General features: G+C 47.1%; 1 protein-coding gene and 1 non-coding gene across 2 annotated transcripts; both read left to right on the top strand.

Moving 5' to 3' along the window:
- Positions 1–1,588: 1,588 nt before the first annotated feature.
- On the top strand, positions 1,589–51,326 carry LOC137353639 (somatostatin receptor type 5-like). Its single transcript, XM_068019991.1, has 2 exons — positions 1,589–1,738; positions 49,304–51,326. Exon 2 carries the CDS (start codon positions 49,341–49,343, stop codon positions 50,520–50,522), a length of 1,182 nt encoding a protein of 393 aa, XP_067876092.1. The 5' UTR covers positions 1,589–1,738; positions 49,304–49,340; the 3' UTR covers positions 50,523–51,326.
- Positions 18,863–18,993, top strand: LOC137354857 (U8 small nucleolar RNA). Its single transcript, XR_010970509.1, has one exon. It is a non-coding gene; the product is annotated as a U8 small nucleolar RNA (small nucleolar RNA).
- Positions 51,327–60,948: the final 9,622 nt, after the last annotated feature.

Below are 60,948 nucleotides of genomic sequence, written 5' to 3'. Positions count from 1 at the left end.
AGTACCCAGAATTGAACCCGGATCGCTGCAGCTGTGAGGCTGCGGTGCTAACCATTGCGCCACTGTGCTTCTGGCCTAATATCTCCTTATTTGAGTGTTAAAGTGTTTAAATTGTTAAGTTGTGACTCGGTGTTAAATTGTTTGATAATCGCTCTTGTGAAGCACCTTGGGACATTTTACTATGTTAAAGACGCTATATAAATACAAGTTGTTCTTGTTGTTGTTGTCATAGGTGCTTTCAGATGGTTTGACGTGATGAGGGAACCAACAACACCTTGCATTTATATAGCGTTCTTTCTTACATTTATCATGGGATGTGGGCATTGCTGGCAAGGCCAGCATTTATTGCCCATCGATAATTGCCCATGAGAAGGTGGTGGTGAGCCGCCTTCTTGAACCACTGCAGTCTATACTGTGTGTCAATGCTGTCAGGGAGGGCGTTGCAGGATTTTGACCCAGCGACAGTGAAGGAACGGCGATATAGTTTCAACTCAGATGGTTTGCGACCTGGAGGGGAGCTTGCAGGTGGCGGTGTAGTAAAACACCCCGAAGGCACGTTACAGGAGCGCAATCAGACAAAAATGGACACTGAGCCAAAAAGGGGATATTAGGACAGGTGACCAAAATGCATGGTCGTAAGGGAAGGTTTTAAGGAGCCTCTTAGAGAAAGGTGGAGAGGCGGAGATAATTGGGGAGGGAATTCCAGAGCTTAGGGCCTAGACAGGTGGAAATGGTTAACTTACAGATCCTGCGAACGTAGAAGGAACTGAGGTGAGGCTACTACGTTACGCACCCCCGCTCCATCTGAGTGCGTCTGTCCTCTGGGAGCAAGGGCTTTTCTGAACTCGGACTCACTTAAGTGCTGAGGTCTCTTTTTTTTAATAGAAGCTGTGTTTCAACCACTGTCCCAGGTTCTCCTGACAAAACCTCAAATATGTATGACTTCCAACAGAGGCCTATCCATTCCAATGCATCTAATGTGGCTCTTTTCACTTCGCCAAAGCATAATGCATTATGGTACTTTGGCTTCTCAAGAACATGTAGCTGTTTGTAAATGCCTGAAGATTCAACAAGGGGAGGCAATGAATAGGGATCTATAGATATAATGCTAATAAGGTTAGATGAAGTAGTGTGGGTGGAGAGCTTGTGAGCAGCAGCACAGACGGGGAATTCAGTGTAATTCTATGTTAAGGTGCTGGCTGGAGCATGCTATGAAGCAAAAAGGAAGAAAACCTTGAGCGTTTAATGGCTATTTGACAGGGTAGTCATGGAAATACTAGCAGCAGTCAGCTAGCGCAACAGGGTTCAGTGCAGAACAGGTACAAAGAGATTTCTTCATATCAATGTTAAATGAATTGTGCAGCAAACTTCTAAACCTTGTGGAGTCAGTCTGAGAAATCTTGTCAACCCTCCGTCCCCACAAGCAAGACTGGTTGGTCCTTTTGTTTGCTATAAAGGAGCTGATTGGTCCCTTTCAGTAAAGCTCCTGAGCGTGTCTCTCCGCTGCCAATCAAAGAGATTGGCACAATTTATAGCAACATTTATGAGAGTGTCAGAGCACTGAAGCTCTGTTTGCAAAGATTAGGAATAGTATCTCTTGTGTCAGTGTGTTTGTTTAAGTGCTGGTGTTGCAAGCTCATTGCAGACAGAGGGTGCGAGCCTTGAACAGCCAACAATTTGTGTCTTTCATCTGAAGCCAGGCACCGACAATTAGAGGGGCTGATCTGCGACGACTGAGGTAAGACGATTGCGAACACCTGTCAAAGAAGCAACGTGAAAAGGTTGTGTCGGACAGTTTTTAGGAGATGCCAGTGCAAAGCATGCCATGCTCCGCAGCTAACCTGCATTACACCTGTCCTGGGGAGTGCTTGATCCTGATTCTGGATGCGCAATATCCCATTTTCAGCAGTGTTGACATCTTTCACTTTTGCAAGTGGAAAAATCTAACCCCTGCCCCACCTCACTCCCGCCCCCTCGGAAAAAGATCTTTTAAAAGGCTGATTGATAGCGTGGCTTTTTATCTAATTAAATGCTTATTCTGCCAAATCTCTGCTTAAACTTCTTGTATTGGAAAATAATCAGGATAGGAGAGCTTTAATTTGTTTCAAAGAACTCCCAGTCGCAGCCTCTTTATTCTACTGTGCTTTATCTGAAAACTCGGTCTCTCTCTCTCTCTCTCTGTCTCCCTGCTACTTTCAGGCTGCTTCACAGAACGTCGCTGTGCTTCACATCACGGCCAAAGCCAGAGAGGATGCCCGAAAGCCAGGGCAGAAAAGGAATTGGAGAAATAATTTTATTTTTTTCAGTGTTCTGAACAAAAGGACACAATCAGTTTCGTTAAATTAAACTGTGTCAGGTGAATGGAGCACAAGCACTTATAGATTATTAAAGCTCGGTGATTCCCTACCTGTGGCACATTGGCACTTGCACTCGATAGGTTATTCTGTGTCTTTGACATACAGCACAAGGGGAGGCCATTCGGCCCGTCGTGGCTGTGCCAGTTCTTTCAAAGATCTATTCAGTTAGTCCCACTCTGTCCCGCCCCTCGTTCTTTCCCCATAGCCCTGTAGTTTTTTTTTTAATCCCGAATATTTATCCAATTCCATTTTGATAATTACTATTGAATCTGTTTCTTTTCAGGCAGTGCATTCCAGATTGTATTAACTCGTGTAAGTGAAAATATTCTCCTCATTTCCACTTGGCTCTTTTGTCAATTATTCTTAGATCTGAGAACGTTATCGAAATTCTTGGCAGAATCTTGAAAGCCAGAACCATCTCGGTGCTTTTTCAAAGAGATACAACTTAATCTTTCATTTTAAACCCCTTTCTCCAGTGCATGCAGATTACATCGAATGATACCTAGTCTCGAGATGTTGACCTCATTGAACTGTGCTGGCTTCTCCGGCTCTGATTGGTGAATATTGCTTTGGTAGGAGCAGGGAAGAAACACAGGAACCATCCCTTCTGCTGATCACTGTCCTGTAAACGTTACTGGAAAGTGCTCGTTGGCTTGGAATGGGCTGTGTTGCCTTCGATGGCTGAATAGCCCTGTCCGCTATTCACAGGCGGAAAATGGTAGGCTGCGAGGCTCAGGATTTCCTGATACTGCTGGCGTGGCGATGTCCGATAAACCAGCCCTGGAATGGTCACCTGGGATAAAAGATGGCTGATGCCTTTAGAACTGCTCCCAGGCACGGGCCAGAGTCTTTGGGAGTGGGGAAAAGATAAGGAAACCAGCACAAACAAACAGGAAGGGAGTCTAGAACAAGGTGGCATAACCTTTGAATGAGTGTTCAGGGGTTATGTCAGGATTCACACAAAGCATAGTGGAAATCTGGAACTCTCTCCCTCAAAAAGCTGTTGAGGCTGGAGTCACAGAGCACTGAAACAGGCCCTTCAGCCCACCAAGTCCGCGCTGACCAACAACCACCCATTTATACTAATCCTACATTAATCCCATATTCCCTACCACCTACCTACACTAGGAGCAATTTACCAATCAACCTGCAAGTCTTTGGCTGTGGGAGGAAACCGGAGCACCCGGCAGAAACCCACACAGTCACAGGGAGAACTTGCAAACTCCACACAGGCAGTACCCAGAACTGAATCCCGGTTGCTGGAGCTGTGTGGCTGTAGTGCTAACCACTGCGCCACCCCAAAGGTTAATTGAAAATGTCAAAACTGAGATTGATAGATATTTGTTGGCAAGGATGTTAAAGGTTGTCGCTAGATAATGCCTTTAACATAATTAACTATCCCAAGCCACATCACAGAAGCAATTATCAGACAAAATCGTCCACCGAGTCATGTAAGGAGATATCAGGACAGGTGGACAAAAACTTGGTTAGGGAGGTAGGTTTTAAGGAGTGTCTTGAAGGAGGGGAGGTTTAGGGAGGGAATTCCAGAGCTTAGGGTCGAGGCAGCTGAAGGCACGGCCGCCAGTTGTGGAGTGATTAAAATCGGGGATACTCAGAAGGCGAGAATTGGAGGAGTGCAGGTATCTCAGAGGGACAGTGGAGTGATGGTGGAACACATCACACTTCACATGGTAAGTGCTGACGTTTGTGTGTGAGTGTGCCAAATTGCACACTATACCTAGTCCAGAGGCACTGCGGAATTTCGGCCAATAGCACTTTCAGTTTGTTGAACAAATAGACAATAGATATATATCGGCCAGGACATTGAGGAGAACTCCCTTGCTCCTCCTCAAACTAATGCCATGGGAACTTTTATTTCCCCCTGAGAAGGCAGACGGTGCCTCTGTTTAATGTCTAATTTGATATGCCTGCCTCATGACAAGGACATAAGGAGGCTATGTAGGGATATGGATGGGTTAAGTGAGTGGGCAAAGAGCTGGCAAATGAAGTATAATGTGGGAAAATGTGAAATTGTCCATTTTGGCAGGAAGAATAAAAAAGAGGCATATTATCAAAATGGTGAGAGATTGCAGAGCTCTGAGATGCAGAGGGATCTGGATGTCCTAGTGCATGAATCACAGAAGGTTAGTATGCAGGTTCAGCAAGTAATTAGGAAAGCTAATAGAATGTTATTGTTTATCGCGAGGGGAATGGAATACAAAAATCGGGAGGTTGTGCTTCAGTTATACAGAGCATTGGTGAGACCACATCTGGAATACTGTGTACAGTACTGATCTCCTTGTTTAAAGAAGGATGTAGATGTGTTGGAGGCAGTACAGAATGGGTGGGTTGTCTTATGAGGAAAGGTTGGACAGGCTAGGCTTGTGTCCACTGGAGTTTAGAAGAGTAAGAGGTGACTTGATTGAAACATATAAGATCCTGAGGGGTCTTGACAGGGTGGATGTGGAAAGGATGTTTCCCCTTGCGGGAGAATCTCGAACTAGGGGTCACTGTTTAAAAATAAGGGGTCGCCCATTTAAGACAGAGATGAGGAGAAATTGTTTCTCTCAGAGGGTCGTGAGTCTTTGGAATTCTCTTCCTCAAAAGGCGGTGGAAGCAGAGTCTTTGAATATTTTTAAGGCAGAGGTAGATAGATTCTTTATAAGCAAGGGGCTGGAAAGTTATCGGGGGTAGGCGGGAATGTGGAGTTGAGGTTACAATAAAATCAGCCCTGATCTTGTTGAATGGCGGAGCAGGCTCAAGGGGCCGAGTGGCCTACTCTTGCTCCTAATTTGTATGTATGTATGTTCGTGCTGAACGTAAGCTGCTGCAGACTGTTTAAAGGGAATGAAGAACCACTGGTGGTGAATTGATGATGGAGCAGTCAGAAAGCAAAATGCCTGGGAGTTCACCAGGCTGTACGTATTATAAAATGATAATTTTCCCTCACTGGTAGCGTTAATGTAGATTATGCGCTCAAGTCTTTGAAGAGGGACTGAAAGGGTTAACCGTCCCACTAACACTGACCCTGCAGCATTGAAAGGGTTAACAGCCTCACTGACACAGACACTGCGGCCAGGTCTGGGCGAGCACACTGCAGACTGAGGACAATGCTTGTCTCTCTGTTACCTGGGCCCCCTCCTTGGGATCACTGTTTGGGATGGAACAGCCAGAGATCAGGGCTTAAACAATATTTCACAGCAGCTCGGGATCCTGCGCATGTGAGGGCTTCCGATCAGTAAGGATTTGAATCAAAATAGTGATAAGAGTTTTGGAGGTGACTTAATGAGAAATGAGAAGGAAATACTGTTCCTATAATATTCAAGCAAGAAATTGGTGATGATAAGGGACATTAGACCTAGTTCTGGTTTAAGACGATCTTTGTGGAGAGACTGGAGAAGCTGGGATTTCAGGTGGGGGGAGGGATTTAACAGATGTGTTCAAAATCTTGATGTGTTTTGACGGAGTAGATAAGGAGAAACAGTTTACTTTGGCAAGTGGGTCAGTAACCAGGGGTCATAAAATAATTGGCAAAAGAACTAGAAGGGGAAATGAGGATTTTCTTCAAATAGGGGGTGATGTTATGATCCGGAATGCACTGCCTGAAAAGGAGATAGAATCAGATTCCGTAGAATCGAACAAGAGGCAATTGGATATGTGCTTGGAGAGGACTAATCTGCAGGGTTATGGGGCAAAAAGTGTGGGACAGAACTGGACAGCTCTTTCAAAGACACAAACATGACGGGCCGAATGGCGTCCTGCCGTCCTGCAAGGTTCAGGTTCTTTCATTTATAGTCAACAGGCATTGCCTGAGGTTGAACCTTCCTTTCATAAATGTTTATCTCAGTTTAATATTTAATTTAGCTGGAGTCAAGCCAGTTATCAACATCACACTCCAAGCAGCTTACGCTCGTTTTAAAAGGCAGGCTAACAGCAAACACCCTGCTCCCACTCTCTCATGGGAACTGGCGCAAACCTCGCTGCTCCTTTCTGCTCCGTAACTCATTGAGAGAAAGGTAAACGGGGCATCAGTGGCAGGAGGCTGAGCTGCTGGGATTTGAACTTGTGCCCCCAGAGAATTAGAGTGGGCCTCTAGATTACTAGTCTACTGACATTACCACTATGCCACCATTGCCCCTGTTTGTGTACTTTAGAATGGGTGCATGAGTGTGTGAATGCATGTGTGTGCAAATATGACAAGATCTCAGCTGTGTGTTCCTCACTGTCTGTCCTCACTCATGAAGATTGGAAACATGTGTGAGCTGGAAGAACCTGCGACAAGAATCCATGTCTCGAGCTCCAAGACCAGTGAAACACAGTGGGGAAATGGGCTTTCATATCTGTCTGCTGGCAAGTCGGGTTCCGGGAGCTGGGAATCTCTGATCTGCCTCCTGAGGTTTATACTGTTAAAACCAGGTTGTGTAATTCCTGGCAGACTAAACCCATTTTTACCCTTGTCTGCCAAAATCAGATTGAAAGCATCTAAATCAGCAGTCAGAGCCCCAGAATCTGATTTTCACAAACAACGCCTGGTCCTGCTTAGGGATGGATCCCTTTCACTCTATCACCAGCTCTGATATGCACTAGTGTTTGATGAAACCAGATGCTGCGTTAATATTGATAGCACATTCTGAAATCTCTTATAGTTCTTGGAACAACACTTCACAACCACCCAGCAGTTTGTAAATAAAATTGCTACAAACCAATTTTAGCAAATTGAGGAAGTGTAGGAATTAGCAGAAAATTACCAATCTACCTCCCTGGAACAATTCAGTGCCAGTTGGAAACTATGACTGTGAGATGGGCAATTAAAGTCTTACGAGGTGTCAAGCCTTTGAGGAGATGTCAGCTGTGGTACAGTCAGTAGCACTAAAGCTTGGGGCAGCCACCGCAAAGGCTCAATGGGGAAAGGCCCTCCCACCATAGTATAGCGAGGGGGCTGGAAACCATGTAAAACCCCTTGGGCTGTACGCACCAGAGAATGTTTTTGCTATGTAATGCAAATGTACATTGTATACAAAATGGAATCATGAGGGTTGTGAGGCATCTCATGTTCTGCATCGAAGGAATCTGACCTCTATTGCACTTTCTGGAATGTCAAATTTGAACTGTTTTGTAATGTATTTTTTATTAATTTTTTAAAATGAATTAAGTATATTTTTGGAAAAAAATTAATTTCAAGTCCCCCTCCAGAGACGAAGGGATTGATTTTCAGTTGCCCTTGGCTGCAGGGGCACATTGAAGACCAGGTTCCCCAAAGGTGTCACTGGAGTCTCGAGAACACGACAGGATTTTCAAACGGCAGGGGGCAGAAACCCACATGCCTCCAATTAACTGGATGTTTAGTTTAGTTTTAGTTTAGAGATACAGCACTGAAACAGGCCCTTCGGCCCACCGAGTCTGTGCTGACCATCAACCACCCATTTATACTAATCCTACACTAATCCCACATTCCTATCACATCCCCACCTGTCCCTATATTTCCCTACCACATACCTATACTAGGGGCAATTTATAATGGCCAATTTACCTACCAACCTGCAAGTCTTTTGGCTTGTGGGAGGAAACCGGAGCACCCGGAGAAAACCCACGCAGACACAGGGAGAACTTGCAAACTCCACACAGGCAGTACCCAGAATTGAACCCGGGTCGCTGGAGCTGTGAGGCTGCGGTGCTAACCACTGCGCCACTGTGCCGCCCTTGAGCTCATTAAAAGGCTACAGAGGAGCAGTTTGATATTTTCAATCGGGAGGCATGTGTCTGGGACACGTCAGGGTGCAGGTGTCATGAGCACAGCGGGAAGCCATGAGGGCTAACGGATGCACTGGCCAACAAATATAGAAGCGGAGAATGATGCTCAGCTGCTCAACCGGTGGCACAGCGTTGGCATTGCTGGCACTGAGAGGCTTGTATTGGTGAGCAGTGAGGACTAGTGAGAGGGACGTGAGGCTGCTGGCATCACTTGGGCAGCAGAGGTTGGCAGTGGAAGCCCTGGGGAGTGCCAATGCTGTACGAGACGCCGCCTAATCAGGTAGATAGTTTTGGACATTTATGCAATGACCTGATGCCTCGCAGCCTGCCATGGCAGACCTCTACCTGCAGCCATCAAGGTCTCCATCGCCCTGAAATTTTTAGGCATCCGGGTCGTTCCACGGATCAGCTGCGGACCTGGGTGGCATCTCACAGTCGGCAGCTCATCAGACCATCAGGCAGGTCATTGCTGTACTATTTCGGAGGGCTGAGGGACTACATCCATTTTGAGGCATACACAGAGAGCTTTGCTGCCACTGATGGATTCCGTCAAGTCCGGAAGGGTCATCGATTGTACCCACGTAGCCATCAAGGCACCGACAGACCAGCCAAGCAAATTCCTGAACAGAGAAAGCTCCCGCTCACTGAATGTCCAGCTGGTCTGTGACCACAGGAAGCACATCTTACAGGCCTGCGCTCAGTTCCTAGGCATGTGTCATCAAGCCTTCATCCTCTGAGTGTCCCAGGTACTGCATCTCTTCAGACCCACATCCCAACTTTCTGGGTAGCTGCTGGGGGATAAGGGACCCAGACATGAATAAAGAGAGGTGCTACAACCACAGTTATCTCCTAATACCAAGCTGCAATGAACTGACCTTTGGCATCGTGAAGATGTGTTTCCACGGCCTTGAACAGTCAGGCGGTGCCCTCCAGTACATGCTAGCCAGGGTATCTTGTATTGTGGTCGTCTGCTGTGGGCTGCACAAACCTGACTGTACAAAGAGACATGGAGCTGGATGACGAGGAGGACCTGGGATGCTATTCTTCAGAGGAGGAGGATGGGGAGGACGAAGAAGAGAAAGAGGAGGACGAGGCATTGGAGGAAGACAGACAAGGCCGTCCCAGGCCTGACGACAGTGGGCGACTGCCATTGCTGCAAGAGCCATGGTAATTCAGCAACATTTCTCTTGAGTGCTTCTCAGCCCTTATGACAGCTGACTCTGTAACTCACCTTCCATCAGAGAGAGAAATCACCCAGCAAGCACACACATCAGAATAATCACATTGCCATTGAGAATGGGGTCTCCATTGCCAGCAGATCACACATCACAGATCATAGCCGAGCAAGCACAGACCCCCACCGCGAGCCACCCCCTCCTCCGGCCCCCACACCACCCCCCGCAAACTCCATTTCTCTTTTGACATCAAGCAATAATAACACGCAAGTCTGATTGAAAGCATCAGCAATTATTATTACAGGAAAAGTCGATGAACAAACGAATTAAGAAAACATCACGCAAGTGATCCATAGAATGCAACTAAGAGTCGGTGCCCACCTGGTGGCTGAGGAAGAGGTGGAGGCCGTCTGCTCTCTGCATTTCAGCCCGTGGCCTCCTTCCTCATCTTGGAGGTGCCCTTGGGGGCTCCTCTACAGCCGCTGTGCCAGTGTCATTGCAGTGGCAGCCTCGGTCACAGGGCCTTGGGGCTTGAATGGTTCCTGAGACAGGGGGGGGAGGGGGCCAAGGAGGCGAGGGATGACGCCGGTGCCCCCTGAGGACTGGCCCCTTCATCAGCCTCCTAGACTTCCTTAGCCCTTTCATGGTGCCCTTGCATGCTGGATGACCTGGGGCTCTGCTGTCATCCACTCCAAGTCTCTCTGCGCCATCAGCGACACTGAGAAGTCAATGCTACAGAGCATGTAATTCTTACTGTGCATATCAGCGCCCTGCTCCTACATCAACTCAGAATGGTGTTGCCCACGGCTCTGCAAGTCGTTGGCCACTCTCTCAATGGAGGAGCTCATGTGCTCAAATCTCTGTGTGATAACGGTGCGCATGCAGTGAATGGACTCCTCCACTGTCCACCCACGGCTACACAATGTCTCATGGATCTCCAACATTCGGGAACTCATCTGCCTCTGATGCTCCAGAGTAGCCCCAAGGCCCAGCATCTTTGCCCAGTGGAGCATGGCTTTGTCTGTCCTTCGTCCTCCAAGGGGGGCTGCCCACAGCTGACTCTGCCTCACTCTCCCCCCCCCACCTCCCGCTCATGTGTGATGTGTGGCTCACCCCATTCTCATCTTGCTCGAGGCCAAACCAAGGTGGGTTTGTCTGCGCTGGTGGATGGTGTGGAGGAGTGATGTGTCGGTGCAGCTCTGGAGCCCCTCGCTGAGGAGGCTGACAATGACTGGGCTTGGGCGCTTTGTTCCTGCTCCGCTACTAACCCTGTGGGAAACACAAGAAGCTGGTTATGAGAACACTGGCTGCACAGCAGGTGCCTCAGCACAACCAACCCCATAGATGACAGTGGTCATATACTCCAGGTGCTTACCCATTGTCTCTCGAGACAAGGAGGCCAAAGAAGAAGAAGAGCAATCAAATCACCCTTCTCTTCATGGCTTCCCGTCTTGCCATCGCCCATGTCCTGACGGGCTGTGGCACCCTCGCGATTTCCAGCGCCCTCTCCCCCATCGGAATCATAGTGTGGAGGTCCAGCACAGCAGCACCCGTCCGAGATATTTCCCGGGAGTTATGCGCTCTGTTATCCTGCAGGATGAGGAGGGAATGATTTATGAGTAGGCCGACCTCTTCCACTGAGGCCTCCCCGCCCAATTGCGGCCTAAATGTGAGGGTCGCTGATGCCTCAGTGATGACAACTGGTCACTTGATCTGACAATGGGAACCACGGGCCCACAGTTTGCTCAGCTCATGGGCATGCTGCTGCATGCAGAGTCTGAGAGTGGGCAGCGAGTATCCCTCACCTTTCCAGACCTCATCAGGTCATTGAATCTTTACCTACACTGGACGCAACTCCTTCTGGCCATTCCTCAGCTGCTAACCTGTCGCCACCTCCATCCAGGCCCTCTTTGTGTCTCTAGGCGTGTTTCTTCTTCTAGATGCCGGGAAAAAGATCTATTTCTTGTCTGCCATTGCATCGGTTAAAGCCTCGAGGTAGGCACGGGGGGAGCTTGATGCCACCTATGAATGCCAGCCCTGGACTTCTGAGCATCCTGCTGCTCCATCTCATCAGTGAATGGCAAGCCCAGCCATGTTCTCCTTTTCAAAGGGCCCTCGGTTACCATGCCCTCCTCCAGCACCACTAATTGGGCGCCAAAACCCGCCTCTGGGCCAGTTAGGCCCTTTGCATACAAAAATCGTGATGCGGGGGTGGGACCCAGAAATGATCTGGGCGTCGGGTTCCCAATTCAAGATTGGAAATTTGGGTCTCGAGCTCAAAACTCTAGGCTGAGGGAGTGCTGCAGTGGCAGAGGATGGAGTGATAAGCCTAGTCATCTCTAGGCTTCTGCTCTGAGTTGCTTCAGCACACTCCCCACCTCCTGCTGCCAGAAAAAAAGAAGGAAATCCTCGCATTAATGTAGAATGTGGGTGAGGTGAGGTGAGCTGAGGGCACGATTGAATCTTCACCAAGAAAGCAGACGATCTGGCTATTATCACATTGCTGTTAGTGGGAGCTTGCTGTGTCTAATCTGGCTGCCTCATCTCCCACATTACAAAAGCGACTGCCCTTTAAAGGTGCTTCATTGGCTGTACAGCACTTTGGGAGGTCCTGAGGTTGTGAAAGGGGCTATACTAATGCAATTCCTTTCTTTCATTTTGATTCTGAGGGAATGTCCCACAATGCAGGTTTCATCGCTAGGCCGTGCAAGTGGGCTAATCGTGGCTATAGCCAGCGGCTATTTATAGTCAGTACTGGTTCGTGAGTGGAATTGTCTGAAAACAATTGCCTGAGGCGAGCTGAAGTCTCTGAAGGTTAGAGCAGAGCTCAGGACTTCGGACTGTTGCGATATTAAAGGGAGATTATACACTTGGTTTTACGGTAATTTTCATCTTGACATATAGGTCTGCAGCTCACATTCCTTGGAGATTAATGGCTCCATTCTCACCTACTTTCAAATGCCATCTGCTCTCTATAAAGGTGAGTAATGTTGGGAGCTACTGCTGGGCAGTCGGAGCAAATGTCAGGCTTCAAGCCTTTAATCTTTCCTATTATTGAGTGTATTTTATAGCATTGGGTGTGGGATGAGTGAGACTAGCGCCAGCTTTAATGGATAATCACTGGCTTCAGTTAACACCACAGATGCCACAAGCCCTCCAAGATGGCTCAGCAGATGAATGGACTGACGTGGCCTTGGTCTGATCCCCAGTCTGCGTTGAGCTCACATTGCAGGCAGGGGAGACGTAACAGCCATGGTTCCCAGTCCACTGATTCACACTGGAAAGTCTGCATGAAAGGGTTTTGATGGAGTAAATAAAGAGAAACTGTTTGCAGTTTTGAATTGGATAAATACTTGCAGGAGAAAAAAATTGCAGGGATATGGGCAAAGAATGATGGAGTGGGGCCAACGGAATTGCTCTTTGAAAGACCTGGCACAGACTTGATGGGCCGAAAGGCTTCCTTTTGTGCTGTACTATTCTATGGTTCTATGTGTGGACTAGATTGGAGTAGTTTGGGATTCAGTACGTGGTGGAATAGCCAGATGACGTGAGTGAAGATTTGTGATGCTCACTATCTATGGCGAAATCATATGTGTGCCTTTTTCTACATTTGGCAATTCCTTCACGGACTGGGCTCAATAGAAACAACAACAGTTGGCATTTATATAGCACCATTAATGTCCCAAGGCGCTACACAGGAACAATTATCAAACGGAATTTTACATGGAACCACAAGGGAGATATTAGAGCATGTGACCATATTTCGGATTAGATATTTTCTACATTCCAACAGTGACTACACTTCGAAAGGACTTTATTGGCTATAAAGCACTTTGGATTATGTAAGGCGCTATATAAATGCAATTCTTTCTTTTTTTATATCACTGAAATCTTTACTGTAAAATACATTAGCATGGTTCCCGGACTGCTTTTCCACACATCCAGCTCCATTTGTGGATTTTTCAGAAATCCCACGAATTATTATATGAAATAAAAAGCGACTCTCAGTCTGTGTGGGGTCCTCCCAGTCTCCCAGCTTCAGTACCAGATCAAAGAGTTAGCCTTGGACTGAATAAATTACAGTAGTTTCAGAAAAAAAGAAAATCAAAACATTTTTTAAAAATTACATTTAAAAAATTAAAGGCTGGCAAAACAGACTGTCTCACCGGGAATAAGCAATCAGTTTAACGTTTAGAATGGAACTCGCTACCCAAAGGAGTTTGCTTGTTCATTTGTTAGTGTCATCTTCTTCCTGGAAGGTTGGCATGGATCTCTACCTTTGTCTATCCTGTGCTGCCCTCACACATTCCGCATTCAGTCCTTTATATCCATCATCCATTTTCTCCTCTGCTTCCCTCACCTATATTTTCTGTTGAACTTTCCTTCCAATAATTGTCTCTGTCTATCTATTGCACTAATGATGTGACCAAAGTATTGGTATCTTTCTCTCTTTGGTGTAATGCACTAATCTCCTCTTTTCTCCAGCCATTTCTAGTACTTCCTCATTAGTCTTTCTGTCTGTGTTGGTGTTGGGCGGGCCCCCACCTGCCAAGGCTGAGGCACACATTACTTCACCACATGAACATTAAAACTTAAAATTGTGGCTGGGAAGAAAAGAGGGCCTATCACAAAGAATGTCCAAGCCCCTAACTGGAAAGACATTTGCATGCTAGCAGACAGTGTTGGACCATGGACCCAGTCCTTGCTTCCCCAATACTCAGAAGAAGTGGTCAGACCAGTTTCGTCACGGGACTAACTGACTGTTGGAGTTTTTGAATTTGAACTTGCTGAAAGAAAGAAACTCAGAAAGCTCTTTTCTCCTGGACTGAGAACACCTCCCTCCTGTCTGCTCTCATCTCTTTCTCATGCAACGGAAGATCCATTGAAGACACATCAACCCCAAGAGAGAAAAGTCTCCTACAGTGAGCAAGGTTTAAGAAGAATACTGGGCCCCAACGAAAAGCAAGACTACCTACAATCAAGGACTACAGTGAGCTCGAAGCACAGTTAAAAACCCCTCTTCAGAGATTGCCCCAAATTCTTTTACTTGATTTTTTCTTCTGCTCTTTTCTGTCTCCAAATTGCATGTGCATATTGCACATGCATGCTAGCATGGGGCGTGGTGTGTAACCGTAGGCATTAACCGAATTAGAGTTTAAGTTTAAGGTTTAATAAATTTCAGTTTTCTTCTTTAAATCTAAGAAAGCCTGTTTATGCTCATTTCTTTGGAAAGTGGTGAACAAGGATTCACCAAGGGGGAGATCAAAACACTGTGTGTATAAAAATTAAACCCTATTACAATAAGACCAGGTGAAGACAGTAAAAGACCCCGAGCCACCTTTCTCACCTGGTCGTAACAGTTGGATATGAGGAACAAACTCCTATATGTTCACATCTCGAATGCCGCTCAGCTTATCAATAGTCTCTGTGTTTGTTGTCCATGACTCTTAGACATATAACATAGCTGACAAGGACTAGTTGAGGAGAGTAGCATCAATGCAAATTAAAGGGGAAGTTAGAGAAAGACATGAGGACTAAAGAGTAGAAGGATATGTTGATGAGGTGAGATGAAGTAGGGGTGGGAGGAGGCTTGTGCGGAGCATAAACACCAGCATGGACCAGTTGGGCCGAATGGCCTGTTTCTTTGCTGTACGCTCAAAGTAATTCTATGTAATCTTGCTGGACAAATTGTCCATCACATTTTTTTTTACTCTGAGATCATTCATGTTTATTAAAGTGAGGATTCAAATTAGCATAACCCCTGTGTGACTCACAGAATGTCGATGCCTCAATTTGTTTGATCTACTCATTATTAGATGGCCTCCCATGACATTGTTGTGAGGGAGTCTGAGGTCTAGAGAAGGTAAGGTAATGCTCCCTCACTAAGGTGGAACTATCTTTCCACTTGCCTGTCTCTTTAAGAGCCCTTGCTTCGGTAGGGCCATAAACAGGAGAGACTGGACAAAGTGGGGGAGACTCCCTGTCGAATGGGGTGCGCATCGCAAGATCATAGAAACCATTGAAGCATAGAAAAATTACGGCACAGAAGGAGGCCATTCAGCCCATCGTGTCCCTGCCGATCAACTAGAAGCTAATTAGGGTTTGCTGAGTAAGCATCACGGTCAGAAAATAAAAACCATTATGTGTCTGGCTTTTTATTTCATGTTTTTTTAATGCTTTTGGTTTCAAAGATTGTGGTTCTTTTATGAAAATTGAACTCATCAGGTGTGTCACACACATGAGATGGCAACTCCTTAAATGAGAAATAACAAGGTGCAATCTCCCGGAAAGTCAGAGGCATTTTGAACAAGCTTACTCCACGAAGATTGACAAGCTATGCCTTGAGCTCCTCAGTGTGGGCGTAGACCCCAAACTTGTCCTAAAAGGGATCACCTTACTGCTAGTAGACTAGGGGACACAGACTTAAGGTACAAATGCTGGAGGGGATGTGAGGAAGAACCTTTTTACACAGCGGGTGGTAATGACCTGGAACTCGCTGCACGCAAGGGTGGTGGAAGCAGAGATGATAAATGATTCCAAAAGGAAATTGGGTGGGTACTTGAGGGAAGTAAATTGAAGGGCTATGGGAACAGAGCGGGGAGTATCAGACTGACTGGATTGCCCTACAGAGAGCTGGCATGGACTCCTCCTGTGCCGTAATGACTCTATGATGCATGTAAGACATTTAAGTGGGAGACTCAAACTAGGTAGAAGACTTTCATATTGAAAATCGGGGAGTCTTCATTTAGGCATTGACTGTTTTTCCTAAAAAGGTGTTCAGAGGGCGAGAGAGAGACAGAGGGAAATGTCCCAACTCCAGAAAAGTATGCAAAATCTGCTCCGGCTGCAGTCGATGGGGGTCGAGGTCAAGGAGGACCTTCATGAGGTGAAGAGCCAGCAGGTCTCGCTCTTTGCCACGGAGGCCTCCAAGATCATCTTCCGGTCCAGAGTCCGCTCCATTGAGCAGGATGAGACGTGCTCGCTTTACTTCTTCCAAAAGGTACACAGAGAGAGCTCTGTGATCAGCAGCCTGAAGGAAGAGGATGGCTTGGTGACGTCTTCGCAGTCCGACATACTAAGGATCAGCAAATCCTTTTATGCTGGGCTGTATGACGCGAAGCCCACAGACAGCAGAGCCTCCCAGTCCTTCCTGTCATCTATCACAGAGGTCTTAGCATGGGGGAGAGACTAATGGTTAGCACCACAGCCTCACAGCTCCAGCGACCCGGGTTCAATTCTGGGTACTGCCTGTGCGGAGTTTACAAGTTCTCCCTGTGACCGCGTGGGTTTTCACCGGGTGCTCCGGTTTCCTCCCACCACCAAAGACTTGCAGGTTGATAGGTAAATTGGCCATTATAAATTGCCCCTAGTATAGGTAGGTGGTAGGGGAATATAGGGACAGGTGAGGATATGGTAGGAATATGGGATTAGTGTAGGATTAGTATTAATGGGTGGTTGATGGTCGGCACAGACTCGGTGGGCCAAAGGGCCTGTTTCAGTGCTGTATCTCTAAATAAATAAATAAAAATAAATAAAGCCGCTAACCCTGGACGAGCTGACAAAGGCCGTCGAGTCCTTCGAGACGAGTAAAACTCCCGGAAGCATTGGCTTACCGGTCGAGTTGTACTCGGCCCTGTGGGACTGGGTCGGCCCGGACCTGCTGGAAGTATACGAGAGTATGCTCCTGGCCGGCAGCATGTCAGAATCCATGAGGAAAGGCATCATCACCCTCATTTACAAGCAGAAGGGGGAGAGGGCAGAAATCAGAAATTGGCGGCCCATCTCACTGCTTAATGTTGCCTACAAGATTCTGTCCAAAGTCATAGCCAGTCGAGTCAAGTCTGCTCTGGAGTTGGTGATTCATCCTGATCAGACCTGCACCGTACCCGGCAGGAAGATCTCTGATAGTCTCGCGCTACTCAGGGATACGATCGCCTACGTACGGGACAGGAGGGTGGACACCTGCCTCATCAGCCTGGACCAGGAGAAGGCTTTTGACAGGATATCGCACACCTACATGATGGACGTGCTTTCCAAAATGGGGTTTGGGGAGGGAATCTGCAATTGGATCAAACTGCTCTACACAAACATCAGTAGCGCAGTCTCAATCAATGGGTGGGAATCGGAAAGTTTCCCGATCCAATCTGGAGTCAGACAGGGCTGTCCTCTGTCCCCGGTCTTGTTTGTTTGCTGTATTGAACCCTTTGCTGAGTCTATTAGGAAGGATGCGAGCATAAGAGGGGTGACAATCCCAGGCAGTGGAGGCACTCAGGTTAAAACCTCCCTGTACATGGATGACGTCGCTGTCTTCTGCTCGGATCCTCTGTCCGTTCGCAGACTGATGAGCATCTGCGACCAGTTCGAACTGGCCTCGGGAGCCAAAGTCAACCACGGCAAGAGCGAGGCCATGTTCTTTGGGAACTGGGCTGACCGATCCTTTGTCGCCTTCACCGTCAGGTCAGAGTACCTGAAGGTGCTGGGGATATGGTTCGGAAGGGCCGGGGCGTGCACCAAAACCTGGGAGGAGCGAGTAGCCAAGGTACGACAAAAGTTGGGCATGTGGGAGCAGCGATCTCTCTCCATTGTGGGTAAGAACCTGGTCATCAGGTGTGAGGCGCTCACGTTGTTGCTGTGCGTGGCGCAGGTCTGGCCCATAGACAGTCCTGTTTGGAACTGTTTTGTAATGTATTTTTTACAGATTTTTATGAATAAAACATATTTTGGAAATTTAAAAAAACTGACTGTTTTTCCTAGGTACATACCTCAAATTAGAAGTTGTCCCTAATTGTGTTTCTAATTTAACCTCTTGGCTCATGATGTTGAGTCTCACAGTGTTTATGAGTGTGTGGCAAAGACCTTCCTAAGTTTTCTTGCAGTTGGATGTGACTCTTTCGGCTCCACACATCGGGACAGTCCTCACCATAATTGGGAATTAAGACTATCCATATTTGATTCCCCTCCCCCACGTTTCTCGGTCTCGCCTTAAAGAAAGAGCTTGCATTTATATAGCGCCTTTCACAACCTCAGGACCTCCCAAAAGTACTTTATAACAAATAAAGTACTCTTGAAGTGTTGTCACTGTTATAGTGCAGGAAACATGGCAGCCAATTTGTGCACAGGAAGCTCCGAGAAGCAGAATGCTGCCAAATAATCTGTTTCAGTGCTCTTGACTGAAGGATAAATATTGGCCCTGCAGATAGTTAATGCTTCTGACAGCATTGGTAGAAAGTGATTTATCTGAGTAGCTGGGCTCTTTTGGAGAAGTCCTTTTGCACTGAAGATGCTGCAACTCTGAGCAGCCTTACTCCTGTAGCTCCGCCCACTAAGGGTTGAATGACAAGTCTGCCCCGCCCTTGTCCGTGGCATGCAAATTAACAGCGCCGAGCATTATGGGAACTCGGAAATCCGCAGGAAAATTATCTTGAATGGAATGTGTTTCAAAGAATCCGAGCTGCTTTGACACAGAGACTGGGCGGAGAGCCGTCAGGGACTGTGTACGATGCCACCTGCAGGGAAGCTCACTCTAACTTGGAGGTGGGTTGCCTATCATTGGGACTAGACCGCTCAGTTTTACTGATATCGTCAGTAAGGTATATCCTTACCTGTTACTCCTTTTAGGAGTTTCAGAAACATGATGAATGGAGTTTATGAGCTGGTGATTAACTAGTTTCCTCCCTAAGGAACTAATAACCCCTTAGGGCCATTCTGAATTTTACTGGCGATTTTATTTACTTTAGTTTAAAGAACAGCAAAGAGGTTAGTAACTTGCAGAACAATTAATAAAAGAGCCTCCATGTATACTCCATGGAGCTGTCATTCCATAGTCACTTCAGAGTGATCAAAGCAACATGCAAGGCAGCGGTTCCTGGTTGTAAGTCCAGCTTGATCGGTGTAGAGATTGGGTGCCATGGGTTGCCTTCGTTGGTGGGAGAGGTCATCGCATCTCGTTGGACAGCTACTGCCCACCTCAAACCGGCCTGTAAGGTTCTGTCCCACCACAGTCCACCTGCTTCAATGGGTGCTTGGAGCTCAGGGTCATTGCCCGACAAGTGGACTATAACACCGCACCAAACAGCACGACAAAAAAAGGAAAGAAGGTACCAGCCTTTCATTTTGCAGGCTGGAACGTCAGAACTATGTGTCCTGGCCTGTCGGAAGACTTACACAAATCAACGATTTTCAGAAGACTGCCGTCATTAACAACGAGCTCAGTAGACTCAATGTAGACATTGCAGCACTTCAGGAGACACGCCTCCCCGCGAGCGGATCTATAAGAGAACAAGACTACACCTTCTTCTGGCAGGGTAGGGATCCTGAAGAACCAAGACAGCCATCAGAAACTCTTTGCTCAGCATGATAGAGCCACCTTCAAATGGCTCGGAACACATACTGTCCATCTGACTGCTCACCGCCTCTGGTCCAGTACACCTACTCAGCATCTATGCTCCAACACTCTGCTCCCCACCTGAAGTTAAAGACCAGTTCTTCGAGGAACTCCATAATATCATCAGTAGCATTCCCAATACCGAACATTTGTTCCTGCTGGGGGACTTTAACGCCAGGGTTGGGGCCGACCATGACTCATGGCCCTCCTGCCTTGGGCGCTATGGCATTGGAAGGATGAATGAGAATGGACAGAGACTGCTGGAGTTGTGTACCTATCACAACCTCTGCATCACCAACTCGTTCTTTCACAATAAACCCTGTCACCAGGTTTCATGGAGACACCCAAGATCACGTCGTTGGCACCAGCTGGACCTCATCGTCACAAGGCGAGCCTCCTTAAAACAGCGTTCAAATCACATGCAGCTTCCACAGTGCGGACTGCGACACCGACCACTCCCTAGTGTGCAGCAAGGTGAGGCTCAAACCAAAGAAGCTACATCACTCCAAGCAGAAAGGCCGCCCGCACATCAACACTAACAGAATTTCTTATGCACAGCTGTTACATAAGTTTCTAAATTCACTTGAAAAAAGCCCATCAAAACACTCCTACAGGGGATGCAGAGACCAAACGGGCCCACATCAGAGACGCCATCTATGACACAGCAATGACCACTTATGGCAATCGTGTGAAGCAGAATGCAGACTGGTTTCAATCTCACTTTGAAGAGCTGGAACCTGTCAAAGCCGCTAAGCGCATTGCACTGCTGAACTACAAGAAAACCCCAATGAGTTAACATCCGTAGCACTTAAAGCAGCAAATATCATCACCCTCTATAAGAACAAGGGTGACCGCAGTGACTGCAACAGCTGCCGTGGAATCTCCCTGCTCAACATAGTGGGGAAAGTCTTTGCACGAGTCGTTTTAAACAGGCTCCAGAAGCTGGCTGAGCGTGTCTACCCTGAGGCACAGTGTGGCTTTTGAGCAGAGAGATCCACCATTGACGTGCTGTTCTCCCTTCGCCAGCTACAGGAGAAATGCTGCGAACAACAGATGCCCCTCTACGTTGCTTTCATTGATCTCACCAAAGCCTTTGACCTCGTCAGCAGACGTGGTCTCTTCAGACTACTAGAAAAGATCGGATGTCCACCAAAGCTACTAAGTATCGTCACCTCAGTCCATGACAATATGAAAGGCACAATTCAGCATAGCAGTGCCTCATCAGACCCCTTTCCTATCCTGAGTGGCATCAAACAGGGCTGTGTTCTCGCACCTACACTGTTTGGGATCTTCTTCTCCCTGCTGCTCTCACATACGTTCAAGTCTTCAGAAGAAGGAATTTTCTTCCACACAAGATCAGATGGCAGGTTGTTCAACCTTGCCCGTCTAAGAGCGAAGACCAAAGTACGGAAAGTCCTCATCAGGGAACTCCTCTTTGCTGATGATGCTGCATTAACATCCCACACTGAAGAGTGTCTGCAGAGACTCATCGACAGGTTTGCGGCTGCCTGCAACGAATTTGGCCTAACCATCAGCCTCAAGAAAACGAACATCGCGGGACAGGACATCAGAAGTGCTCCATCCATCAATATTGGCGACCACGCTCTGGAAGTGGTTCAAGAGTTCACCTACCTAGGCTCAACTATCACCAGTATCCTGTCTCTTGGTGCAGAAATCAACAAGCGCATGGGGAAAGGCGATTTTAATATACTTGCATTGGAGGCAGTTCAGAGAAGGCTCACTGGGTTGATTCCTGGGATGAAGGGCTTGTCTGATGAGGAAAGATTGAGCAGCTTGAGCTGATACTCAAATTTAAAAGAATAAGAGCTGATCTCATTCCAAGTAAAGACCTGGATCTCGCTGCCCGTGGTGGTGGAAGCGAAGATGCTCAATAACTTAAAGAGGAAGTTGGATGGCCACCTGAGAGAAATAGACTTGCAGGGCTACGGGGAGCGAGACTCTGTGGAGAGCTGGCATGGACTTGATGGGCCGAATGGCCTCCTTCTGCGTAGTAAATGACTTTTATTGAAACATATAAGATTCTGACTGGGTCTAGATAGGGTAGATGCTGAGAGGATGTTTCCAGTCATTGGGGGAAATCTCGAACTAGGACTAGGCGGCACAGTTTAAAAATAAGGGGTCTCCCATTTAACTATGTCGAAGGTGCTATATAAATGAAAGTTGTTGTTGACAAATAAATAAGGAGAATCTGTTTCCACTGGCAGGAGGGTCAGTAACCAAAGTTAGTTAATTACTTGATTACAATAGCGGTTTAATTAACACTGCACCATATATCAGCTAATCTATTACACATGAGGGCATCATGTGAAGACCACCCATTGAAAAGGGGAAGGGTATGGTGTCACTTAATAATTACCTGCAGTGGAAACTTTTCCTGATTTTGTTCCCCTCCTGAGGTGCAGAAGCCAATTGTGGATAAGCAATTATTGATCCTTTGTAGGATTATCAACAGTCATCAAAAGCAATTATGATTTGCTGTCCCGATCCCTCGTTGCCCAAAACCCCATCTCTCCCACAAAGTCCCAGTTCCAAACCCCCTATCTCCTCCTCAGTTCCAGGCTTGATCTTCCCCCAAATCCCTCTCCCAAGCACCCCAGACCCTTAATCTCCCCCATTTCTGGCAATGACCTCCTCCGCTCCTGGTCCTGACCGCCCCCATCTCTCCTACTCCCAGTCCTGACATCCAATTGCCCAACCCCCAATCTCTGTCCTGACCACTGCCCCCCCACAATTCCCCCATTTATTACCACTGTTTCTGGTATCTGATCTTATTCACTTTCCTCACCTGGTTTCCCCTTTCCTAATGCCTTCAACCTTGTTCCATTTTAGTAGATGCTTTTACCTCAGCTATTTCTCATTTAGGGGTCTGCTTACTGCTTTTCTCCATTCATCAGATCATCTATTGTTCCCATAACCTCGCACATCCCTGTCTATAACCTCCTCCGGCCCTACAAAAACTCCGATCAATGCACCCCTCCAATTCTGGCCATCCCTAAGCCTTCGCCCAACCATTAGTGACCATCCCTTCAGCCATCTGGGGCCTAAACTCTACTGTGGATGACCTAAACCTCAGTCTCTACAACTCCGATATGAACGTCCTTAAAACCAGCCTGTAGTCACCCTTCCTAATATCTCCTTCTTTGGTTTGGTGTAATTTTTATACCTACAAGTCTAGAGAAGTCCATTGGGATGTGCTGCTACGTTAGCAGTATTTTATAAATGTGTAGAGCACAGTTGCCCTTTAACTTCCACACCCATTTTGCCACTTGCTGCAGTCCCTTTTCCATTTTGCCCTGTTACCGGTGCCCCCTGCCAAGTCCCTTAGTTGCTAGTGCCCACCCCATTCTCCATTTATGGTGTCCATTAATTTCTGACTGGTTGATGTTTTTCCCAATCCTCCTGCCATCTCCCCATGATCTCTCCTTTGATCTCCGCTACGATCTCCCCGTGTCATTCCATGATTTCTACCCCGCCATCTCCCCCTGCGATCTCCCACCACAATCCCCCTCCCACCACTACCACCACTCCAGTCCTGGGCTGTATCCTTCAGTCACAGACCTTCCCGCCCTGAAATAAAAACAGAAAATGCTGGAAATTCTCAGCGGGTCTGGCAGCGTCTGCAGAGAGAGAGAAACAGAGTTAGCGTTTCAGGTGTGTGAGCAAAATTCTGCCATTTTGTTAGCAGTGGCAGCTATTCTACTTGGACAGTTTTGTTTATAAATATCTCCTCTACGCCCCGACCCTTCCCCTGCTCAACAACAGCCCTCACTGAGATCAGCGAATTCAGAACTAGACCGGGTACCAGAAACTAAATGTTCACGTCAAATGGCTGCCACAAAAATGGCGGAGCTGGCTTGACGGGTGGCTTGACGGCCAACTCTTATCCTTCTCTTAGACCATAATTGTTTTTCGATGAATGCCAATCACTTTTTAAGGGACCTGTAATCGAAAGGAGCTGGTTTCTGGGCCAGTGTCTCTCAGCAGATGTGTGAAATAGTCACAGTATCGCACCATCAGCGCGTAACTAGGCAGCAAAATCAGACAGAGAGTTTGTGGCATAAATTGCTTCTCCAGTTGTTGTCTCCTCACAGTATCTCGACAGCTGCCACAATATAGCTATTAACAAGGTGGTAGACAGACGTGAATGAGGAGACAGACAGTTTTTATTGGATAACAACCTAAGGGGATGTAGGAGCTGTGGCGATAATTATCTTAAGACTGACATTTGGCTGGAGTGGAATCAGATTGAAGGCATGGATTCATTACCATTTTAATGGGACCCATTCTAATTTATGACTCCAAGGACCGTATTGCCCATTGTTTGTGTTTATATTAGTTAAGTGCCCTTCGACTAGTCTCCTAGAATCTTAGCAACACTCCATAGCAACCACACATGTCTCATCCTTGAACTGACCACAAAGTGCGTTTGCTTCTCCTCACTTGATGCAAACCGGAAAATATAATTTGTGTAATCTGTAAATAGTTATCGAGTTGCAGACGGTACATCTGTACAAGCAGTATTTCAAAGTGTGAAGCGGAAGTCAGTACAGCTAACCATTAATTGGTGAGGACTTGATGCTATCCTGGGACCACATGCGTTCCAGTCGGAGGAATACGAAGGTCACAGATGCTTGGGAAAATAAGTGTCAAAATGGGTCAGAGGAACAGAGGGATCTGGGGTACAGAGACACAGAAGTAGCGATGCAGGTTAATAAAACCACAAAAAAAAAAGCAAGCAATACGCTGGAGTTCATTCCTAGATGGATGGAACTGAAGGAGAGGTTAAATTAAATTAAATTTGGGCGGCACAGTGGCGCAGTGGTTAGCACCGCAGCCTCACAGCTCCAGGGACCCGGGTTCGATTCCGGGTACTGCCTGTGTGGAGTTTGCAAGTTCTCCCTGTGTCTGCGTGGGTTTTCTCCGGGTGCTCCGGTTTCCTCCCACAAGCCAAAAGACTTGCAGGTTGATAGGTAAATTGGCCATTATAAATTGTCACTAGTATAGGTAGGTGGTAGGGAAATATAGGGACAGGTGGGGATGTTTGGTAGGAATATGGGATTAGTGTAGGATTAGTATAAATGGGTGGTTGATGTTCGGCATAGACTCGGTGGGCCGAAGGGCCTGTTTCAGTGCTGTATCTCTAATCTAATCTAAACTTGTATAGAACCTTATTTAGACCCAGTTGGTGCACTGTGAGTAGTTCTGGTCTCCATATTATAAAAATAATATAGAGGTACTGGAGAAGGTGCAAAAAAGATTGACTAGAATTTTGCCAGAACTGAGAGGTTATACCTTACAGGATCGAATGAACAGGCTGGGGTTGTTTACTGTCGAAAAGAGAAGACTGAGGGGTGACCTGATAGAGGTTTTACAATTGTAAAGGGGTTTGATAGGGTAGACATAGAGATGTTTCCACTTGCAGGCAAGACCAGGACTAGGGGCCATCAATATGATTTTTTTTTTCTTTTGGGCCTCCTTATCTCGAGAGACAATGGATACGCGCCTGGAGGTGGTCAGTGGTTTGTGAAGCAGCGCCTGGAGTGGCTATAAAGGCCAATTCTGGAGTGACAGGCTCTTCCACAGGTGCTGCAGAGAAACTTGTTTGTTGGGGCTGTTGCACAGTTGGCTCTCCCCTTGCGCCTCTGTCTTTTTTCCTGCCAACTACTAAGTCTCTTCGACTCGCCACAATTTAGCCCTGTCTTTATGGCTGCCCGCCAGCTCTGGCGAATGCTGGCAACTGACTCCCACGACTTGTGATCAATGTCACACGATTTCATGTCACGTTTGCAGACGTCTTTATAACGGAGACATGGACGGCCGGTGGGTCTGATACCAGTGGCGAGCTCGCTGTACAATGTGTCTTTGGGGATCCTGCCATCTTCCATGCGGCTCACATGGCCAAGCCAATCAATATCAATATGATAGTCACTAATAAATAGTCACTATTTCTTTGGGAACTGGGCTGACCGATCCTTTGTCCCCTTCACCGTCAGGTCAGATTACCTGAAGGTGCTGGGGATATGGTTCGGAAGGGCCGGGGCGTGCACCAAAACCTGGAAGGGGCGAGTAGCCAAGGTACAACATAAGCCGAGAATGTGAGAGCAGCGATCTCTCTCCATTGTGGGTAAGAACCTGGTCATCAGCGTGAGGCGCTCACGTTGTTGCTGTACGTGGCGCAGGTCTGGCCCATACCCCACTCCTACGCTGTGGCAGTCACCCGAGCCATTTTCCGCATCATCTGGGGATCCAAAATGGACCGGGTCCAAAGGAACACGTTGTTCAAACCTTTGGATAAGGGCGGGAAAAATGTACCCAACGTTGCCCACATCCTGATGACTACCTTTGTGTGCGGCTGCATCAAGCTGTGTGTAGAGCTCCAGTACGCAAACTCCAAGTGTCACTATGTGCTGAGGTTCTATCTGTCCCCCGTGTTGCGAAGGATGGGCCTGGTCACATTGCTGCGGAACGCTCCATCCAGTTGGACCGTGCCGTACCACCTATCCTTTGTGGAGCAGTTTCTGCGGAAAAACACCTTTGACCACCGATCCATCAGGCAGTGGTCTGCACGGAATGTCCTCAAGGCCCTACGGGAAAAGGAGATGGTGGATCCTGTCGGATGGTTCCCCGAGCAGACCGCCAAAGTCATTTTGCGGAATGCCTCATCACCAGAACTTTCGAACAAGCACCAAGATGTAGCTTGGCTGGTGGTGAGAAGAGCCCTCCCCGTCAGATCCTTCATGCACGCCCGGAGTCTCGCTCCCTCTGCACAATGCCCCCGCGGTGGCTGTGGTGGGGAAGAGATGGTTGCCCACCTCCTCCTGGAATGTGTCTTTGCAAAGCAGGTGTGGAAAGAGATGCAGTGGTTTTTGTTGAGGTTCATCCCAAGCAGCTCTGTAACACAGGTGTCTGTGCTCTACGGGCTGTTCCCAGGGACGCACACCGAGACAAACATCAACTGCTGCTGGAGGACTGTCAATTTGGTGAAAGACGCCCTTTGGTCTGCCCAAAACCTGCTGGTCTTCCAGCGGAAAGAGTTGTCCACCACCGAATGTTGCAGACTGGCACATTCCAAGGTCCAGGACTACGTGCTGAGGGACGCACTAAAGCTTGGGGCAGCCGCAGCAAAGGCTCAATGGGGAAAGACCACAGTGTAAGTTCCCCCCCCACCAAGCTGAACTGAGGGGCTGGATCCATGGGAAACCCCTCGAACTGTATCGGGAAAATATTTATTTGCTGTAAAATGTACATGGCAGGTAAAATGAAATGGAAGGGCTGTGAGGCAACTCACTCCTGTATTGAAGGAAACTCATCTCCTTTGCACTGTTTGTATTTTTTGGTGCTGTTTGGAACTGTTTTGTAATGAATTTTTTACAGATTTTTATGAATAAAGTATATTTTGGAAATTTAAAAAAAATAGTCACTATAGCCTGGCAGGGGAGAGACTGTGATCCTTTGATGCTGCAGGTGCTGCCTTTGTGTTTTTTTGGGGGGGAGGGGGGGTGGGGTTTCAGTGCTGTTTTTACAGCATTTCGTCCTTTAGGATGGGAGATCTACTGTGGTTGTCGTTTTCCTGTTGGTTGGGGTTGCAGTACCTGTCCCAGGAAAGCTTCAAGCAAAGAATGGCTGTAACCAAAACCAGAGCTCCAGGCCGGGGGCTGCGTAACACCATTCGGGTGGCGGTGAAAGATAGGGAAGGAGGTGCACCCATCAACTGCACCTTCTTCATTAAGAAAATCCTTATTGATTGCTGTGGATTCCAAGCTGCAGACATCTTCTGCCTGTGGGACTTCCCCAGCAGTGGATATTTCGACGTAACCTTCAAGAACGTGACGGGATGCATCAAGTTCCTGAACGTGTTCGAGGAGAAGGGAAACCAGGTGCCACTGTCCATCCTCACAGTGGAGCCGCTCTTCACGCTGCCGTCACAACCCGACCGGGTGGTGACAACCCACCTCTACAACCCCCATGTTCCCATCGTGGATGTGCTCACCTTCCTCGCCAGGTACGTCGAGGTGACCGGGAGCAGCACCAAGGTCAAGACCCTTTGGGATTTGGACCAGCAAGTGGCAAGTCAAGGTCACCTTGAAGGTCGACGTCAACAGAGCCATCATCCATCCTCCCTCCAGCTTCGCTATCAAGGGAAGTTGAGTCTTCTTGCTCTACGTGGGGCAGCCCAGACTTTGTCGTACCTGTGACAAATCTGGTCATGTGGCGGCCAACTGCAGCACAGTTATCTGCAAGAACTGGAAGCAGGAAGGCCATCAGACCAAGGACTGTAAGCAGAGTAAGTGCTGCAACCTGTATGGTGGGGCAGGCCATCTCTACAAGACCTGCCCCAAACACTGCCTCAGTTACGCACAAGTGGCAAGGTCACAGGAAAGGCTGGAGGAAGGAATAGTGAACACGCCTTGTGCTGCAAAGGAGACCAGCAACCCTCCCTGCAGCGAGGAAAATCTGTCTGAGAAGGAGAGGAAAGGGGAGGCAACAGCAACTGGCAACCCAACACCTACCCTGTGCCCGGAAACTCCTCCTCAACACACAGAATCCATGGAGGGCAGACTCAGCACTGGGACAATCAGCTGAGTGGCAAGTGGTCAAAAGGAAAACCACAAAGAAGAATCCCCCAAAAAAGGAACAGGTCACCACCCAACCCAGTGGCAAGGGGAGGATACCGTCTGTGACAGACTAGAGCAGTTGCTCCTCATCGGATGAGGAAGGGCCGGAAAGACGGCACATGCAAAAGAAGCGGCAGAAAGCAAAGGAGCTGGAAGAGAAAGCTCCCCAGCTCGATGGCACTGGAAGCAGCATTGGGCCCAGCGTGCCCCAATCCCAAAGTGCTGAACCCAACGAGATGCCCAGCACACTCAAGCTCCCGGAGACCGAGGGCAGTGAAGCATCCAGCACACTCCAGCTCCGGAAGCCAGGAGCAGAAATGTCCTCAAGGCGGAACAAAGGGGAAAGACACCACCAGCAGAGGACAGTCCAAACCTTGCTGCCTGCAAGACCCCCCCCACCCCCCGATGTCACCCCAGAAGAACAAAACCCCCCCCCCCCCCACCCCACCCCCGTGAGTGACCAGAAGGGTTTTCTGAGCCCAACACATGTGCAGCAGCTTGTGCATACTATGGGTATGCAGGAAAATACCCAAGGACTGGGACTAGTAAGAACACCTGGTGTGATGAGCAACATCCAGTTTTAAATGGGTATAAAGATTGCTACTATTAACGTGCGTAGCGTTAAATCCACTACGTGATGTGTTTCGACCATGGGTTACCTCGCCAAGGTCAAAGCCGACCTACTGTTTCTGCAGGAATGTGGGATATCGCACCTCAGCACTTACAGGCAATGGTCGCGATGGTGGTCCCACGGGCCATTGATCTGGTCAGGGGGGGAAATGATTCCCGTTCCCCTGGTCTGGGTATTCTGCTGCGGGGAGGCAACTTCACCATCTCCGACGTTTAGGAGGTGGTGGGCGGTCGCCTCCTCGTAGCAGATGTAATGTACAACAACGCTCCGCTCCGGTTGATCAACGTGTATGCCCCAGTTCAAAGAACAAAGAACAAAGAACAAAGATAATTACAGCACAGGAACAGGCCCTTCGGCCCTCCAAGCCTGCGCCGATCCAGATCCTCTCTCTAAACATGTCGCCTATTTTCTAAGGTTCTGTATCTCTTTTCTTCCTGCCCATTCATGTATCTGTCTAGATACATCTTAAAAGACGCCATCGTGCCCGCATCTACCACCTCCGCTGGCAATGCGTTCCAGGCACCCACCACCCTCTGCGTAAAGAACTTTCCACGCATATCCCCCCTAAACTTTTCCCCTTTCACTTTGAACTCGTGTCCTCTCGTAATTGAATCCCCCACTCTGGGAAAAAGCCTCTTGCTATCCACCCTGTCTATACCTCTCATGATTTTGTACACCTCAATCAGGTCCCCCCTCAACCTCCGTCTTTCTAATGAAAATAATCCTAATCTACTCAACCTCTCTTCATAGCTAGCGCCCTCCATACCAGGCAACATCCTGGTGAACCTCCTCTGCACCCTCTCCAAAGCATCCACATCCTTTTGGTAATGTGGCGACCAGAACTGTACGCAGTATTCCAAATGTGGCCGAACCAAAGTCCTATACAACTGTAACATGACCTGCCAACTCTTGTACTCAATACCCCGTCCGATGAAGGAAAGCATGCCGTATGCCTTCTTGACCACTCTATTTACCTGCGTTGCCACCTTCAGGGAACAGTGGACCTGAACACCCAAATCTCTCTGGACATCAATTTTCCCCAGGACTTTTCCATTTACTGTATAGTTCACTCTTGAATTGGATCTTCCAAAATGCATCACCTCGCATTTGCCCTGATTGAACTCCATCTGCCATTTCTCTGCCCAACTCTCCAATCTATCTATATTCTGCTGTATTCTCTGACAGTCCCCTTCACTATCTGCTACTCCACCAATCTTAGTGTTGTCTGCAAACTTGCTAATCAGTCCACCTATACTTTCCCCCAAATCATTAATGTATATCACAAACAACAGTGGTCCCAGCACGGATCCCTGTGGAACACCACTGGTCACACGTCTCCATTTTGAGAAACTCCCTTCTACTGCTACTCTCTGTCTCCTGTTGCCCAGCCAGTTCTTTATCCATCTAGCTAGTACACCTTGGACCCCATGCGCCTTCACTTTCTCCTTCAGCCTGCCATGGGGAACCTTATCAAACGCCTTACTGAAGTCCATGTATATGACATCGACAGCCCTTCCCTCATCAATCAACTTTGTCACTTCCTCAAAGAATTCTATTAAGTTGGTAAGACATGACCTTCCCTGCACAAAACCATGTTGCCTATCACTGATAAGCCCATTTTCTTCCAAATGGGAATAGATCCTATCCCTCAGTATCTTCTCCAGCAGCTTCCCTACCACTGACGTCAGGCTCACCGGTCTATAATTACCTGGATTATCCCTGCTACCCTTCTTAAACAAGGGGACAACATTAGCAATTCTCCAGTCCTCCGGGACCTCACCCGTGTTTAAGGATGCTGCAAAGATATCTGTTAAGGCCCCAGCTATTTCCTCTCTCGCTTCCCTCAGTAACCTGGGATAGATCCCATCCGGACCTGGGGACTTGTCCACCTTAATGCCCTTTAGAATACCCAACACTTCCTCCCTCCTTATGCCGACTTGACCTAGTGTAATCAAACATCTGTCCCTAACCTCAACATCCGTCATGTCCCTCTCCTCGGTGAATACCGATGCAAAGTACTCGTTTAGAATCTCACCCATTTTCTCTGAGTCCAAGCATAACATTCCTCCTTTGTCCTTTAGTGGGCCAATCCTTTCTCTAGTCACCCTCTTTCTCCTTATATATGAATAAAAGGCTTTGGGATTTTCTTTAACCCTGTTTGCTAAAGATATTTCATGACCCCTTTTAGCCCTCTTAATTCCTCGTTTCAGATTGGTCCTACATTCCCGATATTCTTTCAAAGCTTCGTCTTTCATCAGCCGCCTAGACCTTATGTATGCTTCCTTTTTCCTCTTAGCTAGTCTCACAATTTCACCTGTCATCCATGGTTCCCTAATCTTGCCATTTCTATCCTTCATTTTCACAGGAACATGTCTCTCCTGCACGCTAATCAACCTCTCTTTAAAAGCCTCCCACATATCACATGTGGATTTACCTTCAAACAGCTGCTCCCAATCTACATTCCCCAGCTCCTGCCGAATTTTGGTATAGTTGGCCTTCCCCCAATTTAGCACTCTTCCTTTAGGACCACTCTCGTCTTTGTCCATGAGTATTTTAAAGCTTACGGAATTGTGATCACTATTCCCAAAGTAGTCCCCTACTGAAACTTCAACCACCTGGCCGGGCTCATTCCCCAACACCAGGTCCAGTATGGCCCCTTCCCGAGTTGGACTATTTACATACTGCTCTAGAAAACCCTCCTGGATGCTCCTTACAAATTCTGCTCCATCTAGACCTCTAACACTAAGTGAATCCCAGTCAATGTTGGGAAAATTAAAATCTCCTATCACCACCACCCTGTTGCTCCTACATCTTTCCATAATCTGTTTACATATTTGTACCTCTATCTCACGCTTGCTGTTGGGAGGCCTGTAGTACAGCCCCAACATTGTTACCGCACCCTTCCTATTTCTGAGTTCTGTCCATATTGCCTCACTGCTCGAGTCCTCCATAGTGCCCTCCTTCAGCACAGCTGTGATATCCTCTTTGACCAGTAATGCAACTCCTCCACCCCTTTTACCTCCCTCTCTATCCCGCCTGAAGCATCGATATCCTGGGATATTTAGTTGCCAATCATGCCCTTCCCTCAACCAAGTCTCAGTAACAGCAATAACATCATACTCCCAGGTACTAATCCAAGCCCTAAGTTCATCTGCCTTACCTACTACACTTCTTGCATTAAAACAAATGCACCTCAGACCACCAGTCCCTTTATATTCATCATCTGCTCCCTGCCTGCTCTTCCCCTTAGTCACACTGACTTCATTATCTAGTTCCTTACAGGCTTTTGTTACTACCTCCTTACTGTCAACTGACCTCAATTGGTTCCCATCCCCCTGCCACATTAGTTTAAACCCTCCCCAACAGCGTTAGCAAAAGCACCCCCAAGGACATTGGTTCCAGTCCGGCCCAGGTGTGGACCGTCCAATTTGTAATAGTCCCACCTCCCCCAGAACCGGTCCCAATGTCCCAAAAATCTGAACCCCTCCTTCCTGCACCATCTCTCAAGCCACGCATTCATCCTGACTATTCTTTCATTTTTACTCTGACTATCACGTGGCACTGGTAGCAATCCTGAGATTACTACCTCTGAGGTCCTGCTTTTTAACTTGGCTCCTAACTCCCTAAACTCTGCTTGCAGGACCTCATCCCATTTTTTACCTATATCATTGGTGCCTATGTGCACAATGACAACTGGCTGTTCACCCTCCCCCTTTAGAATGTTCTGCAGCCGATCTGAGACATCCCTGACCCGTGCACCTGGGAGGCAACATACCATTCGGGAGCCTCGTTTTCGACCACAGAACCGCCTATCTACTCCCCTTACAATCGAATCCCCTACGACTATCGCCCTTCCACTCTTTTTCCCGCCCTTCTGAACAGCAGAGCCAGCCACGGTGCCATGGACCTGGCTACTGCTGCCTTCCCCTGGTGAGCACTGGTGGGAAGTGATCAAGCGTTCAATGCAGCGAGCGGCTGACCATCTTCCAGCAGCTCCCACTGCTGCTGGCGACGTCCAGGCCGGTCATCCTAGGCGGTGACTTCAACTGCATCATCGATGCGGCTGGACGATCCGGCAGAGATGACAGCAAACTGGACGCTACGTCCAGATTCCTAATGGAAACAGTAAAAGATGCCAAGCTGCACAAGGTCTTCAGCAACCCTGCAGACGGAGCGCAGCGTAGATACACATGGTCAAGTTCGGACGGGTCTGCCCGTTCCAGGATTGACTTCCTGTTTGTGTCCCGTGCTGTCACGGTCGGATCCACCGACGTCAAGTCGGTGTTCTTCTCTGACCACTGCCTCCTACTGGCCATCTGTCACTTACCTACTGGCCGTCTGTCGCTCAATGCTACACTGCTGACCCCAGAGAACGTTGAGGAACTCAAAAGGGATTACAAAAGTTGGAGGACCGTGAAACCCCTCTTTGAGTCTCCGGTTCACTGGTGGGAAGCGATCAAGGCGAACATCAAGAGGTTCTTTATCCTCAAAGGGGTTCAGAGGGCGAGAGAGAGAGACAGAGAGAAATGTCCCGACTCCAGAAAAGTATGCAAAATCTGCTCCAGCTGCAGTCGATGGGGGTCGAGGACAAGGAGGAACTCCAAGAGGTGAAGAGTCAGCAGGCCTCGCTCTTCGCCACGGAGGCCTCCAAGATCATCCTCCGGTCCAGGGTCCGCTCCGTTCAGCAGCACTCAGGTCAAAACCTCCCTGTACATGGACGACGTTGCCGTCTTCTGTTCGGATCCGCTGTCTGTGCGCAGACTGATGAGCATCTGCGACCAGTTCAGACTGGCCTCGGGAACCAAAGTAAATTGCGGCAAGAGCGAGGCCATGTTCTTTGGGAACTGGGCTGACCGATCCTTTGTCCCCTTCACCGTCAGGTCAGACTACCTGAAGGTGCTGGGGATATGGTTCGGAAGGGCCGGAGCATGCGCCAAAACCTGGGAGGAGTGAGTAGCCAAGGTACAACACAAGCTGAGAATGTGGGGGCAGCGATCTCTCTCCATTGTGGGTAAGAACCTGGTCATCAGGTGCGAGGCGCTCACTTTGTGGCGCAGGTCTGGCCCATACCCCACTCCTTTGCCGTAGCGGTCACCTGAGCCATTTTCCTCTTTATCTGGAGATCCAAAATGGACCGGGTCCAGAGGGACACGATGTTCAAACCTCTGGATAAAGAGGGGAAATACGTACCCAACGTCGCCCTCATCCTGATGGCCACCTTTGTGTGCGGCTGCATCAAGCTGTGCAAAGAGCCCCAGTACACAAACTCCAAGTGTCACTACGTGCTGAGGGTCTATCTGTCCCCAGTGTTGCGAAGGATGGGCCTGGTCACATTGCTGCAGAATGCTCTATCCAGTTGGGCCGTGCCGTACCACCTATGCTTCGTGGAACAGTTTCGACAGAAAAACACCTTTGACCATCAATCCATCAGGCAGTGGTCTGCACGGAATGTCCTCAAGGCCCTGCGGGAAAAGGAGATGGTGGATCCTGTTGGATGGTTCCCTGAGCAGACTGCCAAAGTAATTTGGCAGAATGCCTCATCACCAGAACTTTCAAACAAGCACCAAGATGTAGCTTGGCTGGTGGTGAGAAGAGCCCTCCCCGTCAGATCTTTCCTGCACGCCCGAAGTCTCACACCCTCTGCACAATGCCCCCGCGGTGGCTGTGGTGGGGAAGAGACAGTTGCCCACCTCCTCCTGGAATGTGTCTTTGCAAAGCAGGTGTGGAAAGAGATAGAACATAGAACATTACAGCGCAGTACAGGCCCTTCGGCCCTCGATGTTGCGCCGACCTGTGAAACCATCTGACCTACACTATTCCATTTTCATCCATATGTCTATCCAATGACCACTTAAATGCCCTTAAAGTTGGCGAGTCTACTACTGTTGCAGGCAGGGTGTTCCACGCCCCTACTACTCTCTGAGTAAAGAAACTACCTCTGACATCTGTCCTATATCTATCACCCCTCAACTTAAAGCTATGTCCCCTCGTGTTTGCCATCACCATCTGAGGAAAAAGACTCTCACTATCCACCCTATCTAACCCTCTGATTATCTTATATGTCTCTATTAAGTCACCTCTCCTCCTCCTTCTCTCTAACGAAAACAACCTCAAGTCCCTCAGCCTTTCCTCGTAAGACCTTCCCTCCATACCAGGCAACATCCTAGTAAATCCTCTCTGCACCCTTTCCAAAGCTTCCACATCCTTCCTATAATGCGGTGACCAGAACTGCACGAAATACTCCAGGTGCGACCGCACCAGAGTTTTGTACAGCTGCAGCATGACCTCGTGGCTCCGAAACTTGATCCCCCTACTAATAAAAGCTAACACACCATATGCCTTCTTAACAGCCCTATTAACCTGGGTAGCAACTTTCAGGGATTTATGTACCTGGACACCAAGATCTCTCTGCTCATCTACACTACCAAGAATCTTCCCATTAGCCCTTTCTTTCTTTCTTTCTTTCTTTGGCCTCCTTGTCTCGAGAGACAATGGGTAAGCGCCTAGAGGTGGTCAGTGGTGTCAGTCGCTGTGAGGCAACTATGGAGTGACCTCTCCATGGCGCATGCCTGGGCGAATGTATGGAGGTTGAGAGTTGCCCAAGCGTCAAAACCCCCCTCTCGGCCTTTCTGGTGGGGTCCAAAGGAGTGCAGAGCACGAAGCCCAGTACTCTGCAATCCTGTTACTCCTTCCAAAGTGAATCACCTCACACTTTTCTGCATTAAACTCCATTTGCCATCTTTCAGCCCAGCTCTGCAGCCTATCTACGTCCCTCTGTAACCTACAACATCCTTCGGCACTATCCACAACTCCACCGACCTTCGTGTCATCCGCAAATTTACTAACCCACCCTTCTACACCCTCATCCAGGTCATTTATAAAAATGACAAACAGCAGTGGCCCCAAAACAGATCCTTGCAGTACACCACTAGTAACTAAACTCCAGGATGAACATTTGCCATCAACCACCACCCTCTGTCTTCTTTCAGCTAGCCAATTTCTGATCCAAAGCTCTAAATCACCTTCAACCCCATACTTCCGTATTTTCTGCAATAGCCTACCGTGGGGAACCTTATCAAACGCCTTACTGAAATCCATATACACCACATCCACGGCTTTACCCTCATCCACCTGTTTGGTCACCTTCTCAAAAAACTCAATAAGGTTTGTGAGGCACGACCTACCCTTCACAAAACCGTGCTGACTATCGCTAATGAACTTATTCTTTTCAAGATGATTATAAATCCTGTCTCTTATAACACGAGGGGACATAGCTTTAAGTTGAGGGGAGATAGATATTGGACAGATGTTAGAGGTAGTTTCTTTACTCAGAGAGTAGTAGGGGCTTGGAACGCCCTGCCTGCAACAGTAGTAGACTCGCCAACTTTAAGGGCATTTAAGTGGTCATTGGATAGACATATGGATGAAAATGGAATAGTGTAGGTCAAATAGTTTCACAGGTCGGCGCAACATCGAGGGCCGAAGGGCCTGGACTGCGCTGTAATGTTCTAATTCTAATAACCTTTTCCAACATTTTACCCACAACCGAAGTAAGGCTCACAGGTCTATAATTACCAGGGCTGTCTCTACTCCCCTTCTTGAACAAGGGGACAACATTTGCTATCCTCCAGTCTTCCGGCACTATTCCTGTCGACAATGACGACATAAAGATCAAGGACAAAGGCTCTGCAATCTCCTCCCTGGCTTCCCAGAGAATCCTAGGATAAATCCCATCTGGTCCAGGGGACTTATCTATTTTCACACTTTCCAAAATTGCTAACACCTCCTCCTTGTGAACCTCGATCCCATCTAGCCTAGTAGTCTGTATCTCAGTATTCTCCTCGACAACATTTTCTTTCTCTGCTGTAAATACTGACGAAAAATATTCATTTAACGCTTCCCCTATCTCCTCTGATTCCACACACAACTTCCCACTACTATCCTTGATTGGCCCTAATCTAACTCTAGTCATTCTTTTATTCCTGATATACCTATAGAAAGCCTTAGGGTTTTCCCTGATCCTATCCGCCAATGACTTCTCGTGTCCTCTCCTCGCTCTTCTTAGCTCTCCCTTTAGATCCTTCCTGGCTAGCTTGTAACTCTCAAGCGCCCTAACTGAGCCTTCACGTCTCATCCTAACATAAGCCTTCTTCTTCCTCTTGACAAGCGCTTCAACTTCTTTAGTAAACCACGGCTCCCTCGCTCGACAACTTCCTCCCTGCCTGACAGGTACATACTTATCAAGGACACGCAGTAGCTGCTCCTTGAATAAGCTCCACATTTCGATTGTGCCCATCCCCTGCAGTTTCCTTCCCCATCCTACGCATCCTAAATCTTGCCTAATCGCATCATAATTTCCTTTCCCTCAGCTATAATTCTTGCCCTGTGGTATATACCTGTCCCTGCCCATCGCTAAGGTAAACCTAACCGAATTGTGATCACTATCACCAAAGTGCTCACCTACATCTAAATCTAACACCTGGCCGGGTTCATTACCCAGTACCAAATCCAATGTGGCATCGCCCGTCGTTGGCCTGTCTACATACTGTGTCAGAAAACTCTCCTGCACACACTGGACAAAAACTGACCCATCTAAAGTACTCGAACTATAGTATTTCCAGTCAATATTTGGAAAGTTAAAGTCCCCCATAACAATTACCCTGTTACTCTCGCTCCTGTCGAGAATCATCTTCACTATCCTTTCCTCTACCTCTCTGGAACTATTCGGGGGTCTATAGAAAACTCCCAACAGTGTGACCTCTCCTCTCCTGTTTCTAACCTCGGCCCACACTACCTCAGTAGACGAGTCTTCAAACGTCCTTTCTGTCACCGTAATACTCTCCTTGATTAACAATGCCACACCCCCCCTCTTTTACCATCTTCTCTGTTCTTACTGAAACATCTAAATCCCGGAACCTGCAACATCCATTCCTGCCCCTGCTCTACCCATGTCTCCAAAATGGCCACTACATCGAGATCCCAGGTACCAACCCATGCTGCAAGCTCACCCACCTTATTCCGGATGCTCCTGGCGTTGAAGCAGACACACTTTAAACCAAGTTCTTGCTTGCCAGTGCCCTCTTACGTCCTTGTAACCTTATCCCTGACCTCACTACTCTCAACATCCTGTACACTGGAACTACAATTTAGGTTCCCATCCCCCTGCTGAATTAGTTTAAACCCCCCCAAAGAGCACTAGCAAATCTCTCCCCCAGGATATTGGTACCCCTCTGGTTCAGGTGAAGACCATCCTGTTTGCAGAGGTCCCACCTACCCCAGAAAGAGCCCCAATTATCCAGGAAACCAAAACCCTCCCTCCTACACCATCCCTGCAGCCACGTGTTCAACTCCTCTCTCTCCCTATTCCTCGCTTCGCTAGCACGTGGCACGGGCAACAACCCAGAGATAACAACTCTGTTTGTTCTCGCTCTAAGCTTCCACCCTAGCTCCCTGAATTTCTGTCTTAAATCCCCATCTCTCTTCCTACCTATGTCGTTGGTGCCTATGTGGACCACGACTTGGGGCTGCTCCCCCTCCCCCTTAAGGATCCCAAAAACACGATCCGAGACATCACGAACCCTGGCACCTGGGAGGCAACACACCAACCGTGAGTCTCTCTCGTTCCCACAGAACCTCCTATCTGTTCCCCTAACTATGGAGTCCCCAATGACTAATGCTCTGCTCCTCTTCCCTCTTCCCTTCTGAGCAACAGGGACAGACTCTGTGCCAGAGACCTGTACCCCATTGCTTACCCCTGGTAAGTCGTCCCCCGCAACAGTATCCAAAACGGTATACCTGTTGTTGAGGGAAACGGCCACAGGGGATCCCTGCACTGCCTGCTGGTCCCATCTCCTTCCCCTGACGGTAACCCATCTACCTACTTCTTTTACCTGAGGTGTGACTACCTCCCCATAACTCCTCTCAATAACCCCCTCCGCCTCACGAATGATCCGAAGTTCATCCAGCTCCAGCTCCAGTTCCCTAACGCGGTTCTCGAGGAGCTGGAGTTGGGTGCACTTCCCACAGATGCAGTCAGCAGGGACACTCTTGGCGACCTTTACCTCCCACATTCTGCAGGAGGAACATTCAACTGCCTTAACCTCCATTCCCACTATTCTAAATTCCCAACAAATCTACTGAAAACCAAAAAAAAAAGTCAAAACTTGTTAGCTTAGCAATCCGACGGACAGAACTTTTTTTTTTGGTTAGAGGAGGAGGATGGGTGGGAGACACTACCCGTGTAGTGTTTCGGGTAAAGCAACCGCCCAAATATGTAACCTCACTTACCCAGCAGTCCCGCGCGCGCTGCGCCTGTACACGAGAAATGGCTTCCGATTTCTTGGCGCGCTTTTCAAAGCTCTGCTCCCGCTGTTCTCTCTCTCTCTCTCTCTCTCTGTCTTTTTTTGTTTTTGTCGAGGTTCATCCCAAGCAGCTCTGTAACACAGGAGTCTATGCTCTACAGGCTGTTCCCAGGGACGCACACCGAGACGAACATCAACTGCTGCTGGAGGACTATCAATTCGGTGAAAGATGCCCTTTGGTCTGCCCGAAACTTGCTGGTTTTCCAGCGCAAAGAGTTGTCCACGACCGAGTGTTGCAGACTGGCACATTCCAAGGTCCAGGACTACGTGCTGAGGGACGCACTAAAGCTTGGGGCAGACGCCGCAAAGGCTCAATGGGGAAAGACCACTGTGTAAAGTCCTCCCGCCAAAGTGAACTGAGGGGCTGAAACCTGTGTAAAACCCCTCTGGCTGTATACACTAAATATGGTTTTGCTGTTTAATGCAAATGTACATTGCATGTAAAATGGAATGGAAGGGTTGTGAGGCAACTCACATTCTGTATTGAAGAAAACTGATTTCGTTTGCACTTTCTGGAATGTCAACTTGGAACTGTTTTGAACTGTTTTGTACTGTATTTATTACAGATTTTTATGAATAAATTATATTTTGGGAAAAAAAATAATAAATAGTCACTAAAATCTAGGCTAATAATAAATCTAGGCTTTATTAATAGGGGCACAGAGTACAAGAGAAAGGAGGCTAGGTTAAACTTGTATAAAACACTGGTTCAGCCTCAACTGGAGTATTGTGTCCAGTTCTGTTTACCGCACTTTATGAAAAATGTGAAGGCGTTGGAGAGAGTGCAGAAAAGATCCACAGGAATGGTTCCAGGGATGAAGAACTTCATATACGAAGATAGATTGGGGCGGCACAGTGGCGCAGTGGTTAGCACCGCAGCCTCACAGCTCCAGCGACCCGGGTTCAATTCTGGGTACTGCCTGTGTGGAGTTTGCAAGTTCTCCCTGTGTCTGCGTGGGTTTTCTCCGGGTGCTCCAGTTTCCTCCCACATGCCAAAGACTTGCAGGTTGATAGGTTAATTGGCCATTATAAATTGTCCCTAGTATAGTTAGGTGGTAGGGAAATATAAGGACAGGTGGGATGTGGTAGGAATATGGGATTAATGTAGGATTAGTATAAATGGGTGGTTGATGGTCGGCACAGACTTGTTGGGCCGAAGGGCCTGTTTCAGTGCTGTATCTCTAAAACTAAAACTAAAGTTGGGGCTGTTTTTCTTGGAAGAAGGAAGGCTGAGAGGAGATTTGATAGAGATATTCAAAATCATGAGGGGTCTGGACAGAGTAGATAGAGAGAAACTGTTCCCACTCATGTAAGGATCGAGAACAAGAGAGCACAGATTTAAGGAAATTGACAAAAGAAGCAAAGACGACATGAGGAAAAACTTTTTCACGCAGCGAGTGGTTAGGGTCTGGAATGCACTGCCCGAGAGTGCGGTGGAGGCAGATTCAATCGAGGCTTTCAAAAGAGAATTAGACTGTTACCTGAACAGGAAGAATGTGAAAGGTTACGAGGAGAAGGTGGATTGCTCATTCGGAGAGCCAGTACAGACGCGATGGGCTGAATGGCCTCCTTCTGTGCTGTAACAATTCTGTGATTCTGAAGGAAGTCAGGAGAAACTTCTTTGTCCAAAGAGTGGCTAGAATGTGGAACTTGCTACCACAAGGAGTTGAGGTGAATGTACATAAAGGGGAAACTAGGTAAGTACATTAAAGCCTGGCCACCTGACCCGAACTTGACCAAACCCGACTACATGTGTCAGGTTCAGGTCAGGTCGGGTCAGGTCAGTATTCTGCGTTTAACATGCAGGGTCGGGCTGGACTCTACTGTTTTGTTTCATATTGTTTTCATTTTAATCTATGATTTTTTTCTGTTTCAATAATATGTTTGCTATTTTTGGATCGGGTCGGGCATTTAAAAAAAAAATGAAAGCACTCAGGCCCGAGTAGGGTTTGGGTTGGCTGTGTCGGGCCAGGCCCGGGTCGGGTTTTAATTTTATACCCGAGCCAGGCTGTAAAGTACACGAAGAAGAAAGGAGTGGAAGGATATGTTGATAAGGTTAGATGAAGAGGGATGTGAGGAGGTATGGACCTGATGGGTCGAATGGCCTGTTTCTGTGTTGCAAACACTTTGTAATACTTTGATTCCAACCCCAGTGTGCTAGAGTAAAAGCCTTTTCTCTCTTCCAGCTATAGACGGCTGATTTGGAAATGTTTTCAGCTGTCTTTACATATTCCCTCGTGTGATTTGGCTCACAACATGAAACTGGCTCTAATTTGGCACGATGCTGGTAGTGTCACTCAGGGAGGCCAGAGGGTGGCTTGAGTGAGAGAAATAAGAGGCTAGCGAAGCTGGGATTGTTTTCCTTAGACCAGAGAAGGTTAAGGGGATATTTAATAGAGGTGCTCAAAATTATGAGGAATTTTGCTAGGATAGATAGGGGGAATTTATTTCTACTGGTTGGTGGGTTGGTAACCAGAGGACACAGATTTAAGATAATTGGCAAAAAGGACAGCAGAGGGGGAGAATTTTATCTTACACAGCAGGTTGTTATGATCTGGATTGTTTCGCCTGAAAGTGCAGTGGAAGAAGATTCAACAGTGACTTTCAAAAGGCAATTCCTTAAAAACGTAACAAAGGAAACATTTCCAGGCTATGAGGAGAGAGCAGGGGAGTGGAATTAAGTGGTTGCTTTTTTCAGAGATTGGGAACATGCACGATGGGCTGAATGGCCTACCTCTGTCCTGTATGATTCTATTATCACACTTGTGCTCTTCTGAGGTCGGGACAAAGCGTGGAAAAATTCACTTTACATCCAGTGGTGCAGTAACCTGACCAGTTGATGCCGACTCTTGGTGCATTATGATTGGGGAAAATGGTCTATTCTCCAGGACTAGAGAAGAGAATTGGTTAAGAAGCCATATCAATGTCTGGAACCCACTAATTGGCCCCCTAATGGTCCGATAGGAATCACTGATACTATGCTAAATAAAAACTTAGTGGGCTGCTTGGAGGAAAAGCCCACTACTTCTCACTGCTCTAGCTACCAGACCAGGTCAGAGGCTGGGAATTCTGTGATGAGTAACTCACCTCCTGATTCCCCAAAGCCTGTCCACCATCTACAAGGCACAAGTCAGGAGTGTGATGGAATACTCTCCACTTGCCTGGATGGGCGCAGCTCCAAATGACACTCAAGAAGCTCAACACCATCCAAGAAAAGGCAGCCCATCCATCACCTTAAACATTCACTCCCTCCACCATCGACACACAGTGGCAGCAGTGTGTACCATCTACAAGATGCACTGCAGCAACTCACCAAGCCTCCTTCAACAGCACCTTCCAAACCCATGACTTCTTCCACCTAGAAGAACAAGGGCAGTAGATGCATGGGAACACCACAACCCACAAGTTCCTCTCCAAGCCACATACCATCCTGACTTGGAAATAAATCGCCGTTCCTTCATTGCCACTGGGTCAAAAACCTTGAACTCCCTTCCTAACAGCACTGTGGGTGTACCTACACCCCAAGCAATGCAATGGTTCAAGAAGGCAGCTCATCACCACCTTCTCAAGGGCAATCATTCTACAAATCTATGATTCTATGAGGCCATCTTAGTGAAGTTGTATAGTGCTTCAATTATGTTGAGTCTTGAATACAGCATTCAGTTCACATCCAGGAGTGGTGCACTTATGTCTACTGCCTGAGAGGGAATGTTAGAAAAACTTGGGCCTCTTCAATCTTGGAAGGATGCAAATAAGAGAGGACGTTGTTATAAGCTCACAGGACACCAGTCTGGTGTATACTGAGTTTTTATTGAAACTGACTGTATTAGCTGCCCCCAATCAGAATGACTCATGACTCAGAATGATCTCTACCAACTAGAAGGACAAGGGCAGAAAATGCATGGGAACACCACCACCTGCAAGTTCCCCTCCAAGTCACACACCATCTTGACTTGGAACTATATCGTCGTTCCTTCACTGTCGCTGGGTCAAAATCTTGGAACTCTCTTCCTAACAGCACTGTGGGTGTACCTACCCCACATGTACTGCAGTGGTTCATGAAGGCAGCTCACCACCACCTTCTCAAGGGCAATTAGGGATGGGCAGTAAATGCTGGCCTGGCCAGTGACACCCACATCCCATGACTGAATTAAAAAAAAGAGGTCACATGACTACGGCAGGCACATTGGTACAGTATTGCATTTCTATCCCAAACAGACGTTATAGCGATATTTAAAATCCTCAACCCTATTTGAAATTATGAATCTGGAGCCAGCATAAGTGATAATTGCAAAGATAAGGACAAATCAACTCATTATTCCTGAAGAATTCATCAATAATGACAAACAGGGATAGACCTAGAGGTCCATCCAGCCTGCCCCCTACAGTGATGCCTTGTGAATCACTTCCCGTTCCATCCAGAGCCATGTGATCTCCTGGGAGAGATGGAAAGCCAGATAAAAACGCAAGGCAATTTAGGGCAAAAACATCTGGATAATTCCTCTCTGATTCTATTAAGTTCACAAAATGCATGCAGGAGACCCCCTCTGGCCCTGGTTAACGTTGCCATGTGCCTATCACTCGTTGCAATGATCCCCTCCACTCCAGTATCTAATTGCCTCTTGAGTGACTCCAGTGTTTCTGCCTCCACTGACCTGGCTGGATACCAGTCCAGAGGTTGATCTTTATGATGATGTCAGTCTGTGTCAAATTGGACATCGAGAAGATGTTTCGGGGGAATCGAAAACTTGAGGGCCATAAATATAAGATAATCACTGCTAAATCGAAAGAGGAATTCAAGTGAAGCTTCTTTGCCTAGAGAAGATAGGAACGTAGGTCTTAGGAACAGGAGTAGGCCATTCAGCCCTTCGAGCCTGCTGCACCATTTGATAAGATCATGGTTAATCTGATTGTGGTCTCAACTCCACTTTTCTGCCTGCCCTCCATAATCATTGACTCCCTTGTCTATCAAAAACCTATCTAACTCAGCCTTGAATATATTCAACGACCCAGCCTCTAGGAAAGAGAATTCCACAGACTGAGGGAAAGATTTTCTCATCTCCATCTTAAAAGGGAGACCTCTTATTCTTAAACTGTGTCCCCTAGTTCTAGTCTTCCTCACAAGAGGAAACATCCTCCCGGTATCCACGCTATCAAATCCCCTCAGGATCTTAAATGTTTCAATAAGATCACCTCTCATTCTTCTAAACTCCAATGGGTATAGGTTCAATCTGTTCAACCTTTTTTCATAAGATAAGCCCTTCATCCCCAGAATGAGTCGAATTAACCGTCTCTAAACTGCTTCTAACACAATTATATCCTTTTATAACTAAGGAGACCAAAACTGTAAATTATTATTACTATTATTACTATTCCTGTAAATGGAATGCTAAGTCTTATGCCAAAAACCAAGCTGGATTATTGGCTGGATTTCCTCACTTGTAATTCACGTAATCTGAATGGCCTATTTCTACGCTGTAGAGTCGTATGGAATCACAACTGCATCACAAGGAGAGAGATACAAAAGCAATAATTCTGCAGATGCTGGAAAGTAGAAATAAAAGCAGAAAATGCTGGAAATACTCAGCAGGTCAGGCGGCATGTGGGTTAACGTTTCAGGTCGATGACCTTTCATCAGAAGAGACAGGTGCATTGCTGACAAACAAACTCAAAACTGATGTGAAGACAACTTGCTAAGCCCTTCAAAAGTACACCGACAAACCCATCCAAAACACAGTGGCGAACCTTTCAAACTAAGCCTTTCGAAACGCTTCAGCAAGTCGATTGAGTCTATCAGTAAAACCCATCCATAACCCCCACAAAAACAGATCAGCAAAACTGCCAAAAGTAACACTAGCAAATCCTTCAAAATAAACCAGCAAACTGCTTCGGGAAACCCTTCAAAGCACACAGGCAAGAAAATCAAAATACACAGGCACAGGCACCCGTGAACTATGACAGTGATGCCTCACAATATGCTGGCAAACCTGTCAAAATACTCCAGTGAGCCAATCAAAGCTATACCAATTAAATCTGTCAGCACCCTTGGAAACATTGCCTTCAATCCTTCAAAATAATTTGCCACAAACCAGATTTCACTTCACTCGAAATTAGTAATGACGCTTTAATAACTAGAAATGAAATCGTAAAATTATTTCTGAAGTTTCGTGTCGCACGACATCAATAAAAATAGAATAGTCCACTACGAGGGATGCGCGACAGTTGTGCAATATACTGGAGAGAATGCTGTGCTCATATTAAAGGTTTCGTAATATATGGGAAATATCTGAACACTCGTCTGCTATTGATTCCTCATAGCCTTTCTCTCATCATTTTTTCCATCCCTTCCTCTCATGGAACTTTCAGCCCTGCAGCCTAACGCTGGACAAATCCTTGATGTGAGATTGTAATGTCGAGCTGTGCAGCTGAGGTGCTACTTTGCAACAAAAAAAATGCACGCGGGATTAGACATTGCTGTCGCTGCTTCTCAAATAAGGTGCCTTGCCTCTTTCTGTACTGCTATTTCTCCATCTTTTCCCTCTCCTTACCTCTTCACCCCCCCCCACTCCCCTTTCATGCTCTGGCACCACATACTTCCCTCTTCCCCCTCCTTCTTTCCTTCCTCCTGCAAAGCTGCAACAGGCCTTGTAAGCGTCAGTCCTACTGCACAGCCCCAGGACAGCATTAATGGCCTAAGCATTCATTGAGCATACCCATGAGATTTGGTGGTAGATTATTAGAACTGGCCCTGTTATTATTTTTCCTACCCTCAGGCCTCTAGAATTCCATGACATCACAAATTCTAAGGCAAAATAGCTTAGATTCTGCAGCTCGGTTTTGCAGCCACCTCAATCAAGTACATATTTTGAGAAATACTCTATAAGCAACATGTTAAACTGGTGGCTTTTATTTGAAAGCGCTTTGCATTTTTAAACTGTTTAAAAGCAGCGTAGTGTGCTTAATTGCCCACTCCTCTTTTGCGTTCAAAGTGGTGACTGCCACTTAGCAACTATTGTCTCTCCTGAATTTTCACCTACTCAGGTGAGACACCTAGATATTAAGAGACCGTTAGCAACAAATAATGAGTCAAACCTCTCTCCTGTGCCCCCATTGATTTGCATTTTGCAGTTCAGTCTTTGCATACTTACCTGCTGAAGTGGATTCAATGCTCTCTCGAATAGAATAGAATTGTAGAATGGTTACAGCACAGAAAGAGGACATTCAGCCCACCTTATCTGTTCTGGCTCTCTGCAAGAGCAATTTAGCTAGTCCCACTTCCCCACCCTTTCCCTGTAGCCCTTCAATTTTTTTCTCTTCAGGAGCTTATCCAATTCCCTTTTGAAAGCCACAATTGAATCTGCCTCCACCACACTCTAGGCAGTGCATTCCAGATCCTAACCACTCGCTGCATAAAAACATTTTTCTCCAAGTCGCCTTTGGTTCATTTGCCAATCACTTTAAATCGGTGTCCTCTGGTACTCCAATGGGAACAGTTTCTCTCTATCTACTCTGTCTAGAACCCTCATAATTTTGAACACCTCTATCAAATCTCCCCTCAATCTTCTCTTCTCTGAGAAGAACACCCCCAGATTCTTCAATCTATCGACGTAACAGAAGTCGTAACCGGTTAAGACGAGATCAGTGGCATTCCATAATTCCCACACACACTGCATACTGGTGAATTCAGCCAGGTACAGAACGCACAGCGAGTGAAGAGCTGAAATCAGAGGCAACTAGAATGTAAAGCAGTTCAGATGCCGTACGCTAGGTATTGGTAGTTGTACACCTGGCGTTGAATCTTATCCTGTCATATTGGGGAAACTGGAATGTGACAGGGGAAAAGTAGGAGTTAAATCCCATGGTGATCTTTATACTGCTTCTAATGATAGGAGCAGAACATCACGGTGTTTAATGGAACATTAATCGTCTGTCTGATACTCAGCCAGTCAATGTTTACCTCACTGGGTCTGAGTCACCGAGCAGCCGCACTGCGCTGTGAAACTGTCTTGCTAGCTCTGCTAAGTTTAGCTCTTCAAAAGTGATTGAGGAATAAAGGGAGAACTGTAGGGATCTGGGGGGGGGGGGGGGGGGGTGGTGGGGGCAGGGAGGTGGGGTAGCTGAAATGTTGCAGTTTGATCTGTCGCTTTTAAACAGCTCTCTTATTTGACACCGCTTTATTGAATAGTCTTAACAAACCGTCATAGCCCACTCCAGTCTCTCAGAAAGCTTTGGTCGAGATTGGTGCCTTTCTGCACACTGTGTACCTGTGACCCCTGATGGCACCAAAGCTCGTTTTGGTTCTGAGATAGAACGTTGCCTCCTTAGTGATATCTCAAGGTTTTGTTAGCAGCAACCCATTTATGGAATGTTTTTCCAATGCATTAAGTGCAACACTGGTAGTTCATCACCTTAAATTGCTACCAGTACCACTGATGGATCTGTAACCATTCATTTTCGCCTTAGATAATGCAGTTCTAAATGCTTCCTTCCAGATGCTACCTAGGAATTAACTCTGAATTAAAATCCATTAAAAAAGTTACAGACCTGTAAAACTGAATTTTTCTATATTGCTTTGTGTTGGGTTTAGTGTTTTTGTATTAGTAGCACTTCAGGGCATTTTAGAGCTGATAAAGGCTAACTAACAACTCTTTATCATTTACAGTTACTATGTACCCTCTCCACAAGCCACTTAAGCTAGCATCCTTTGTGCTGCTATAACTTCTTCTTCTCAAGCCTATCTCATGTGACCGTTACGTCATCGCTCATACAGTGGGAGGGGTCTCTCTCACTGTCTTCAGTATTAATCCTTTACATCCTTATGCCACACTTTGCTCTGTGACTGTATTCTACTTCAGATTTAATCTTAGGCTATAATTAAAATTGTAACAAATAATGCAATACTTTCATGTACATCATGTTTTATCAGATTGAATTGTCACAGAGCACTTCACACAGTGAATTACTTTGGCATGTACTGACTTGCTAAGTAGGGAAGATTGGGAGCCATTTTGCATCAGTATTATTTCATAAACATCTCTGATTTCTGTTAATCTGTTTTTCAGCTGCCTGGGCCCTAAGCTCTAGAATTCTTTACCCATACCTCGTCGACTCTCTACTTCTCTCTCATCCTTTAAAATGTTCCTTGAAACCTAACTTCTTCATCCTAATTAATCCTTATGTAGCTCGTCAAATTATGTTTGATAATTGCTCCTCTGAAGCACCTTGGGACACTTTACTACTCTAAAGGTGCTATCTAAATGCAGATTGTCTTTGCTGGTATCAATTGGGGTGGGGTGGGGGCGGTGGAGTATTGACTAGCACACCAAGAGAACTTCTTGAATAGCAGGATAGGATCCTGAAAGAGAACTTTGCTGGGCCCTCAGTTTAACATCTTAGCCAAAGAATGGTACCGCCAACAGTGCAGCACCCTCTCAGTGCTGCCGTGGAGTATCAGGCTAGATTATGAGCCCAAGATCTGGCATGGGATTTGAATCCACAGCCTTCGGACTCAGAGACTACTAAGTAATCCAAGCCAACATATACTAGAATCCTTACATATGATCCAGTCACCCTACACAGATGAGAATTCAATTTGCCCACAGCCAAAACAAAATGGAAGGCCCAGTTCTAGGAAGTAATGGCAATTTAAGTACCTGGCAGGTGAGTTTTAGGTTGGTTTAGTGCTCGCACCCTTGCTTTTAAGTTAGAAGGTTGTGGATTCAAGCCCAACATTAGGATCTGAGTATGTAATAAAGATTAGTACCTCAATGCATTACTGGGGTGCCCTGACCATGTAGAAGGTGTTGTTTGAAAGCAAGCTTATATTTCTTTCAGTCAGTAGTTAGGAAAGATGACAAATAGGCATGAATTAACATGGTTAACAGAGATAAGCATGGAGTAACATGATCACCATGAATTGACATGGAGTAGCATAGTTGACATGAATTAACATGGATCACTGTGCATGTTAATCCTTTGTTAATGTGAATTTTTGATTTTGTTTTTCAGGAATCCATTTCAGCTGGATGCAAACATCTGGTAAGAGATGGAGAAGTCTTTATCCTACCTTGCAACTCCTTCAGCAACTCCCAGAGATTACAGCATTCCAACACTTTCCATTGAAAACATATCCAGCAATAGCACATTGGAGCCTTCAAACAATGGAAGTGCCATACTGATTCCTGCTATATATTTCACCGTGTGTGTCATTGGACTCAGTGGCAACACTCTTGTCATCCATGTCATCCTTCACTATGCCAAAATGGAGTCAGTCACCAACATCTACATCTTGAACCTCGCCATAGCGGATGAGCTCTTCATGCTTGGCCTGCCCTTCCTCGCCATTCAGAATGCTTTGTCCTACTGGCCTTTCGGCTCACTAATGTGTCGGCTGGTGATGACAGTGGATGGGATCAACCAGTTCACCAGCATCTTCTGCCTCACTGTAATGAGCATCGACAGATACTTTGCAGTGGTTCATCCAGTGAAGTCCATCAAATGGCGCAAACCCCACGTGGCCAAGATCATCAACGCCATGGTCTGGGCCATTTCCTTTGTGGTGGTCCTTCCAGTTGTCATCTTTTCAGATGTGAAGACCGGCATGCACACCTGTAACATCAACTGGCCAGAGCCCATTATCGTCTGGTCAACGGCCTTCATCATTTATACGGCCACCCTGGGCTTCTTTGCTCCTCTGCTGGTGATTTGCCTCTGCTACCTTCTCATTGTGATTAAAGTGAAGTCCTCTGGCAAGAAGGTGAGGGCCACTTCCACCAAACGGAAGCAGTCAGAGCGCCGGGTGACCTGGATGGTGGTCATCGTGGTGGCCGTGTTCGTCTTCTGCTGGCTGCCTTTCTACGTGATGAACATCGTCAACCTAGTGGCCACCATGCCCTCGGAGCCCGCCTTGGTGGGGCTCTACTTCTTTGTGGTGGTGCTGTCATACGCCAACAGCTGTGCCAACCCTATCATCTATGGTTTCCTCTCAGACAACTTCAAGCAAGGCTTTCGAAAGATCCTGTGCCGTGCCACGAGGAAGGTGGATGACAAGAATCTGGGCAGCAGGGCCACGGCCAGCACCTACATGGAGATGCGGCATATTAACAATATCGCCCAAAACACTCAGGCACAAGAGAACCTGCTGAGCGGAAGCTCAGAGCAGAAAGTACCCAATGAAGTCTTACCTAACTCAACCAAAAATGGGACACTGGAGATCAGTGACTTATAAACTTTTGTGAAAAATTTCTCAGGTTGTGACTGCCCATTTTTCTTTTCTGTAGTTGAATAAATCTGAATTTAGGCCAATTGCCCCAATGGGAATGGTACTGCCCAGTATGGACGTGAACAGTACAGACCAGGAGAGGTTCCTTTGTTTGAACTCTGGTCTGTGCCTCATCCAAAAGTGGTGACAGCAGGGGACGGGGTTGCTACAGTTGGCCTCAGTGCCTCTAGGCTAGGGAGGGGGAGAAGATCAACCAGGGCTTGATTGCCAAGGCCCCAAGATCTTGTGCCGCACAGGACAAGTGGACATCATGCTACTCCGGACACTAACATATGCCCCAGCACTGACTCCAATGGGGGACAGATTGATAGACATGGACCTGCTGGTCAAGGCACGTGTGCCGACTTTGAGGTTGGGTCCTAGTCTTCAGCAGAAAACGGGAGAAATAGGAGGGAGGGGATAAAAAGCCAAGGGGAGTCATTTGACAGCACATTAACCTGCAAGGCGCTGGACACAAGAGTTTGGGAAAGTGATGCAAGTGATATGGACAAAGGGATGTAAGTCATTCCCCAGCTGATTTGAATTGTTCAACAATACATTTCAAGAGCTTTGCTACCCAGTGATGTGAGCAACCTTTTTGTAGATTAGGATCTGAAAACCCAGATCACATGTGTGTATTGTCTCAGTGTTTGTACTGTACTGTGGGGATACCTGTACTGTGCTGCCAGGTACCTTATGCATGCTAACTGGTTTTATAACAGTTGTCATTGTGATTATCAGTTGCCTTTTTATGGTTGATTAAACTTTTCAAATGGCCAGATTTTTGTGCTTCGTTTATCAGCATCTGCTAGAGAATTCTATCAACACTTTCAGCGAGTCGAAGGGCAGAAAGCTTTCCTCCCCACGCTATTTGTGGTAAAAATGTAAACATGGAAGATTTCTTTACACAAATGACGTATTTTCTGTAGCCTAAGCTAAACCCAAGTGTGAATAAAGGTCACAAGGAGGATGGGTGGTGTGATGGGTAAAGTCTTTTTTCCTCAACCTCCAGGGCCTGGATTTGAAGTTTCCTGAACACAAAATGGATGGGCACCATTGGCACCATGTCAGGTGAAAATGTTGGCACTGCCGCCTATATTGGTGTGAACCAGCGGCTTAAAGCAACAGCTGTATCCCGCAACAGTCTGAGCCCGGCTATGTGGAACCGTGCTGCCAGGGATTCACTAGCTGAGCTGTGCCTGGTTGACTGGGTCTAGAATGGTGGGTGACCCTTACCATACCACCTGCCATATTGGATTGGTCCATAGGCATCCAGGGCACATACCAGCAGTATAAAATACAAAAATAAGGGTCCTGCGCTTGTTGTAGGATTCTTGTCGGCAATTGGTCTGCCCCAGCACCTGACTCAACATGTGATAAATCCACCCAGCAAATCGTTGTGCTAACAGTCAGCAAGGAGCCCGCAGCAGCGCGATTTAAAGTGAACACACCCTCGATGCAGATGAGTTTATGTTTTAGGCAGCTGTTTATCTCCTGGGCTTTTGTTTTGTTAATGGCTGTTTTGTCGATTCCACAAGCGATCCTGACTTCTGGGAACAACTCTGTGCCAATGCTGGGCTGCTTTTTCCTATATTGGTACGTATTCCAGTCGTGACTCCATGGAGAGCTGGCATGGACCTGATGGGCCAAATGACCTCCTTCTGTGCTGGAAGTGGTTCTGTGACTCTGTGGCTGTTCTGGAAGGGCTGCATTTCACATAGAACATAGAACAGTACAGCGCAGTGCAGGCCCTTCGGCCCTCGATGTTGCGCCGACCTGTGAAACCATCTGACCTGCACTATTCCATTTTCATCCATATGTCTATCCAATGACCACTTAAATGCCCTTAAAGTTGGCGAGTCTACTACTGTTGCAGGCAGGGCGTTCCACACCCCTACTACTCTCTGAGTAAAGAAACTACCTCTGACATCTGTCCTATATCTATCACCCCTCAACTTAAAGCTATGTCCCCTCGTGTTTGCCATCACCATCCGAGGAAAAAGACTCTCACCATCCACCCTATCTAACCCTCTGATTAAAAACATAAGAAATAGGAGCAGGAGTCGGCCATTCAGCGCCTTGAGCCTGTTCCACCATTCAATAAGACCGTGGCGGATCTTCTACCTCAACTCCATATTCTCTCCTGATCCCCATAATTGTTTAATTCCCTTAGCATTCAAAAATCTATCGATCTCAGTCTTGAATATACTCAGTGTCTGAGCATCCACAATTCTCTGGGGCAGAAACTTTTCCCCATCTCAGTCTTAAATGGCCAACCCCTTATTCTGAGACTGTGACCCCTAGTGGTCCAGCCAGGGGAAACAGTATCTACCCTGTCAAGCCCTCTAAGGATTCTATATGTTTTAATGAGATAATCTCTCATTCTTCTATAGGCCAGAGAATATAGATCCATTCTACTCAATCTCTCCTCATAGGACAACCCTCTCATCCCAGGAATTTGGAACAGGAGGACGAGAAAGAGCAGCAAAGAAGAGAGGAGAGAGCCGGAGAAGAGATAGAAGAGGGAGGAAGAGGACTGCAAAGAGGCCACACCCACAGTGAGTTTTCTGGGAGTAGTCTCACACCTCTACTGCAATGAGAGGTTTGTCTGGTGCCCAAGCTCCACCACACTGGGTTACCATTGAGCTATGTCACCTGCTACTGCCATAACTGGAGCCCCAACCCAAGGCAGTGGCAGCACAACCTGTAGCTGTGTATTGTGTGAGCTTCGAGGTGTGGTTAGCACTTTGTATGGTCTGATATCTGTGGACTATGGGTTACAGTGGCTCTTAACCTCTACGCCCTTCCAGGCTGCAGTAGTTAACATCAGTGACACCTCTGTGGTCCATAGTACCAGGGAGCTGCCTATGGCTCTCCACACTAAGAGGAGTACACACATCACATTCCCAATGGGCAGAGTGACACAGGACTAGGGACTACTAGGCTTTGCCCACATTGCAGGCATCCCCAGGATCAGAGTTACCATAGACGGTGCTAATAGTGTTAACACTTCTCAGATCTCAGACATGGGCGAGATTTTACAGGCCCCCCAGGTGGTGGGCTAGGAGGCAGGGAGGTCTGATAAAATGCTGGGAAACCACGTTGGGATGACTCCCTGACGCAGTTCTGTTGCCGGGGAAGATTCCCAGTGGTGGGAATGGCAGTGGCTTGGCCGGCCATTGACCGGAGGCGGTTGACTATTTTAGACAATTAAAGACCATCTTCCCAGGCCAGCAGCATTTTGCTGGCGTCAGATCAGTCCCCCTCTGAGCGGGGAAGCTGCCAACTGCATGGAGGTGGACTCCCTGCAGCCTCCCGGGGCAGGGCCATCAGAACCAGAGACTCTAAGGCCCCTGCAGCCATGACGCTGGGTACTCAAGGGATTACTGAATGCTGGAGCCTGGCTGCTTGGCCCTGGCAGAAAACTGAAGTGTCATCCCTCTTGTCATCTTTGCTACCTCAGCAGCGACAGCGCACTCGGCGGAGGTGCCAATTAGTAGGCTGCCTCTGGGAAAATTGCGGAGCCGGTCATGCCGTCCACCTGTGTGGGCTCAGGACTGCCATTGGGTCCGAATGTCAGGACTTACCGCCTTCTGGCAAAATCCCCTCCATAGAGTCCACAGCTATCAGACCATACACAGTGCTAAACCACACCCCAAGGCTCACACAATGCACAACGCTAACACACCCCAACGTTCAGACAATGCACAGCATTTGCACACCCAAGAGTCCAGAAAACACACAGTGTTAAACACATCCCAGATCTCAGACTAGGCAAGTTGGACGCACGTATAGAACATTTGACATCATTTCTGATGGGGAATCCCAGAAGTGCTGGTGGTGGTGATGGGATGTGGAGGGGGTGCGTTGTGATGCAAGGAGCCAGAGGGAACAGTTCCCGCTTCCAGCAAAGCTTCCATCCCAGACCATTGCAGTAATGCTGGGGCGATGTGTAAACACAGGGGAAACTTTCTGCATTCTCTTCATCATCACATCTTTGTCTCCAATCCACTGGAAATTGCACACTTAACCAAGACATGAAGAAGAAGGACTTGCATTTAGATTGTGTCTTTCACAGCCCAAGATGTCCCGAAGCTCTTTACATCTTTTGGATGAGACGTTAAACCGAGGCCCCGTCTGCCCTCTCAGGTGGACGTAAAAGATTCATTGGCACTATTTGGAAGAAGAGCAGGGGAGTTGTCCTGGCCAATATTTATCCCTCAATCAACAGCACAACATACGTGAGGATATCAAGGGATATGATGCAAAGGGAGATAAATGGTGTTAAGATACAGATCAGTCATGATCTGATTGAGTGAGAGAAGGACTGAACGACGTACCCTGTTCCTATGTATTCCCCTTCCAGATCTGACTCACTCCTTCATCTTTCTGATGCCATTTCAGATCCCTGTTTGGGGTAACACTTGTTTAGGGTGTTTGCCTCCTCTTTCATGGATGTAAACATATTGGCTGTCTCTTTGACACTCTATGCTCTTGACATCACAGGATTTTAGAGTGGTCATTTGACCTGTTCTCTGGAACAGCTCTGCACTTAGTCAGTCTCCCATACTATCCCCACATCCTTTGAAGTTGCTGCTGTTGGAATATCATTTCACTCCCCTTTAAAAGCTTCAACTAGCTTTTCTCATATTTCCCTTTTGCTTTGATCATGCTTTGATACCATGAGCTCATCAGTCTAACAACTCTAAGCGCAATAAAGGGCCTCAACCAAAATCTTCACCTGCATTTCTCTCGAAATGCTCTGAAGCGTTCCAGAATGTTCCATTTGCAGGTGAAGTTTTGATCAAGTATTTTTCAAAAACTGTAAAGAATGGATGGATAGGGGTGGGGGGAGGGAAGATTACACTCCATCGTTTTCTCCCTCTGCTTACTCATTCACTCACTCCCCACCTCCCCCCATCATCCACTTCCAGTCCTTGTGCTGAACTTCATTGAGTACTGTCGCCAAGCAACAACAGACGTCTGTGTTATTTCCAGAGGAATTTCAATTGGAGATTAGAGTTTGATAAGATGCAAATGTGTGACAACCTTAGTTCAGCAGCCGTCTTGGCTAATGAGGCTTTCCAATTTCATGCTTTTGACATTTAGAATGGGGAGTATGTGAATTAACAGAAAAATTCAACATAATTCTGGCTCGAGTTAATTGTTAGGCTCTTTAATGCACATTTTGGTACTTTCTATCCTTAGATTGGGAATGGTGTAGAATTACATAGAATGTACAGGACAGAAACAGGCCATTTGGCCCAACTTGTCTATACTGGTGTTTATACTCCACACAGTCCCCTCTATCAATATATCCTTCTATTCCTTTCTCCCCGACGTGCTTATCCAGCTTTCCCTTTAGTGCATCTATACTATTTGCTTCAGTTACTCCTTGTGGCAGCATGACTTTTGACTTACTGTCTTTTGGAAAGTTGTTTCTCCTGAATTCTTTCTTGGATTTATTAGTGACTATCCTACATTGACAGTCCAAATTTTGAACTGCCCGACAAGTGGAAAAAACCACCACATCTACCCTATCAAACTCCTTCATAATTTTAAAGTCCTCAGTGAGGCCTTCCCTTTGCCTCTCCTCTTCCAGGGAAAAGAATTCCCGCCTCTTCAGTCTTTATACTTATAACCTCATCATTCTAGTATCTGAAAACGTGAGGAAAATGTATGGTGATGAGTTCAGAAGAAGGAGACAGGATCAAATGTGGAAAAGGAAGGAAGAAAGGACTTGTATTTATGTCTTACGCTTCTCAGATACAGGGCATACTCATTTCATTTCTTTGGACGTACTGTCATCGTTGATACATGGACAAACGTGGTGGCCATTTTGACCAACCAAGCTAGGTTGATACTTAAGAGGCTTATTTGTCCTATAAGAGATGTTACCGGAATGAGATGATTCTATTGCTGATGGTCTGATGTAACCAAATAACTAACTGTGCCTGCTGCTAATATTTATTTAATCTGCCCACCACCTCCCATTTTCCTCTTCAGGATCCTGACTCGTGTTGGGATATTTTTCGAGGTGGTGGTAACCTCCCTGAAGTGTGCATTTTTCATGGGTCCTCCAAGGAAACTCTCCTTCCCTGAGAGCATTTGATCATAGCAGGGCTGTTGGGGAAAGAAGAACGGGAGTGAGACTAACTGTGTAGCTCTTTCAAAGAGCCAGCACAGAGACCGAGGGGCTGAATGGCCTAATTCTGTGTGTATGATTGCATAATTCTGTCATCTCTATACCTATCTACAAAACCTCGACCCTTTAACCCTCAATCCCATTCTCAACCAGATAGTCATCCAGCTCCTTTTTGAAGTAACTTACCAACTCAGACCCAGGCACTTTTGGGGAGTGTTAACATATTCAATACCCTGTTGGGGAAATAGATTTTTCTATTTTAAGTTTTGCTCGCGGCTTGTTCTTTTCGAGCTGTGTCTCTTATTTTATGTTCACAGTTTGAATCAGATAGTCTTACACCTCTATCTAGGAATATAGGAACAAGCCATACAGCCCCTTGAACCTGTTCCACCAATTAGATCATGGCTGATTTACATTCCATTGTTTGGGCGTACAATTTGCGGTCAATCCACTCACGCCATTTTTCTGCCCCCCGCTATAAGTGAAAATGATCCCTGATCTCTCTTAAGCCTCTCTGATACATCAGTCCTTTGAATAAAAGTTGCCCAGAACAGAGATGTTCTTTCTCTTCAGTGCTCATGGAGCGTTCAATCTGTTTCTACTCAAATTCTAATGATATTACAGAAGGACTTCTGAATAAGAAGCAGACCCCACCGTTGCAAGGTACAGTAGTCTAGTCTGAGTTCCGAAGAAGGGTCACTGACCCGAAACGTTAACTCTGCTTCTCTTTCCACAGATGCTGCCAGACCTGCTGAGTGAATCCAGCATTTCTTGTTTTTGTTTCAGATTTCCAGCATTCGCAGTATTTTGCTTTTATTACAGTAGTCTAGTGGTTGTGGTACTGGAGCAGCAACCCATATGTTCTGACTTCACATCCCATCCAAATAAGTTGTGAACTTGAATTCAATAAATCTGGTAATTAGTGGTCTGGCACCAGAAATTGAGAATGAAAGCTTCCAGATTGTTGTTAGAAGCCAATTGGTTAGTTAATGCCCTTCATGCAAGGAAGGGACACTGCCACCTCTGTCCAGTCTGGCCAACATGTGACTCCTGTCCCATCCTATGTAGTTGACTCTTAGCTCAGTTAGAGATGCAGAATAGCTGTTGCCTTGGTAATATTGTCCACATCCCAAGGTTGAAATTTTTTTGTGACGTTCTCTTGCGAGCATTTAGAATCTTGGCTGCAATTGACAATTTGCACAAACGCAGCCAATTGGAAATTACAGATTTGTCGCATGACAATCTGTCCTCCTTTGAGGTTGGGAGAAGGTCTCTACCAGACAGCAGAATGGAAACCAAATTGCTGGGTTCGATAGGCAAGTTGAGTGATCGGCCCACCCACCATCAGAAACGTTCAAACTCCCCCCACCACCGGCGCACTGTGGCTGCAGTGTGTGCCATCTACAAAGATGCACTATAGCAACTTGCGAAGGCTTCTTCGGCAGCACCTTCCAAAACTGTGTCCTCTACCACCTACAAGAACAAGGATAGCCAGACATATGGGAACCCCTCCACCTAAAAATTCCCTTCCAAGTCACACACCATCCTGACTTGGAAATATATCGCCGTTCCTTCACTGTCACTGGGTCAAAATTTTGGAACTCCCTCACTATCAGCACAACCTTCTCAAGGGAAATTAGGAATGGGCAATAAGTGCTGGCCTTGCCCGTGATGCTCACATCCTGTAAATGAATAAAGAGACCAAGTCCATGATAACAGAGCCTAAGAATGTGCTCCTGGTGATATCTGCTTCTTTTTATACCCTACTGGCAGACAACTATGCCTGTGGACACGCCTGGCTTTGGTGTCTCCAGCAGATGTGGTGTTGGGTTGTTCAACCCAGTTGTTGCCATTGCAGCAAACCCTGTAAACTAAATGAAGCATTGAACCTCCTTCAGCTGGGTTCACAGAATGGTCAAAAGCTGTTCACTGAATGTGGGCGTGTGGGCGTTGCAGGCAAAGCTGCATTTATTGCCCATCCCTAGTTGCCCTGAGACACTGGTGGTCAAACCTCTGCTTGACCCAACGCCACTATGATGTTAGGTTAAGAATTCCAATGTTTTGATCCTGCGATAATGAATGTCTTGGGGAGTGAGGAAACTTGGTGTTCCCAAGACCTTGGTGCTCTTGCCTTCCTTGGTGGTGAAGGTTGGGACACCATTGAAGTCAACTTGATGAGTTGATGCAGTGTATTCTATGGATAGTGTATAGTAGATGGTCATCAATAAATCCAATACGGAATTCAAGAGAAACTTCTTTACTCAGAAAGTGGTTCGTATGTGGAATTCGCTACCAAGTGGAGTAGTTGAGGTGAATAGCAGCGATGATATGGCCCTCCTGCCTTGGGCGCTATGGCATTGGAAGGATGAATGAGAATGGGCAGAGACTGCTGGAGTTGTGTACCTATCACAACCTCTGCATCACCAACTCGTTCTTTCACACTAAACCCTGTCACCAGGTTTCATGGAGACATCCAAGATCATGTCGTTGGCACCAGCTGGACCTCATCGTCACAAGGCGAGCCTCTATAAACAGTGTCCAAATCACACGCAGCTTCCACAGTGCGGACTGCAACACCGACCACTCCCTGATGTGCAGCAAAGTTAGACTCAAACCAAAGAAGCTACATCACTCCAAGCAGAAGGGCCGCCCGTGCATCAACACTAACAGAATTTCTTATCCACAGCTGTTACATAAGTTTCTAAATTCACTTGAAAAAGCCCTTCAAAGCACTCCTGCATGGGATGCAGGGGATGCAGAGACGAAGTGGGCCCACATCAGAGACGCCATCTATGACTCAGCAATGACCACCATTGGCAAACATGAGAAGCAGAATGCAGACTGGTTTCAATCTCACTTTGAAGAGCTGGAATCTGTCATAGCCGCTAAGCGCATTGCACTGTTGAACTACAAGAAAGCCCCCAGCGAGTTAACATCTGTAGCACTTAAAGTAGCCAGAAGCGCTGCACAAAGAACAGCCAGGCGCTGTGCAAATGACTACTGACAACACCTATGCAGTCGTATACAGCTGGCCTATGACACCAGAAACATCAGAGGAATATATGATGGCATTAAGAGAGCTTTTGGGCCAACAATCAAGAAGATCGCCTACCTCAAATCTAAATCAGGGGAAACGATCACTAACCAACGCAAGCAAATGGACTGCTGGGTGGAGCACTACCTAGAACTGTACTCCAGGGAAAATGTTGTCACTGAGACCGCCCTCAATGCAGCCCAGTCTTGCCAGTCATGGATCAGCTGGACGAACAGCTGACAAAATCGGAAATCAGTGATGCCATTGATTCTCTAGCCAGTGGGAATGCCCCTGGAAAGGACGGCATTGCCCCTGAAATAATCAAGAGTGCCAAGCCTGCTATACTCTCAGCACTACATGAACTGCTTTGCCTGTGCTGGGATGAGGGTGCAGTACCACAGGACATGCGTGATGCCAATATCATCACCCTCTATAAGAACAAGGGTGGCCGCGGTGACTGCAACAACAAACGTGGAATCTCCCCGCTCAGCATAGTGGAGAAAGTCTTCGCTCGAGTCGTTTTAAACAGATTCCAGAAGTTGGCTGAGCGTGTCTACCCTGAAGCACAGTGTGGCTTTCGAGCAGAGAGATCCACCATGGACATGCTGTTCTCCCTTCGTCAGATACAGGAGAAATGCCGCGAACAACAGATGCCCCTCTACGTTGCTTTCATTGATCTCACCAAAGCCTTTGACCTCATCAGCAGACGTGGTCTCTTCAGACTACTAGAAAAGACCAGATGTCCACCAAAGCTACTAAGTATCATCACCTCATTCCATGACAATATGAAAGGCACAATTCAGCATAGCGGTGCCTCATCAGACCCCTTTCCTATCCTGAGTGGCGTGAAACAGGGCAGTGTTCTCGCACCTACACTGTTTGGGATTTTCTTCCCCCTGCTGCTCTCACATGCGTTCAAGTCTTCAGAAGAAGGAATTTTCCTCCACACAAGATCAGATGGCAGGTTGTTCAACCTTGCCAGTCTTAGAGCAAAGACCAAAGTACAGAAAGTCCTCATCAGGGAAATCCTCTTTGCTGATGATGCTGCATTAACATCTCACACTGAAGAGTGTCTGCAGAGACTCACCGACAGGATTGCGGCTGCCTGCAATGAATTTGGCCGAACCATCAGCCTCAAGAAAACGAACATCATGGGACAGGACATCAGAAATACTCTATCCATCAATATCAGCGACCATGCTCTGGAAATGGTT

Source organism: Heterodontus francisci, chromosome 41 (assembly GCF_036365525.1).
Source record: "Heterodontus francisci isolate sHetFra1 chromosome 41, sHetFra1.hap1, whole genome shotgun sequence".
Taxonomy (NCBI): Eukaryota; Metazoa; Chordata; class Chondrichthyes; order Heterodontiformes; family Heterodontidae; genus Heterodontus; species Heterodontus francisci.
The sequence above is the reverse complement of the archived record's forward strand: the minus strand, read 5'-3'. Positions and strand labels throughout refer to the sequence as shown.

Coding starts and splice junctions, on each gene's coding strand:
- LOC137353639 (XM_068019991.1), top strand. CDS start 49,341: ATGGAGAAGTCTTTATCCTACCTTGCAACTCCTTCAGCAACTCCCAGA.